General features: G+C 41.1%; 1 protein-coding gene and 1 long non-coding RNA gene across 5 annotated transcripts; one reads left to right on the forward strand and one right to left on the reverse strand.

The window, feature by feature from the left end:
- Positions 1–18,079: 18,079 nt before the first annotated feature.
- On the reverse strand, positions 18,080–39,564 carry LOC139357195 (uncharacterized). Its single transcript, XR_011609989.1, has 3 exons — positions 39,481–39,564; positions 35,495–35,548; positions 18,080–18,537 (listed from the first exon to the last, which is right to left on the reverse strand). It is a non-coding gene; the product is annotated as an uncharacterized lncRNA (long non-coding RNA).
- On the forward strand, positions 37,796–44,648 carry CTLA4 (cytotoxic T-lymphocyte associated protein 4). Of its 4 annotated transcripts, none has more exon segments than NM_001305917.1 (4): positions 38,533–38,741; positions 41,349–41,696; positions 42,140–42,249; positions 43,441–43,688. In NM_001305917.1, coding segments are annotated over 4 exon segments (672 nt in total). In that variant the 5' UTR covers positions 38,533–38,632; the 3' UTR covers positions 43,546–43,688.
- Positions 44,649–72,089: the final 27,441 nt, after the last annotated feature.

Below are 72,089 nucleotides of genomic sequence, written 5' to 3' on the forward strand. Positions count from 1 at the left end.
GTCATTATTCTGCCTACCACAAGGATTGCTGGTTGTTCTAAGCCCTGAACTCATCTTGGGTCTGATATGAGTGAAGTTCACCCTCAAACAGCATGTTGGCACTATTCTGGCAGCCCAATGCTGCATGAATCCATGAAAGAAATATCCCACTGGTCAGCGAGAGCAATCTACTTGCCAGACCACCCTCTTGGAATGAGATCTGACCAGGATACCTGGGACTCCCATATGGGCATGAATCCCAGAATCCCTTAGGCAATGTGGTCCACTCTACAAGTAGTATAGGGTTTAAGAACATCCTAAAAGAAGAAACAGGAACTGAGGCCAACGTAGGTCCCTGTCTAGGCTCCTGCTTGGATAGAATTGCTGATTCTGGGTGTTTCCAGGCATGGGAGAGGGACTCAAAGAAGACATTACACTAGCAGAAGTCCCCTGTGGGGTCTGAATTGCAGCCCTGCTTGCCTGGGTCTAAGGGCAAGGTGGTACTGCTTCCAGCAACTAAGCTGGTAGGAGATATTTTAATTTTCATGCAATGTCTCTGTAGGGTCCAGTTGGCATTGTGGGGTAGGGTGTGAGGTTTCACTCCAGCCAGCCTTGATACAAGTCCTGGATATTCTCCATAAGCTTTATACAAGTCCTGGATATTCCCCATGTTAGCTGGATGATCTTGGACAAGTTACTTAATCTTGTGGAGCCTCAGTCTCTTCAACTGTATGGCAAAATGAAGACAGTAACAATGAACCCTGACCCTGAAAGGGAGGAGATATATCATAGATATTTTATATTCATATCTGCCAGTTATTATTTCCACCTTTCAATGTTGTGATAATCAAGTGAGATGGCATATTTCACTTAAAGATGGCATAAATCACCTGGAATACAAAAGGCACACCATACACTTCAACCGTAAACAGTGATTGAGCCCAATGTCAGGCTGATAAATGTGAAATCACAGGTTCTCCAGGAGAGGAGAGGAGAGGAGGACGACTTGTGTTTGCTGATTTCCATGGTGTACACACTCCCAATGGCTCATTTCAAACAACCGATCTGTTGTCAGTGGATGTGGGGTTGGGAAGAGCTGACAGTCGGCTCTCCTGACAGGCACGGTGTTTAGTGATGGAGATACAGTGACAAATTTGCATGAAGCTTATAAGTGGTTCTCTTCTCTGTGCTATTTTTTCCCCCAACCCAAAGTATGAGCCTCCAGAATATTTTGCAAATAAGATGTAGTTCTAGGTAGAAAAGCATGAACTCAGTAACCTCTTAAGGTGTCTCTCAGCATTTGCCTCAACCAGTAGAGGAAATGTTATTTCTGGCTTCTTGGCAAGCCAGCAGTGTTGTTTCCATAGAGCTGAGTTGGGTATGAATAAGGCCAGAAATGCTGCTCTCATTGGTTTGGGGTTTGGTGTTGGTGGAGATATTTCATTTCCTGGAGGCCCACTCGACAACACTCGGAGGGGAGGGTGCTGGCTCATCCATTCACGATCATGGGGACTGAATGACCCGGTGAGAACAATAGTCATTTCCCAGTTGTATGAGGTCACATGCCCTGACCATGCCCACGCTTCACTGTCCCCGAGTACTTCGATGGTGGGGATTCCATTATGACTGACATCTGGTATTCTTAATAGGAAAGCAATCTCACTGTTCTCGAAGTAGGAAAACCGGTTTTGGAAGGTTTTAGAATGAAGCGGGTTGAAAACATCTGTGCAGAGTACTTGGAAATGTGTGAACTGGTAAATCTAAAGTGCACGGAGATGTAGGTTGTCTCTCTCTCACTCTCTTGAGTCACTGAACACCCATACTGTAAGTTGCTTTATATCATTTCTCAGAAGGCAATCTCTTTTCTCAGGGTAAGTTTCCACGTAAGGTGATATTAAGGGTAAAAAAAAGCATGATGCAAGCACTGTGGTTACTGGTGTTTAAAAAGGGTCATTAAAAATAAAATTAATATCTACCCTGCTTAATATTGTATCCAATTGGAATTTAATATAAAAACTAGGACCTCAGTGGAAATTTTTTTTTTTGGTGAATAAACTTACAAAATTTATTTGGGAAGGTTGAGATTATTTTATTTATTCATTTTTTAAAACCACATTTGGAAAATTAAAATGTGTATTTAACATTAAAGTCAAGCTATATACCCAAGCTTTGGAATAAAGGACAGACTCTCAGAATTCCAAAATGGCCCTACAATAAAAATAGAACAAATTAACGCTCAAGGATAATAGAAAGACAACTGCAGTTTATTTTTGGAGCCAGCATGGGTATGGGTGAAGAGGGATTTCATTTCACTAGTGCATAGGTGACTGGTGGCTTGTTTCTAAGTTTTTCCATTCTGGACAACTCTAGTTAATTTCTCATGTGTCCAAGATTTAGCATTGTTAGCTGGTTTCCGCAATAACTTTTACATTTATTATAGACTAATATATCATTTTCCAGCTTGGAGCTGTTGGGTTCCATGTAGAAAATGTGCAATAAGAATCAGATCAATTATTGTCTCCAATTTTTCTCTTGTTCACTTTCTTTCTTTGCATGAAGTCTTGACGCTGTTGATAATTATAATAATAAAGTTACAATAAAAGCAAACATTTATTGAGAGCTTTCTATATAGGCAGTATTACTCTCTGTTTCTGATGTGGACCTTTAAGGATGAAAATATATTCTAGAAGTTGGCACATGTTGACAAGATACAATTAAGTTAAAATGCCAAGATGGCATTTTAAGAGGACATTATGATAGCCTTAAATACTAAGGTAAGCTGCTTAAATTTTAAAGTCTTCAATGATTTCCCTTTGCCTGAAAAATTAAAAGCATGGACAGGGTGGTAGTGATGGTGTGGTATGATCATAAGTTTGTATTTTAGATATATGTAGAAACATATGAAAGGTGGATTGAAACAAGGAGAGGATAAAGACATGAGTTAGGAGTTAGGATTGCAAGATAAAATATAGGAAGCCGTGTTAAATTGAATTTCAGATAAATAAGAATTTTTTTTAGTATAAATATGTTCCATGCAATATTTGGAAAATATTTGGAATATGCTTATACTAGAAAAGTATTTGTAGTTTATCTGCAATACATTCATATTTAATTGAGTATCTTGTATTTTTATGTGCTAAAACTGGCAACTCTATTTAGGAGGTTACTTTAGTAGTCCAAGAAAGAGGTAACAAAGGACTAACTGGGGTGGTGGAAGAGGAAATTGATAGGAGAGTATGGATGTGAAAGAATTGAGAAGGTAAAATTGATAGGACTTGGCAACTGATAAGGGAAAATGATGTGGCTTTAGATACCATAATGTGGAAAGAGGAGCCAGGATCTAATAGGCTAATTTTCTAACAGAAAATTTATATATTTCAAGGGAAAAAAATGGGTGAACTGAACATAGAGTAGTGGTTCTGTGAATTGAGAACCTTGATTAGTACAGTGAAACGAACATTGAAAGACATTATTGCAAGTTTAAATTAAACTAAAAATTTAATAAAAGTTACATTCTTGAAAAATAGTTAACATTTTTGTAGATGTATTGAGCATTTTAAATATGTTATTAATAGCATTGAGGATGTAAGTCTGCCTTTTCATAACCCAGACAAATGAAAGCTCATAACTTTTATTCTCCTAAAACATTTAAAGTTATGTCCTAAAATCAGACAATAGCTGTGTGTTTCATTTTTGCTTAGAAAATAGTATATTAAAATGAATCTTTTTATCAAGCTGGGCAGAATAACTTTTGCCTCGTATCAACCAGAAGGGTTGAAGGGTGTTTTATAAAATTCTGCATTAAAATTATTTGATGTTACCCCCATGCTATTTTAGCACAATAAAATAGCATGGGAGTATTTTACTGTATTTTATATGTACAGAGTACATATACTGTGTATAGTATTTTATTGTGCTAAAATAGCATGGGAGTGTTTTACTGTGCTAAAATACATTTAGCATGGGCCATTATATCTTATGACTTTGATGTCTAGATATACCTATTTCTAAACATCTATGGGTATATATTTTAAGATGGTAGAATAAATCAGAAATTATAAAGATGTCTCTTGAGACCCTTTAAACTTTTATAAAGCCCATTCTAATTTATTCAGTAAATATTTATTAGGTATCTATTATGGACCCAGTTTTTTACCAATAGCTTGAAAGAAAGTCCCTCTCCTCATAATCTTAAAGAACAAATCAATTATGGAGTAATCAAGTTGGGATGGAAACTTCAGATAAAAATGATATTTCCCCATTTTACCTGCCAACTTTATCCCTGTTCGTTTCAGTGCTAGTAGTGACCTGTATCCGCTAGGGTCCAGGCAGAAGACAGAAACCACATCAACTATTTGAACAGAGAGAATCTTACATAAAGAGTTGTTGGCTGGGCATGGTGGCTCACGCCTGTAATCCCAGCACTTTAGGAGGCCAAGGCGGGCGGCTCACAAGGTTAGGAGATCAAGACCATCCTGGCCAACCTGGTGAAATCCCGTCTCTACTAAAAATACAAAAATTAGCTGGGTGTGGTGGCGCATGCCTGTCATCTCAGTTACTCGGGAGGCTGAGACATGAGAATCGCTTGAACCCAGGAGGCAGAGGTTGCAGTGAGCCGAGATTGTGCCATTGCACTCCAGCCTGGTGACAGAGTGAGACTCCGTCTCAAAAAAAAAAAAAAAAAAAAAAGAGTTGTTAACCAGGCATAATGCGGTTAACTGGGTAATTGAGAAGCAGAAGGAGAATGCTAATGTATCTCGGAGGAAGCAGCTGCAGCTACTACTCCTAGGGTTGGAGGAACAAAAGGAAAAGGTTAGAATTACTAAAACTTAGAAATTTACAGAAGGAGTCTTGTAACCTGGAACCCAGACCCCTGGGGGAGGTCTCCAGTTGGCTAGTGTTGATGTCTCTGGGGAGTAGCATAAGGGGCAGTGAAGCTGGTTCGGCAAGTCTTAAGAAAACTGCAAAGTGGATTCAGCTGCTGCTAATGGACACACCTTCTGCTGTTGCTGGGGTGAAGAAGTGAGCCTGGGGTGACATCCACACAAACATGGAGCAAGTCCCTGCTTCCTGCTTCAGCCTTGCCGTTCTCCCTCTAACACCTTCTACTGACAGAGTCTAACACAGATCCAGAATACTATGCTGCCATAAAAAGGAATGAGATCATGTCCTTTGCAGGGACATGGATGGAGCTGAAACCTGTTATCCTCAGCAAACTAACACAGAAACAGAAAACTAAACACCATATGTTCTCACTTATAAGTGGGAGCTGAATAATTAGAACACATGGACACAAGGGGCATGGGAACAATACACACTGGGGCCTGTCGCATGGTGGAGGCAGGAGGGAGAGCATCAAGAAGAATAGTTAATGAATGCTGGGCTTAATACCTAGGTGATGGGTTAATCTGTGCAGCAAACCACCATGGCACACATTTACCAATGTAACAAACCTATATCTCCTGCACATGTACCCCAGAACTTAAAATAAAAGTTGAAGGGAAAAAAAAGCAGAAATGTAGTTTGCAGACTCCCAGCCTCAGCATCACAAATCATAGTAGTGTCGATGTGAGCTGAGGGACCATAACTTGCTAATTGGTACACTTCCTAAATACTTCTTCTGGATTATATCTTGCCTTCTCGAATAGGAACTCTGCCCTGAACCAGAGTGATCTTCCCAAATCCCTTCAAAATTTCTCATGGCTCTCGGAATAAGGCAAAGATGCTTAACATGACCCACGAGCCTATGTGATTTGGTGCCTGCACATTTCCATCCTCATCTTGGATCCTCAGTCTCCCTCCATAGCCTGGCTGGCCTCCAGTCCTTGAGGATATCATGTTCTCTTCTCCTTCAGGACTTCCATACATACTACTTCCTGTGCCTGGAATGTTCTTCCCCTCCTCTTTGCCTAGTTTAGTTCCATTTATTGTTGAGATTTCAGCTCAAGAACAATTACTTCTTCAGGACGGCCTCCTTCATGCCTTAGATGAGGCGATGCCTCCCTGTTAAATGTTTCCATGGCTTTTGTGCACTCTTCATGGTTTGTAATTGGATTGTTGTATTTGATACTTGTTTCCCCACTATTATGAGATACATGAGTGTAGGAATAATGTCTGTTTTGCTCACCATTGTTTTCTCAGTGCCTACAAGGTGTGTGGCATATAATAGGCACTCAACAAATATTTATCATGTCACTAAAGAGCCAAGCCAAATTATTTTGTAAGAGGAAGGATTTATTGCCATAATTTAGGATGCTGTTGTTGGTTGTAAGTACTGTCATTTTATCATGAAGAAAAGCAGTTGGTAAGGAGCACTCTGAAAACATGTCAATTTTTCAGGGTCCAGATCCAAGACAGTGAGAGCAGCTGTATGTATTTGTTTATTTAAACCTTTCACAAAGTTTTGTTGCTCCGGCTTCAATAGTAACACAGATTGGGGTATCATAACAGAGTCCTGATTGTGCGCCACTCAGCCCATGTCAGTCCGCTTTTACATGAAGTGAAATAAAATCTGTACATTCTACATTTTCAATGCCTCAGCAACAGATCTGCCCATGAGTGCAGAAAACAGTGCTCCATGAGAACCAGAGCAAGTGGGCAGACACAGCACCATCCAAGTTCATTCTTAGAAAAGAAGTGTTTCTTCAGAGGAAGCATAGTCTGCCCACCCTACAGACAACTTTTTACATTCTCAGAAGAGCAATTCGCTTCCTGCTGTGATGTCATCTCAGGCATCTGTATTTATGATTAGGGTCTCTGCTCTACGAATAAAAGGCCTGCTCCAGCGATTTTCCCAGAACGACAGATTGGTCTGTACCAAACGTTTGTTTGAGTCTCTGCCTCACAAGCCAGAAAAGTGCTTACAGCCTTGAAACGATGGTTCTAGTTTTTACCCTTCCCATCAATGCTTCAAAGACGTGAAGACCAAGTTCTGGTCAGGGCTTATGCTTCAAGTACCATGAGTAACATCCCCCCAGCAGTGTCTGTGAGAAGAGAGTTTCTTACACGTGTGTTTATCCATTCCGTCATCCACCCCTTTAGCTCACATTTACTGAGTGTTTACTATGTATGAAGTGTTGTTCCCGGCACTGGAGCTGTTGAGTTGGCAGAGAAAGACAGATCATAGTTAACAAGATAATTTCAGGCAATGATAAGCGGCATGATGACAATAGGGAGTAACTTGTGGGGCTACCGTTTGGATGGGAGATCATTGATGTGACTGATAAGACGACATTTAAGCAGAAATCTGAATGGCCAGAAGGGACCCGTCTTACTAGGATATGGGGAAAGAACATTTCAGACAGAGGGGACAAATTGTGCCAAAGCTTTGGAGTGGGGATGAATTTGGACAAGTGTGGCTGGGGTATAGGGAGCAAGGGAGCTGGGAAGAGGAACCCAGCTCTGAGACAATGCATAGAAGAGTGACCTACCTCTTTCATGCTCTGTACCATGTTGCCTTTTCTGTATGTAGGGGCAAATTGCATTTTGTTACGTCCGTGGGCAATTTCTGCTTAGGTTCTGTTGGAGCGTTCAGTTGCTCTACCATGATACACCAACAGGTAAACTTCAAATATAGATGGAGAAAATAATACAAAGATGAGCTTATCCTTGGATATTTTATAAAGCAACTGCTGCATTATATTCTTAAGGATGTTGGAAAATCAAATAAAATGTGGGGTCATATGTTTTGCTAGATAACACCTTCCCTAGCTTTGACTGAGTGTTTCCACTTATAAATGTTGTAAAAACCTAAATAGCAATGAGATATCACTACATACCTATTATGATGGCTAAAATAAAATATACTGATAATATCAAGTGCTAATGAAGAGTCAAAACAACCAGAACTCTTAGACATTGCTGGTGGGAAAGCAAAAATGGTGTAGCCACTTTGACGGTTTCTTATGAAGCTAGACATACCATAGGACCCAGCAATCCCACTTCTGCACATTTACCTTAGAGAAATGAAAACTTACGTTCACGCAAAACTTGTACATAAATGTTTGTAGAAGCTCTATTCATAATCACCAAAACCAGAAGCAACTTAAATGCCCTTCAACTGCTGAATGGATAAACTATGAGACATCCATCCAATGGAATACTTACTACTCATCAGCCAAAAGGAAGAAGCTACTGATGCACATAACTTGGATGAATCTCAGAAGCATTATGTTAAGTGAAAGAAGCCCGTATTAAAAGGCCACATAGTATATGATACCATTTATTTGGCATTCTCCAGAAGACAAAACTATAATGACGGGGAAAGACATGGGGACAGTGGCTAGGGCTGGGAGCAAGTGTGACTAAAAAAGGATAGTATGAGAGAGGTTTTGGGAATGATGGAATTGTTCAGTATTCTGATAGTGATAGTTATATGAATCTATACATGTGTTAAAATTCATGGAACTGTATGCCCATTTTTAAAAGTCAATTTTGCTGTGTGTTAATTTAAAAATTAAAGCTGAAACCCAACAACAATCAAGAAATATATTGGTGTGTCTGAAGATGAAAAGGAACTGTTTAAATTGATAAACAATAAAGAAAAGTCTTAAATTTTTGGTTGTGATTTCTGCATGTAGTAAGTTGAATCTTTCCAAACTGAGAGGTTGTCACATTGAATATGAATTCAGAAAGTACTAATTACTCTGTCACCAAGAAATTCTAACCCATTAGTAGAATATAATGAGATTCACATTAATTAAAAAAAATATATAATATAGTCAAACTTCTCTGAGCAATTGACTGCCACATGCTATGAAATGAAGACAGTGCTGCAAGGAATGAGAAACAAGATATTGTCTTTGGCTCCTAAGGAGCTACAATCTCATAGGGAGGATAAGAGAAGGAGAAAAGCAACAATAATACCAAACAGTCAAGAAAAGTGATTACATAAAAATGCTAAGAGGCGCTCACGTATCTCTGCATGTGGAGAGGAAGGAGAGAGGTCCTATTGGATAGAGGGTCACAAGTCCAGCTGCACTCTTGACTTCCTGATTTGATCTTTGGCAGTCGGCTTTTGAGAGGAAGAGATAAATGAGGAGAAAACAAGTTATTTCAGAAATTTTATTAAAAAGTAAAACAGGATCATTCATACATTGTCTTGGAGTCCTTGTGGAGTAAATCCCTTTTCCAGGGAAGATCATTTTTCATGGAATACCTGATAGGCTTAAGCACACTTTGGGAAATGTTGTGCAGGGCTCAGAGAACTCTCAAAAGTGGTTTTCTGAAGGTTTGAATCCTGGTCTAGTGTCAGGAGATGGGGAGGAAGTTTAGGCTAATGCTGAGTATTGGTCCTTGCGAGAGTGAGGCTTCAGGAGAGGGAAAGGGCCGGTGGATTGCCGGCTCATCAACAGGAGACAGGGTCTCAGAAAAGCCCGTGCTCTTTGCCAACTTCCACTTGTGTTTTGGTACATGGGCTGTAGGTTACTAATCCTCTGCTAGATTTCTACAACTCGTTTCATTGTTGGATAGCTCTAGTTATTAATACAAAGAGAATCTTTCTAAATTCACTCTGCCTCTCCTGTGCCTTCCACCCTGTGGGTCTCATTACAACCCCAGGGTCCTCACAGATGTCTGTTTCTTCCTATGTGACCATGAGTGAATAACCTAATTTCTTGAGCCTAATTCTTCTTCTGTAAAACCAGGGCAGTAATACCTACTCCTTAAGAATATTGTGAGTATTGGCCAGGCACGGTGGCTCACACCTGTAATCCCAGCACTTTGGGAGGCTGAGGCAGGCGGATCACTTGAGGTCAGGAGTTCGAGACCAGCTTTGCCAATATGGTGAAAACACTTCTCCACTAAAAATACAAAATTAGCCAAGTGTGGTTGCAGGCGCCTGTAGTCCCAGCTACTCAGGAAGCTAAGGTGGGAGAATCACTTGAACCCCAGAGGCAGAGATTGCAGTAAGCCAAGAGATTGCGCCATTGCACTCCAGCCTGGGTGACGAGAGTGAAAGTCTGTCTCAAAAAAAAAAAAAAAGAAAAAATTGTTGTATTAATGAGATAATGGACATTAGTCATCTGCCATAGTGGCTGCTACAGTAGACATTCAATACATTTGTATTTCCTCTCCCTGTCTAAATAACAGCCTTTCAAATAATAGTTATCAGGTATCCCTGTTTTATCGCTCTAAACAAAGCTTTCCCTGTGCATGCATGCATTCATTCCACTATTCATTCATTCGTCTATTGATTCTACAGTTACTTATTGATCCTCTCCTGTGTGAAAGGCCCTGTGCTGGGCACTGAGGATACTGTGGGGAACAGAGCAGACAGTGTTCCTAATTCTAATCTCATGGAGTCTGAAGGCAAGTAAATAGGTGATAACCGTTCAGTGCTGTAAGTACCCTGGGAAAAGAGGGAGAGAGAGAACTCTTCCAGGTTGGGGGGGGATATTAGTTTCTTGAGGCTGTTGTAACCAATTACTACAAACTTGGTGGCTTAAAGCAACAAGAGTTTATTCTCTCAAGGTCCTGGAGGCTAGAAATCTGGCAGGACCACACTCCCTTTGGGGACTCTAGGGGAGAATCAGTGCCTTGCTTCTTCTAGCTCCTGGTGGCTCCCCGGCATTTCTGGGTATGTGGCTACATCATTCCTGTCTCTGCTTCTGACTTTGCGTCACCATCTGCCCTGTATGTTTCTATAAGATCTTCAATTTCCTCTTTTTTGTAAGGACATTTATGATGGTATCCAGGACCCACCCAAATAATACAGGGTAATCCTTTCATCTCAAGATCCTTAACCCAGTTACATCTGCAAAGACACTTTCTCCAAGTAAGGTAACATTTTCAAGTTCCAGGGATTTGGACATAATGTCTCTGTGTAGCCATTATTCAACCTACTACTACTACAAGGGATAAGGATGAAAGAAGGTTTCCTGGGGGAACAATGTATAAAACAGGACCTAAAAAATTAGGCAGAATTTTGTCAGGAGGAGAAGCAGCAAGAGTGATAGAGAATATTCCAAGCAGAGAAATCAGTGTGTGGCAAAGGCCCTGAGTTGAGGGAGTGTGGTGAATCAGAGAATCTGCACAGAGTGGGGTTATGGCTGGAGCATGTAGTAGGCGTGTGTGTGGATGCGTGAGGGGAGGGCTGTGGGAGGACAGACAGGAGGTGAGTCTGGAGAGAGAAAAACACTGGCTAGATCTTGAGGGACTTTGATAGCCTTGCAGAAGTGTTTGGATTCTATGCCAGATGTCATGGAGAGTCATGGAAGGGTTTTAAGAAGATACCTTACATGCTCAGATTTGCACCAGCCTCTGGAGAAGAGGTGAGGGGACTCATAGGAGGAAAAGACATCAATCAGAGGGCTGCTGCGGCCACTCTGGGGAGAGATGGTGGCAGCCAGAGCTGGCTGATTTCTGCTTCTGCTAGAACATGATTCCAGCTCCATTGCGTTCCTCATTACAGGGATCAGACCTCATTTCCCACTGCTATTACGGTTCCTACCCATGCTTGTCAATTAACACGGTGATTGATTGGTCACAGGATTTATTATATGGCTTCCAATAAGCCTTGGGGTTCCAAGTCTGACTGTGGAAAAGGAGCTTACTCAACTGAAACACTTTGTAAGTGACACTTCTCCATCCCCCTTCCTGTGGCAGCCCTTCTGAGCACAAAGCCATAGACCAGGGTGAGAGGCAGTGGTGGAGGGGCAGGAAGGTAGGAGGACAAGTCTGGGAGACAAACGATAAAGGAGGTTTCCAGTATGCTTTCTGATCTTTCTGGACTTTTTTGTGGGCTAACTGAAGGAAAGGTTTAATTAACCGAACACACACATATCCAAAAGCCTCTGTAAAATTGTAATGAGGTTAGAATTTTATCAGCAGATAAAATTTTATCACGACCTGGGAGGTGTCCCTCTGTCACTGATTTGTCTCAAATGCTTGCTTGTTTTCAGAAGCAGCAAATGTGTTGAGACCTGCATGTTTCTGACTGACTATATATGTTGGCCTGTTCTATGGTTAAAAATCCATAAGCATTGGATCTGGAAGCAGATTTTTATATATTTCTCTCAAAATAGGATCAGGCTTTCCAGAGGGTGGAGGGTTGCAAATAATGAAAAGGAGTGGAAATATGCCTATAGTATTCTGTAGCTTGACCAAATGGTGATTCTCACAGTGTGGTCTTCCCACCCCCTTGTGGACCAATCACTTAGGATCTTCTAAAAAAATACAGTTTCCCATGACCCCCTTTAGTCAAATGAATTCAGATTTCCAGGGATGGGGCTCAGGAGTCTGAATTTTTAACAAGTTCTTCAGGAAACCAAAACACTCCTGAAAGCGTGAGACTACTATTAGAGCTCACGGAAAAGGAGGGACAGAAATGAACAATAAAAAGGAGGAAATGCCTCCAACCAATGGGCTCAGACAGAAAAGGAACCAGTCATGTAAATTATGGTACATCTATGTCATAAAATACAGCAATCAAATACTGTAGATGGAAATATACTGACATGGAGATATATTGACATGGAACTATGTCTGTCATATGCCATCAAGTGCAAAAGAGTGTGTATGGGATAACTCCGTTTTATATGTATATATGCATAGGAAAACATCCTAAATTCATTAATCCAAAGGATATCCACTGAGTTATCAGCTGTGAACAAGACTGATAGGGTCCTTTGCTCAAGGTCTAGTATGCATACATATATCATTGCTAACACATTATTTATGGGTATAGGAATTCTCTTGCTTATATGAGTTTTTAAAATTTTTTCTGTACTTAACATGCATGGATTTTGTAATAAAAATAGTAAAAAATGAATATAAATACTCTCCTCATGTATCCTTTTGGTTTTATGAGTCACATTCCTTGCGGGTACATAACTTTGTAACAGAGTGTTTTTCTGCCCTCATCTTCTTTTATACTGGTTTCTTTTGATCATGATCTAATCTTTCTTTTCTACATCCAAATCATCAGTCTTATTCCACTATCTTTGTGTGAATGAAAATCAAATTCATTTAATTCATTATGCATATACTAAGTATGGGCATATAAATATCTGCTTTCATAAGTTTTGTTCATAATCATCTTTCCTATTGTCTCCTCTTGTAAACTTTATGGGTAATGTCTTCCATTATGGTACTTTTCTCTAGTTCAGACTACATGGTGCACAAGTGAGTAATAATTCCTGGTAAAGAAAGTAGGAGTCAGTGACAACACTTCTCAGTGTGTTTTAGGTAGGTCTAGAGTCTGTGAGTCCTCCCTGTGATTTTATGTTCGATTCTGATTAGTCCATCTTCCAGGACCAAACAAAGCTGAACAGGAACTCGAGTCACTCAAGTAACTTACATAAGGAGGTGCCTTGAACTCAACCGTACCTGTTGATCGAGGGGCTGTAGGGTGAAAGGAGAGAAGCAGGGATTTTGTTAGGCAGACTTTCTGGCTTCCTTTCCTCTCCTGACCAGACTTGGCTTCAAGACTCTCCTCTGTTTTATAGATGTAATTCCACTCACCCTCATAACTTTATAAGCTGTAGGAAAAATGAGCAGGTGCAAATTATTTTAAATTCAACTTTACTGGAGCCTGAGACCCAAGGAAGTCTCTTGGACATATATTCAGTTACTCTAGATGATGCAAATCTAGAAATGAGAAGTATGTTTTCTTTCCTTTTTCCCCCCTTTTTTGGCTTAGCAAAGCCACAGAAACTCTAGGTTATTATGTTTTAAAATGTTTTAAACTTATTTTCAGCTTACAAATATTTTTATGTGATTTCCTCCAAGCAGATCCAATTCCTCATGCAACTTTAGGGTTAAAGTAATGGTCCACATTCAAGTACATGACAAGCCTTAGTTTTCTTCTGGACCAATGTGAGGGCTTAGAACTGTGGAGAATAGAGGTGGTAAAAGGGATGAAGGCCTTCTCATTAGGACTTCCCTTTTGTACTCCATGCTCTGTTAAGCTGCTACTACTCTGGGAATGAGAGAAAAAGAGCATTGCTGCACTGTCTGCTGGTGATGGCCGGGGTTGTGCACATGTTCATGGAAGTTATAACTTCACTTCACCTAAAGCTAAAAAGGCTGTGATATATGAATCTTAAAAATGGCATTCTATTGTTGTTTAATCAATTTCAATCCCATTGAAAGTCTCTGTTCCATGGACATCAGGAAACCATTTAAAGCCTGCTCTTTATGCATACCGGAGGCTCAGCAAGTGCTGTCAACTCTAATGCAATTTAGAAGTTACAGATTCATAAGAGCAGCTTTGAGTCTTAGCAGCATTCCTGCTAGCATCCTAGTAAAAGTAGGGCTGTGTGTCTAGACTAAAATGGAAAGTTCTGATTTGACATCTATATGTTTTTCAATCTAACACTGTATATCTGCATTTAAAAAAACTACATTTTGGTGCCTGATTATTTGGGTTTTCATTGTGATTTTTTGATACCTGCCTGGAACCTCGAAAACATGTGAACTCAGACTATTTAGGCTTTTAGGAAACCTTTTAGGCTTTTTAACATTTTAGGAAGGTTTTGTTGTTGCCTTAGAGAATCCACCATAAGATGGGTAGACACTTGAGTGTGCTGATTGGCCGAGGAAAAGAAATGCAAAGAGGGCAGACACAGAGGAAAAAAAACATGAATGTAATGCTATGCCACTTTTTTCCCCTCTAGTAGATAATTCTGAAACACTTTATGTATTGTATCTACTGTGTGCAAACTTACTGTTCACAATCCTGATGGCATAACAATAAAACCAATGTGGTTCCTGACTTTAAGGAATAGAATATGGGGAGAAGATTTGCAAATTAACAAGGGCAATAGAGTGTTGTTGATGTTGATAGAAGTAACTATAAGATACAGTCATGGCAGAAGAGTGGTTGGTAATCTACCAGGGTGGAGAGGAGGGAAAAGGAAGAGGGGAAAGACTGCATGGAAAAAGTAGAACTTCATCAGGTTAATGAAAAATAGGGTAGCTCAGGCAGAAGGAGAAAATCAAAGTTTCAGAGAGCCTGGTAGGTTCACAGGATTGGTCTGGCCAAAGAGCAGGGTGCAAGTGGATGGAAGATTCAGGAGGCGGATAGCAACCTCCAGAGAAACTGGGTCTTCATCCTGACCATTCTGTGGACTATTATTAAACAGTTCTCAGGTCAGCACCTCAGGTCGCTGTTGCTCTTTGCTCAGTTAATGCTCAGTTTTATGACCCAAAATAAATGAATAAAAACAGAATACAATAATGAGAAAACTTTCACATTTATTGAATTAACAGATTTTTTAAAAAAGATAGGTATGTTAGAAAAGTTGCAAAATCTGTAGGCTGCTGATGGGCATGCAACCTGATGCATTTTGCCTAATACTTTCTACATATATATTAAAAGCCATAAAATTCTTTGACTCATGGTCCCACTGCTGGAAATTAATCTTTTAAATATTTATTTAGTAGAGATGGGATCTTGCTTTGTTTTGTTTTGTTTTCGAGACAGAGTTTCACTCTTGTTGCCCGGGCTGAGTGCAATGGTGCGATCTCGGCTCACAGCAATCTCTGCCTCCCGGGTTCAAGCGATTCACCTGGTCAGCCTCCCGAGTAGCTGGGATTATAGGCATGTGCCACCATGCCCGGCTAATTTTGTATTTTTAGTAGAGACAGGGTTTCTCCATGTTGGTCAGGCTGGTCTTGAACTCCCGATTTCAGGTGATCCACACGCCTCAGCCTCCCAAAGAGCTGGGATTACAGGTGTGAGCTACTGCTCCCGGCCAGGGTCTTGCTTTGTTGCCCAGCCTGGTCTCGAACTCTAGGCCTCAAGGAATCCTCCCACCTCGGCCTCCCAAAGTACTGAGATTACAGACATGAGCCACCAAGGCTGGCCTGAAAATTAATTTTAAGATAAAACCTGGGACCAGATTCTTTTTAACAATTTAAAAATTTTTAATTGTGATGGATACATACTAGTTTTACATAGTTAGGGGTACATGTGATATTTTGATAGAAGCATATGACATGTAATGATCAAATCAGAGTAACTGGGATACTCATTACCTCAATAATTTATCATTTCTTTTGTTAGGAACATTCCAGTTTCACTCTTCTGGTTATTTGGAAATATGAAATTTCATTTATTGCACACACATAGGAACCATGAATGACTGTGGTACCTACCCATGAAGCAGAGATTAGAAAAACTCTGTCTTCTTGTTTTGGGAAGCTGCAAGGAAGCCTACTACAAAAGTTCATGGGATTTGAATTAGAACTCCCTGCATGGAGTAAGTAAGCCAAACCAAGAAAATCACATTAAAAGTGGTCTCTATGGGCCGGGCGCAGTGGCTCACGCCTGTAATCCCAGCACTTTGGGAGGCTGAGGCGGGTGGATCACAAGGTCAGGAGATCGAGACCATCCTGGCTAACACGGTGAAACCCTGTCTCTACTAAAAATACAGAAAATTAGCTGGGCCTGGTGGCGGGCACCTGTAGTCCCAGCTATTCGGGAGGCTGAGGCAGGAGAATGGCGTGAACCGGGAGGTGGAGGTTGCAGTGAGCCGAGATCCCGCCACTGCACTCCAGCCTGGGGGACAGAGTGAGATTCCGTCTCAAAAAAAAAAAAAAAAAAAGTAGCCTTTATCTGGTAAAACACAGAGACAGAAGCAAATTGGAAACTGCCTGATAAGAACATCTCCATACCCGAATGTCCCGGAATGTCAACAGTAAACAATTGCAGTGAAGATGAGCTCACTGTAAAAAAGTCACAAGGTTTCAGGAGCATAACTGACCAAAGCCCCCAGATGCTGTGTTCTGACGTCCATCCCTGTATTTGTGGTGCAGTTAAAAACTTTCAAGCTTGCCATGGGCTGTTCCCAGTCAATGACTGAATGCAGCAGGGACGCTGAAGCAGCCCCTTCCTGGGAGAGGCAGGACTCCGTGGATAGCCGTTTTTAGCATGAGAATTCTCTGGAGGCTTTTCTGAACCTTCCTCGACTATGTAGCAGTTGGGGGTGGTTCCACCCAGCCTTCCTTCTCTCTCTCAATCAGGCGTAGAAGCGCACAAGGGTCTGACGGCTCTCTCCCAGCCTTTTTCAGCTCCCTCCTCATTTTTTCTCACAGACATTTCCCCTACTACAATCCTTGCATGTTTAATCCCATTTTGGCACCTGTTTGTTTTTCCCATAGTGCTTCTGTTGGAGCACTATGTGTTTTACCAGATAAAGACTACCTTTTTTTTTTTTTTTTTTTGAGACAGAGTCTCGCTCTGTCGCCCAGGCTGGAGTGCAGTGGCACGATCTCGGCTCACTGCAAGCTCCACCTCCCGGTTCATGCCATTCTCCTGCCTCAGCCTCCCAGTTTGGCACAAATTCCCAGGCTGTAAACTGGGAATTTGGGACTGGCTTTTCCACCAAACAGCAGTTGAAAAGGACACAGTCAGGGCAACTACAGATTGTCCCTGGCACAAGCTGCTAAAGGTTTCACCAGTGGTGGCATGGTGAAAATGTTCAGGTGGAGGGTAGTAGTGAGTAAGGTGCAGTGATCCAAGATATTAAAAAATATGGAGGGAATAATGCATACAGAGACAGTTGCATTAATGCCCCACAAAAAGGATGCTGGCAGACTAAGGAGTGGAGGCAGTTTATTGCTAAGTTTGTGAGCCAGAGAACCTCTGTGATCACCCTCAAAGTGGCCCAGATCCCCTGCAGTAGGACAGATGTAGCTAAGAGGCAGACTGAAGACTCAATTGTTAGAGTCACAGAGCTCCAGAGATGTTTAAATTCTCAACCAAAGCAGGTAAATTATACAAAGGTCAGGGACCTGCAACATGGGATGGGGACATCTGGATGGTACCCTGAGGATGTTCATTCTTCAACTCCCTTAGATCCTCTGGGCTTACAGAGGTGGCTCACCTTCCACAGTAAAGGCTAGCAGTTCTACAGTGCTGGAAAATGCTGTAGAAATCTCACCCCTGCAACAGGTGCCACCTTCAGGATCCAGGATCTGCCCCCACCTCCTCTCTTGCCTGCCAAGTCAATAACTAGGATTGAGGTCATGCTGGGCCTGGTAAGTTAAGAAAGAGACTCTATGCCTAAGGAATTGCAATAGTTAGCCAGCATTAATTGGCAGAAGCCAGGGGAATACTCCTAGGATTTGATTTTGAGGGTGCTTGATCAAGGGAGCTAAAATGTAAGACTAGATAAGCAAGAATTCATGCGCCTAAGGGCACTTTCTTGAGACCTGATATTTAACACTCTAGAAAAGTTGTTAGGTGATAGGGCTAACTCATTACTGGGTGGCTCTTAGAAGGCTGGATAAAAAATAGCCTACTGTCATGAAGTAGAAGCGCCTGAGTTACCGTAGCAGATGGTAGACGAATAAAGGGACAGAAGAGGTAGACACGCTGGAATGGATATATTATGTGAGACCAGAAGATTCACCAGAGGAGGTTGATGTTCCATGACAGGGACCAGAGGACAAATCATTCACTAGGGTTATAAGGAATATGCTGGTGAGAGGGGCACCAGCACCACAGTTGTTTCCTCCTTTGCATGTAAGAGATTATGGCAAGAGAGGTAGTCACAGAGTTGAGTTTGTTGACATCCATGAAGATGATGGAGATCTGGGAAGCCAGGAGGCTGACTGCAAAAAAATAAAATAAAATCAATCAATCAATCAATCAATCAATCAATCCGGGTAAGAGCAGAGAACAACTACTCCATTAAAAAGTCACAATCCTTTGTGCAGTTCCTGAACTTGAGCCAATTTTCAGATTTGTAACCCATTGACTGAAGAGGTGGCCTGGTACTAGGAGGAAAGACCTTTCAGCACTATGGCAAGAATGTACTGAGATAATTCCCTGAGTCCTTCCCCAAGGGACTTATGATTGCTTACATGGATGTGAAAGAGGGGAACCACCACTCATTATTTGGAATTAATAGACACACGGTCTGAGCTGACATCGGTACTTAGAGACCTAAAGTGTCACCATACTATCCCTTGTTAGAATGAGAGCCTGTGGGTGTCATGTAATAGATAGAATCCTAAGAACCCATCCAGAGGTGGTTGTTTTCCCAGTCCCTAAATGTACAATTGGAGTTGACGTATTTGGAAATTGCAGTAACTCCCCATATAGGTTTCCTGGTCTGTAGAATATGAGCTATTAAAGTAGGCCAAATGGAAACTTTTCAAATTGTCCAACATCTTTCTCACTTCATTCAAGATAATAAATCCAAATATCATATATTTTGGAGTGAGAGGATGATGAAGATGAATGCCATCATTAAAGGTTTTAAGGATGCAGGGGTGGTGGTTCCTACTTTATCTCTGTTTAATTCACCAATCTGGTTCCTTAGAAACTGAACAGATTCTGGCAGTCCTCTACACTGCCATAGACTTAATCAAGTATCAGCCCAAACAGCACTTGCTATCCCAGATGTGGTATTGTTCCTAGAGCGTTTTATTAAGTCCTCAGGTTCATGGTATGAAGACATGGATTTGGTTAATATGTTCTTTTTCATTCCCATTAGAAAAGAGGATCAGAAACAGTTTGTATTCATGTGGGAGGGACAACAATATTCATTTACAATTTTGTCTCAGATCTGTGTTTCTGCCACCCTCTGTGATGGTGTAGTCTGAAGGATCTGGACTGCCTGGACACCCCATAGAACATCACTCTGATCTATTACATTGACAACATCATGATGATTGGACAAGTTGAACAAGAAGTGACTAGTGTGAGGTGTCTTGGGAAAATATGTGCTCTAATGGTTGGGAAGTTTCAGTGAAGACTTTTAGAGGTTTGGTAGTCATGGGCATGCTGGGATATCCTCTCCAAAGCAAAAGACAAATTGCTGCATCTTATATCCCCTATCACAAATGAAACAGCATCTGGTAGACCTCTTTGAGTTCTGGAGGCAACACATCCCACATCTAGGGATATTGCTTCCACCCATGCACCAGATGGCATGGAAGGCTGCCAGCTGCCAGCTTTGAGTACTGTTCAGAGCAGGAAAAGGTGCCACAGCAGGTCCAGGCTGTGGTGCAGCATCCCCTACTATCTGGGTCATGTGGTCTAGCAGATCCTATTGTGTCAAAGGCATCAGTGGTAGAAAAGATGCAGTGTGGAGTATATGGTAAACTCCAGCAGGAGAATCTTAATGCAGACCTTTGGGATTCTGGAGCCAGGCCCTTTTCAACAGGGAATAATATGTCCTTGGAGAAAAAGCTCTTGATTTGTTACTGGACCATGATAGAGGTAGAACCCTTGGCCGTAGGACTCCAAGTGACTGTGTGTCTGGGACTTCTCATTATAAACTGGATTTTGTTGGCTTCACCAAGCCATAATGTCATATGGACCCAGAAGCAGGCTATCATAAGATGGAAATACTAAATCTGAGATGGATCCCAAGAAGAATGAGAGGATATGAGAAAGCTAAACAAACAGGTGGCCCAGACTCCCACATCACCCACCACAGTTGCACCAGGGTCCCTCCCTCAGCTTGTGCCTATGGCTAAATTTGGGATTATAATTGATTTCAGCTGACCAACTGAAAGAGGAGGAAAAAGTCAGAGTTTTGTTTACAGGTGGCTTGACTTGGTACTTGGGTACAAGCTGAATATTGACAGTAGCTGCATCATGGCCTCATTCAGGGGCGACCCTGAAGGCAGTCAGGTGGAAAAGTCTTCCCAATGAATATAGACATGAGCCATGTATCCGATCATCCACTTGTGTGGAAGGAGAAGTGGCCTGAAATGAGAATATAGATCCTGGAAGGTGACCAATGGCCTGGCCATCTGGTCAAGAACCTGGAAGGAAGGTCAGAGAAAAGGAGGTCTTTGGAGTCTTATGGCTAGACATGTGGAAGCAGGCACAAAGTGCAAAGATTTTGTGTCTTACATTAATGCCCACCAGAAAGCATCCACCATGGAAAAGGCACTGAACAACCAAATGAACAAAATGATTTGGCATTAGCCAGTCTTCATCACTAGTCACCCCAGAACTGATATGCTGGACATGTGAATAGAGTAGAAGAGATGGAAATGACATTTTGTCTTAGTAGTATGAATTTTCACTTACCAAAGTAGATTTAGTGACTTATTTTAATGAGCGTCCAAATTGTTAGCAACACCAAGCTTCTCATATGGCACGATTGGGTGACAAGTTGATTACATTGAGACCTTTCCATTCTGAAAGGGCCAGTTGTTCATCTTCACAGGGAACAATACCTATTTTGAGGATGGATTTGCTTTTTCTGCCTTCAGAGCATCATATCAACACTATTATTCTGGGACTTATTGAATGCCTGGTCCATGTACATAGAATTCCACTCTCAATAGCATCTGACCAGCGGACCCACTTTACATCAAAGGAGGTTTGAAATGGACTCATGTCCATGGGATCCACTGGTCATATCACATTTTGTACCCAAGAGGCAGCTGGCCTCATAGTATTCTGCAATGGCCTTCAAAAGTTGTAGCTAAAATGTTGGTATGGAGGAAGCACTTTGAAAGAATGGGTTATTATCCTTAAGGATGCAATGCATTGATTAAATCAGAGACTCCTATATAATACCATATCCTCAGTAAGAAGAGAACTCGAGTTCAGGAATGAAGAGGTGGAAGCAGAGTGGGTCCATTTGCCATAGCTTCCAATAACCCATTTGGGGATTTTGTGCTTCCTGCCTTTGCTACTTTGGTCCCCCAAGGGTGCACATTCTTGCTTGAAGACACAACAAGTGTCCCACTGAATTACATGTTACAGAGACCACTAGGACACTTTGGAGTCCCATTTCCAAGGTAAACAGGCAGGAATCAGAGTCATCATACAGGCAGGGATAATTGGTCCTGGTCAAGGAGACCAAGGCTGGTTCTACACAATTGTGACAGAGAAGAATACAGGTGAAACACAGGTGATCCACTTAGGTGTTTCCTGGTATTCTTGTCCCATTATAACTGTGAACAAACGTGTGACAACTCCGAACAGTGAAGGGTATGATTCTTAAGGGCTCAAACTCCTCAGGTATTAAGGCTTGGATCACATGACCAGGTAAACCACCAAGACCTGCTGAGATGATAGTTGAGAATGAGGGAAAGGCATCTAGAATGGTTTGGGGAGGAGGGAGAGAGGAGGACCAGTTGTGGCCTTGATCAATTGCAGTGATGAGAGTTGTTCATCCCATTAATCTCCCTCTTCTGAGTTTTTTTGAAGAAGAAAGGCTCACAGAAATCACTAAAGAAGAGCTGCTTGAACCTTTGTGGACAAGCGGATCAACATGGCATAAGGGATGGACTATGCCCTAAGTCTTATAGACTTACAGACTCTCTCCTGTAAGTAGTGTAACGGACCAAAGGCCCAAGCCACTGCACTCTGGCATCCATTGCCCTTTGTCTTAGTCCATTCAGGCTGTTATGACAATACCATAAACAGAGTGGTTTATAAACTACAATTCATTTCTTGTATTTCTAGAGCCTGGGAAGTTCAAGAGCAAGGCAATGGTCAATTTGGTGTCTGACGAGAGAAGATAACTTCCTGGTTCATAACAGCTATCTTCTCTCTTTGTGTTCACATGGTGGGAGAAAGAGAGAGGGAATTCTCTGGGGTCTCTGTTATGAAGGCACTAATCCCATTCATGAGAGCTTTGCTCTCATGATCTAATCACCACCCAAAGACCCCACCTCCAAATACTATCCAATTGATTAGGATTTAAAATCTGAAATTTGTGGGACAGAAACATTCAGTCTATGGTGCTCTGTTTTTGCTGAGATCTTGCTTCCTATGAACTGCTTCCAGTCAGTGACTGAGCAGGGCGGGAATGCTAAAGCAAGCCTGTTCCAGATGCTCACCTCAGATCAAGATGCCCTGACAGTCTTGTCAGGAGCCATTTAGATTTCACTAGGTTCTAGACCCATTCCACCCAACTTCTCTTCCTTCTATCCTTCACTTAGGGGTCAAATTTGCATCATGATCTGATGGTTCTTCCAGATTTTCTCATCTCCCTCCCCATATTTTTTTAGAGACATTCCTCTAACAAAATTCGTGCTTGTTTAATCCAACTTTGGTCCAAAAAGTAAACAGTTCTGAGGTTAGGAAATTTTGGCTTAGAGAAATGATGACAGTGGAAATTGGATATCAGTATTGATCCCATTATTTTGTGATTCGCTGGAGATAGAGGTCTCTGGGATTGATCCAAATGTCAGATGTTACACCAAGAAAAATGATGTTTCTGAGAAGCATTCAGAATAAGACTAATAGTGTCTTATTTTCAAGGGTCAAAGTAACTTGCTCTGAGAATGCATGAACTTAATCCTTGCCCTTCCTTCTTTCCTTCTTTCCCTTCCTTCCTTCCTTCCTTCCTTCCTTCCTTCCTTCCTTCCTTCCTTCCTTCCTTCCTTCCTTCCGTCCTTCCTTTCTCCCCCCCTCTTCTCTCCCTCCCTCCCTCTTCCCTCCTCTCTCTCTCTCTCCCCCTCTTTCTCTGTCTCTCCTCTCCCTTTCTTTCTTTTTTGACCCCATTGACTCTGTCTCAAGATTGTAGTTAGTAACTGACAATGATTACACTATAGTTCCATCATGAAAACATAATTCTTATGCCAGGAGTTTATGATGACTTTTAGTTTGAAATTTCTCAAGGTTCAGTTTCAGATCAAGGGTGAATGTTCTTGGAAAGTTTGAACTTAATCAGAAGCATTATTTTACAATTATGATCTTAGAGTAATTTCTGGGTTTTTAGATTTGGAAATATATATACACACACACACACACACACACATATATATATATATATATTTTTTTTTTTTACCAGTTGTCCACTCCTTGCTCAGAGATTTGAGTTAAAATATTTATCATTTAATAATAATTTTTTCCTCCTCTTCAGTTCTTACACATTTGCACAAATTTAGTTTCACTTCTACTGTCAGCACTGCACTCCAAATTAAAACTGAATTCACTCCAACTTCAAGTTCTAACTGGGTCAGGTTTGCTAAGAAGTAAGACCAGTTTTATCAACTCTTTTTATAAAATTGAGTTGGGTTTCAAGAGCGTAATGAAACCAGAACGTGGGGGAGTTTAGAATGTAGTCTGGTCTCAATTCGTCTGCTGTTTGAAAACCACGGTCTAGTTTCAACCCTACTAACCTTGGATAGTTGAATTAAAAAAAAGAAAAAAAGTAAGCGGCAAATCCCAGCAATCCATGGAATACAATAACATCTTTTGAAGGACAATAAACTCAGAAGGGAAAGGAAACACGGAATTTTTCATGTAAGGTTTTCCAGTAGAGTAAAACAATCTTATCAGAATTTAAATTAGTTTTTGTCTCTTTGGAGAGAAACCTTGGGCCTCCCTCCGATGCTCCTTAGATGCTTGGGCATCTAAGCTGACTTTATTTATGTCTTTTATCTCTTTCTTGATCAATTTCTTTCGTCTGTGTTCCTAATATCTCAGCTCCCCCATCCGTCTCACCTCACTCTGGGCTCTGTTTCACCTCAGTCCTAATTGAAGTTATAAAGGTTTTACGTCTCAGTACTTCATTGAAAGAGCCTTAGCCCCAGTAATTATCTAAGACTTGGGTTCAGTGAATTTCACATCGCTGAGCTCTCACGTGGCTCCTGGTCTTGGAAATGGCCACTGGACTGCCTCCATAGTCAGGTAAGGCCCAGCTTTTCCCCGGTCCCTTTTGCTTGGATCTGAGAGGACTGAGTTTCTGCTTGGGCTCTCTTGGCTGCCTTGCTCTAAACAGTTCTTTTCCCTGGGGCCAGAAGCCCTGTCCTGAACTCTATCTTTCTATCTTAGGAGCTGCGGCTCACCCATCTGTGGGCCCACCTTCCCAATGAAGACATATTCGGCTACTGCCTGCCTGGTTTCCTCCTTGTGCTCTACATACCTGCCTGCATGCGATATCTTTTCTTTAGGTTCTAGTGCAGTTACTCAAATTATGCCTGGTGAAAGTTTGTCATCACACCTGCTCTGATCCCCCAGAGGGGCCTGGTACTCCACTGCAGTCCTGCACAAGTGGTAGGTAAGGAGGAAATCTCCTTCCTCTCCATCTCTACTTGCCTTGAATGGTTGTGAGGCAGGAACATGCCTCTCCTCAATTATCATAATGTAATAGTTCATTTCTTTTTCTAGTAGTACACTGCCATAACCGAAAATGTTTCTGGTATTCAAAGACCTGTAGCACAATCTTTGCAATATCTTCAAAGGCAGCACTCATTTATTGTTTGAATGTGAATTTGATTTTTCCCCCAACAATTTTCTCATTAACTAAGGATAGTTGGTGATCAAACCAGGTGTTTTCCACTTTGTAGCAAAACCAAGACATGATCACAAAGTAATAACACACTGCATTTTTTTCTCCCCCATAAACGTGAGAATAATTCCAAGAGTTATCCCAGAGATGTTCTGAACAAGGACAGCATTGCTGGAAAATTATAGCCTTCTAAACTGACATATTTGAAGGGTTACAGTCACTTGGATTTGCAGTTTTATATTCACCTTCCTGTAAAGATAAAACAATTGACCTTTCATTACTGAGAGTTTCTTAAAGCTATGATGAGCTGTGGGGAGCCAGCCATCCTTACATTTCCCTGGGATTCTCCTTGTTACTGGTGGAGATGTCTCCTTAAATATTATACTATTGTCTTAAACTTAGGTAAATCAAAGGGCTCCACGTGCTAAAGAAAGATGACCCTCTTTTCCTTCTTTTGCCTCCTTCTGCCAGAGAAGAGGCTGACATGGTCGGGAGTCTTGGGCTATACTCCTATAGCTCAGACAGAAAAGTATCTTTAAGTAGGAATATTATTCTGACAGAGAGGAATCAGCCAGAGAATTATTCTAAAATTGCATAAGATTGGTCCCTCAATTTTCTGTCCATGGTATGCTGAAGGTCATGTCTATTTTATTATACTGAATGTGGAATATCTGGGAATTATCTGATACCTGATTCTGACAGTTTTAACCCTTGACATCTGAATCCACCTTAAACTGAAGGTAATCTGCCTGACCTGCTTGGTGTATCTTGTATGATTTCTGTAAAGTTAAAAATGAGGACATGCACTCAGACAATGCAAAGTCAGCAGTTGATGTGGAGCCAGGCTTAGCCCTCTGCCTTTGAGGGTCAGCTTTTCCTTGTCACAACCAAAAAGAGATAAACCTTAAAGTTCTGATTCCCATATTCAAGGTCTCAATGAATTTGGGCCCAGGTAGCTCAGACTATATTAAACAAATTTACCTCCTTCTAAAATTTGCCCCACTATGATGGATATCTTTAATACCTTGGTTGTGGTTTCAAAAGCTAAAAAAATTTTGCTCCACTAAAGTCTTACTCTTATATAGGTCACATAATCCACTTATTTGCATGTCCAATGGACCATATCTAATAATGTAATTTATCTTTGGGGAAAAGAATGCGTTTCTTAATGTGTACAGTATCTTTTATAGCATTTCAGGAAAGTTAACACAAGAAGTGCTTTAAGCTTATTGTGATGATGATGGAGTAACAAAGTGGAGAAGCCGATGGTGTAATACATTGTGCTAGAGAAATTCCTTCTTTGGTGTATATTCTAGAAACTGGAGTTCTCATATAGACTAATCTTGGATTTTAAAGCTCTGCATGAAAGAGAAGAAGCTAAATCCATATCTTACCTCCTTTCAACTTCTCCAAAAACCAGAATGCCAAAGTTCTGATGACCTGACGTATACTTAGTGTTATATAAACATTAAAAGGACTTAATTTTTGTTATTTGCAATATCCTTTTTTTCTAACCACAAAATAACACATATACATTCATAAAAATGGAAAATACAGATAGGTAAAATACGAAAATAAAAATTTTATGTAAAAATTATGTAAGCATCACTAACATGTTACTATATATAATTCTGCATGTATTTTTGCTTTAATTTTACAAAGCAGATCATACTCTAAATATGATTTTATAATCTGAATTTAAAATTTATATATCATGAAGGGAAAATACACTTTTAATTAAAAATTGTTGAGAGTTGAAAGTAAGAGACCCTTCCTAATAGTGCCTCCTTATCTCTCAGGTGAGAAAAACTCTGATGCAATTGTATAACTAAAATAATTCACATTTAGGCAGCATCAGAGCCAGGTCTATAACTAAAACCTCTTAAATCTTGGGTAACTACTTTATGCATTTTACAAGTGTCCTTTCTTACTTTTCATATGCTATAACTAAATCCAGAGTGATTAATTGGTATTAGAGAGCACGGGAAATTCTTATCTTCCTTTTATGTCCTTTAGCTTGGCTAAATGTTTGCTGGAAAACAGTCGGTAGGATCAATTAACACAGAATTTATTGAAAATATTTTATAGAAATAATTTGTACATTTTGTGACGGGTTTTCAAACTTTAAAGTTTCAAATTGAGATCTCTCTGCAGGAACAACAGGATTTGAGGCATTGAATCTCAGTAACATCTCAAACTGCCGTAAATCTCTAAAATGTTGTTATCTAACTCAGTGTCAACAGAAACATGATTAAATCTAAGTAAGAATTTCCTTTTAGGTTTGTGACTTCAAAAAACCATTTATGCTGAAGAAATTTGAGTTAAAGGCTCTAAAAAAAGAGTCAATGAGTCTTATCAATCACAATCAATTTTGTTTGCTAAATTTAGTACTAGAATGACATTATCTGTACATTCTTTGTATAAAAACATCTAGCAGAGCAATTTTTTGGGGTTTTGTGATATCAAGAGGTTTTTGGAATTTTAGGAAAGTTCCACCCACAATAAAAACCAACGTTCTCTTATCGCTGATTAATTCTATCAGATGGGTCAGAATCGATGCTTCTTTGAATACATGCAAATTATCCTTCATTTAAAGTTTCTGTTTTGTCTTTCTTCCTTTGTTTTGTTTGTTTCTCATTTCTCTTATTCTTCTCATTTTCCTCTTTATTCCCATTCTTTATTCCCATTGTGTTTGTGGGTACCCAAAATAAAAATCTTAAGGATATCATTTATTTTTTTTCAGTTTTTCTTTGCTACAGGAGATACTGAAGTCAGTGAGTATATTCAGATTGTACAAATGGCATTCACTGACATAGACATTGTATGTTGTTAAAGTAAAAAAAAAAAAAAAGCCTGGTTATTTGGAGAGAGATTCAGATAATTTGGAAGTGATCTATTTTCTCAAATGGAAATAGTGATTACAAATGATGAGAAAAAGAACTGCATTTATTTGGCAACATGATCATGAACTTGCTTACCGAATTTATCCTATGAATCTGGATAATAAATTCCAGTGACAAACATTTAATTTTTAAATATCATAACTTCCTTTAGCTCTTTTTTTTTGTTAGCTTAAAATTCCAGATAAACTTACTTGTTCTTATGCTCACAACTGTCTATCTTATCCAAAGGATGAAATGCAGGAGATGCATTTGATGGAAGCTTCTTGATCTGCTTATATTTTAAGAGCACAGGAAACACATGTTTCTAGCATTTTCTACTTGTCAGCATTTCTTAACCAATGGAACAGAAATGTCCAGAACTACAAAGTTCAAACTTTGCATGTGGCAAGAACTTTATGTGATCAGACTGAATCTAAATAATGTTGAGAAATAACAAAAATATAAGCAATGGATTTCTAAGCAGACAATGTCATTGCCATGACATGGTCCTATCAGGTGCATACAGAAACTGAGCTCTATGCATGTGCCAGACAAAAACCAAAGAGCTTTGGTTTTAATTACAGTGCATTATTCTTATTGCCCTCAACAGGTCCTGATGTGACCATGTAAATGCAATTATTTAGTTTCTTCCTCATGGCTGAAGTGTTGGGCCAGAGATTTTCCTCTTAGAACATAATCTATGAAATGGGGCCTGATAAGGAAAGCTGCTTAATGTAACCAGCTCCTTCTAAATCATATTCTCCTAAAGCACACTGGAATAATACAGTTCATTGGGCCAACGTTTTCTAACATGGCTTCCCTCCATCTCATTTAGATAGTTCACAGCTGAGTAACCTGTTAGAAAATTGTGCCCAGGAGAGGGCAGAGCCAGTGATCCACGTCTCAGATTCTGGCTGATGATGGTTCAGTGTGATGTGGGATCAGAATTGCAGATAGTGAGAAATAACCAGAATCTTTTCTCCTTGCCTCATGAAGGATGTGTCCATCAGTTCATTCTTTTGACACTTGGAAAAAAGTGGAAGGTGGCTTCAGATTTGGCCAGATTACATTCAGAGAAGAACAAAACATATGGCCAATAATACTGTAAGACCAATGGTGTGCCTTCTGAGATGGTGAATGCCTATAGAATCTGTCGATATGACTGTATTTTTTTGTGTGTGTGGTAAAGTGCACATAACATAAAATTTACTGTTTTAACCATTTCAAAGTGTACAATTCAGTGGCATTTAGTATATTCACGACATCATGTAACAGTTACCACCGTGCTGCTCCAGAGTGTTTTCATTACCCAAAAAGAAAATCTCACACCATCAAGCAGTCATTCCCCATTCTCCCTTCTCACATCCCCTAGCAATCAGTAATCTGTTTTCTGGCTCTACAGACTTGCTTATTCTGGATATTTCATATAAGTGGAATCGTACAATACGTGTCCTTTTGTGTCTGGCTTCTTTCACTCAGCATAAGGTTTTCAAAGTTTACCTACGTTGTAGCATGCACCTTCATTCCTTTTTATGGCTGAATAATATTCTGTGGTGTAGATAGAGCACATTTTGTTTATCCATTCATCAGTTGATGGACACTTGGGATGTTTCCACTTTGGCTGTTGTGATTAATGCTGCTATGAGACCATATGTGTATGTTTTTTTACTGAAATGATTTGCTGATTTGTGTTTGTGGGTACCCAAGACCTAGCAGGAAGTTTGGTGGGGCTGGGTTTGAATTTGCAAACTGGGCAGAAAACTAGAGCCAGAAGCCATGTCAGTTCAAGAGGTTCTGGGGAAGATGATGAATGATGGTAAAGGCGGTGAGAAGAAAATCACACTAGCGTCAAGAGCCCTTGGATTCTCATCTTGGTTCCGCCACCAGCAGGCTGTGTGAGTGATTTAGGTAAATCATTTCACCTTCCTGGGCCTTCATGTTCTCTCTTTAAAATGAGACAGCAGAACTCACTAACATTTCTTCTAGCTCTAGGAGTCAATGCCTGCCACAGGCTGTGCAAACACCCTGTATTTTTTGTCACCTAACACACCCTTTTCCACCATCACAGCTGCTGTCACTCACACTGTAAACAGTATAGGTACTCTTTTTCTATATTTTCTGTACTCGAGGTTTGGGCATAACCATTTCCTATGAACTGGAAGTATGAAGAGGGTCAAGGCCTGGCGTCATTGAAATGTGGCAGTTGCAGCAGGGCCCAAAATAACACAGCTCAAAATATGAAAGCAATGTCTCTGTAACCAAGAAACTGAAATAAGTGCTCGAGGTTGAGATTTTATCACCCACAAATATCATGCAAGAAATGGGTTCCATCAAATGTTTGGTACTTCCAATGTTACTATTCATAGATAACTAGCAACTTTTGGGGTGTAGGTGGGTGGTTCATTCAGCATTAAAGACGATTTGTAGCCCAAGTCCAAGATTTCCCTCTCCTTGCACTAAGGCAAGAAAACATTAGTGATTTGTGAAGTTTCTTCTTTTGTAAAATGGAAATGGTACTGGGTAATCTCAGCTTGTTCTAAATAGAAATCAGGTACACTCCTGAATGTACCATTCAGGTGGGGTATGTTGCGGGGAGGGTGTCGTGGGTCAAATATGGGACTATTTATCCTTCCCTTTCTGTTTATTTCTACTTGACAATGAAAGAATAAGATCTGAATATGTGACCCTGGGCAAGTCAATTACCTTCTCAATATCAGTTTCCTGATCTGTAAAAAAGAAGGTTACCTATTTTTGAAAACATCTATTTTTGGCTTTTGATAAAGCCACTTACCTAAATTTATTTATGGCTGGCTGTGTTGCAACAAGGCTGAGGGATTAAGAAAAAAGACAACATCCAACTTTAATTTTACTTTTAGGAGGGAGACGCTAAGGACATTGATAGACAATCAGAGATGATAATGTCTAAAATTCAAAATATAATAACAACATTATCCATGAGTGGAGATAAGATATTCAAAAGATGTAATCATATAAAGTAAGGAGCTTAGGCAATTAGAACACAGATTCCCTGTACAAATTGCTCTGTGACCACAGTTAACATATTATTAATATTATTTTTTGAGACAGTGTCGCTCTGTTGCCCAGGCTGGAGTGCAGTGGTATGATCTCAGCTCACTGCAACCTCTGCCTCCTGGGTTCAGCAATTCTCATGCCTCAGCCTCCTGAGTAGCTAGGACTACAGCCACGCACCACCATGCCCAGCTAATTTTTGTAGTTTTAGTAGTGATGAGGTTTCACCAGGTTGGGCAGGCTGGTCTCAAACTCCGGACCTCAAGTGATCCACCCGCCTCAGCCTCCCAAAGTGTTGGGATTACAGGCATGAGCCACCATGCCCAGCCGACTTATTATTTATTCATTCAGGCAGGGCGCGGTGGCTTACGCCTGTAATCCCAGCACTTTGGGAGGCCGAGGCGGGTGGATCATGAGGTCAGGAGATTGAGACCATCCTGGCTAACATGGTGAAACCCTGTCTCTACTAAAAATACAAAAAAAAAAAAAAAAAAAAAGAAAGAAAATTAGCCGTGCATGGTGGCAGGTACCTGTAGTCCCAGCTACTCAGGAGGTTGAGTCAGGAGAATGGTGTGAACCCGGGAGGCAGAGCTTGCAGTGAGCCGAGATTGCGCCACTGCACTCCAGCTTGGGCGACAGAGAGAGACTCTGTCTCAAAAAAATAATAATAAAAAAAATTTATTCATTCAAAAATATTTGTTTTCATTTCTATATAATTAAATCTGTGACAGGCGAAGATTGCCCTTCAACTGAAGCAGGCTCTGCATTTCATTGTCATCCAAATCAGCAAATAAAACTTTGCTTCCCTGACAACCCTGTTCACAATGTAAACTGAAAAGCCAGCAGGAACCTACTCTGTTTCCCCACAAAAGGACTGACAAAGTCCACAGCTCAGAAGCATCCATTTTTTACCTAATTTTATGAAATGGATTATAGTTTCCTAGGGACTGAAAATTAATCTACCACATTTATTTAAGTGGGTTCTTGCCCAGCCCATATTTTCACCCTTTAATGGTAATGAAGCTAAAATTTCTTTCCAGTCACTTTGCATATCATTTCCTTTCTCTTTAATTCTCTTTCAAGTGAGATGATTGATAGATTCTTCTTCAGCAGTCACTTACTTTGGTAGATGATTTTCTTTTTCCTTTGAAGTCGATTTTGAAAGGAGCTCTGTGTGATGAGCTAATTAGCACAAACACACAGAGTATATAACCTTAATTAGGCATGATTATAGGTTCAACGTAATGGGATGTCCTGAAACTGCACACTATGCAAATATTAGACTTTTCATTCTTCCCATTACATCCGAAACCGTCAAGCAAAGGATGTTTTGCAGTAGGTACCACAGTCGATGCCAGGTGCAAATCTTTCAATAAAAAGTTGATTTTTTTTTTTTTTTTTTTTTTTTGTGTACTAGTTGGGTAAAGGATAATTGGAGGAGGTTTAGGGAAAAAAAGGTTCAAAAATCTGAAAAGTTGAATTAAGTTCAGAATGAGCTGTACAAACTGAGGAATTTTACAATTAAGTAAACAACCCAGTTACTCTTCAAACTCTACCTCATTTGGAATTCTGAAGATACTTCACATAGGCACCACTGTGAATTATGCAAATCTTGAGAGATCTTTCAAACCCAGTAACCACTAAGAGTACTACAAAACCAATCTGGGGTTTACTCAAGCTATTAGGATATAAGAAGATAGTGAGTATAAATGAAATCACAGTGAATCCCCAAGTCCTAATTTTAGCCGATTATTTTCATTTCCTTTACCACCAACCCCCCCACCTTTTTTTCTTTTATAATTGGAGTGGTAAAAATAATTAGCAAATTGACTTTCCCCTTCCTAACCTGAAATGAAAATATCCAAGGATGTCTACCCTTAGACATTTGAATATTCGGCCACTGAATAATTGAGAGCTTATAATACATAATTCTTAGATTATGTGTAGAGTTGTGAGTTTTTAGACTCAATCAGGTAAAAAATAATAAGCTGTTTGGTTCCAGATACTCACGGAAATACTGACAGGGCAGAAATTAAATATGTGAGTATTAGAATAATTAGTATCTGATTGTAATCTAAAATACCATCTATTCAGCAGAAATGATAATGAAAGAGGATTTATATAACAGCTGAAATTTAAATTCCATAGCTTTCTCTGTGTTTAATATGTAAGCTAATTTTTCCTGAGAACATAGTATATTATAGGCACAGTGTTCAATAACTTCTTGGTATAGGCTCAATGAATCATCACAATAATGATATAAGATAGTTCCTGTAAATTACCCATGTTTTACAGATGAGGAAGCTGAGGATCAGAGAAGTTAAAAAATGTCATCCAAGATCACATATCCAGAAGCAGCAGAGCCAGGACTTGAACTCATGTCTGTCTGACTCCAGCCATGCTTTTAATCACTCTGCTGGGCTCATTAGTGCCTATCAGGCCTATGATTGTGTGCTTATTGATTAGCACTTTCCCCAGAGCTGGAAATGAGATGCTGGAGAAATAAAAACACTTGAGATCTAAACTGAAATGCAGAAATTCTCTATTATCTGTTAGGTACAAAGGAGGCCTTGATTAGGTGCTTTGTGTGTGTTGAGGATGTAAGTGCTGTGGAAATAGAATTTGGAGGAAGACAGAATTGCACATGATTGACTATAATAAATACAAACCTATATGATACAACATGTTATTACTGTACATAAGATAACTGGGGAAAAATAAGTACTGAATGGGAATGAGAAGACGAAGATTTCAATCCAGTTTTTGCCACATACCAAATGTAACACTGGATTGAGGAGGGTCTCAACAGGAAACAGGGGGTTCAAATAAGAGATTCAATGAAAGAACTACTTTGAGAAATATTAAAAAGCATTAGGAGTGGAGGTTGGTAATGCACCCAAACACTAACAACAGTGGAAGCTGATAGCACCCCTAGGATGGAAAGGACCAGGGGAGGTAAGAGTGAGAACTGGCATCATAGAACAGGGGCCACCAAACAAGAGCTGTACTTGTGGAGAGGTACTGTTACTACCAGATACATGGCCCTGAATCTGGAAGAGGGCAGGGACGAAAGACCTGGACTTCCACCTTGTACTTTCTGATCTGCTGGGAACTTCCAATGTTAAGCCCTCAGAAGACACCCTGACAGGGAACTAAGGAGAGACGTTGTCTACAGGGGTCTGTCCCAGGTGGAGCTTGGATCTGAGGAAAGCAGGAGGAGAATCACCTTCAGCAAGTCACTTTTCCTCTCTACATTTCAGTTTGCTCATCTATTGTTTATTGCCTACCATATTATTAATAATATAAATAGTTGGCCTTATAATTTTTACTTCCATTTTTTTGAAAAACTTCAAATTTACAAAGAATTTGTAAGAATAGTACCATGAACACACACATATTCTTCACCTAGATTCACCAATTGTTAACATTTCATCACTGTTGTTTAATTCTTTTTACCTTTCTCTGCTAACATAGATGCATATTTTTGCTGAACCATCTGAGAGTACTTGCTGACATTCTGACACTTAAACCTCGAATACCTCAGTATTATCTATAAACAAGGATGGTTCCCTACATAACCCCAGTACAATGATCACATTCAGGAAATTTAACATTAAGGCAATGCTATTATGAAATATAGGCTATATTCAAATTTCCCCCAGTGTCTCAGTAATCTGCTTTGTATTATTTTTTTCAAGCAAGAATCACACATTAAATTCTGTTGTCATGTCTCTATTTTCTCCTTCAATCTAGAGTGGTTTTCCAGGCTTTTCTCTTTTTAATCTTTTGTGATATTAACATTTTTGAAGAATCTAGGCCAGTTATTTTGCAGAATATGGATTTGTCTGATTATTTCTTCATGCTTAGATTCAGTTAAAACAATTTTGGCAATAACTACACAAAGTTGTTGTGTCCTTCTCAGTGTATTGTATCTGGAGGTACCCTATGTCAGAACACTCCATCATGGTAATCTTCAGTTGGGATCACTTGGTTAAGGCAGTATCTGCTAGATTTATCAATTATCTTTTCCCTATTATAATTATCAAGTAATCTGTGGGGTGGTATATGTGAATATATCTTCTCACCAAGATTCTTTTACCCGGCTTTTTTTTTTTTTTTTTAACAACCATTTGAATTTTCTTGCTATGACAGAATTAGTTTCATAAAAGCATAATTAAGGTATCTAGTAAGACGTCTTTGAAGGTTCTAATTACAACCCTCATCTCTTCTTATGTTAAACTGCTTTCATTCATTTACCACTCATTTAACAAATGTTTAGAGAATGCTCCTTTTGTGACTTGGCCTGTGACATTTTCATCAGTGGCTTCATGGTTGCCTAAACTAATGTCTCTTCCTGTGCTCCAGAATCCTATTGGCAACTGCTTTCCATGGATGCCATAAACTCAACATACCCAAATGAAAGCTGTCATTTCACTTTCTTACCTGCTCTTCCTGTTATTTATTCCAGTAAATTGCACCTCTGTCTTCTCAGTGACCCTATATAATTAGAAAGGACTATTTATTGAGTGGCATTCTGTTACAATAGGCCTTTTATACATGCTACATGCATTATCTCATTTAATCCTTTCAATAATCTTGAGAAGAAGATGCCATTATCTGGAGGACATTGGGCTTTGAGCCCCAGGTAAACAGTAAGCAAGTCCTCATGCTAGGAGGCAAATCCAGTTATCTTGGACTTCAAAATCTTTGCTTTAGCATAGTGATAAAGAGTATCACTGGCTTCAAATCCTGTCTCTGCCACTTCCTACGGGTGATTGGATAAGTCACCTTAACTTTCAATGCCTTGGTTTCCTTCTTTATGAAATGGGAAAAATGATAACTCTTGTCTTGTAGGGTTGTTATGAGACTTGAAAGAAACAAAATTTGCTGGGCGCGGTGGCTCACGCCTGTAATCCCAGCACTTTGGGAGGCCGAGGCGGGTAGATCACCTGAGGTCAGGAATTCGAGACTAGCCTGGTCAACATGGTAAAACCCTGTCTCTACTAAAATAATACAAAAAATTAGCTGGGCGTGGTGGCGGGTGCCTGTAATCCCAGCTACTTGGGAGGCTGAGGCAGGAGAATCGCTTGAACCCAGGAGGCAGACCTTGCAGTGAGCCAAGATTGCGCCATTGCACTCCAGCCTGGGCAACAAGAGCGAAACTCTGTCCCCCCAAAAAAAGAAAGAAAGAAAACTTGACATTTGAACAATTTCTGCAGCACCACAGTACTTCTCAAACTATAATTTTGGTGTCATTCATTCTAAACTTCTCCCTGCACTCACTGATTGTGGACTAATCCCGTAGGGACCTTGTCTTCACAGCTGTCATTACCTTAGTTTAGACCAGGGGTTGGCAAACCATGGCCCACAGGCCAAATCCAGACTTTACCTATTTTTGTAAATAAAGTTTTATTGGAATGTACACACACTCATTTGTTTACATGTAATATATGGCTTCTTTCATTCTAAAATGACATAGTTGAGTAGTGGCAACAGAGACCATATGGTCGGCAAATCATAATATATTTACTATTTTGTCCCCTACAGAAAGCTTTCCAAATCCTGCTGCCTAGCGTATTCCAATAGTCTTCTTCCCAATTTTCCTGGTTACGTTTCTCCCTGAACCCATCCTCCCCATCCCTAAAATTTCCCCCAAATGTGAACTCAGTCATACCAATTTGCTCCATATGTTTCATTGGTCCTTGCTGCTAAGAGGATCAGCTTGCACCTTCTGCTCATCCCCAGACAAGCTTTGTCCTCTGACCATAATGAGCTCTTCATACCATTTCCAACTTTAGCCCATGCTGTTCTTCTTGTCTGAATATCCACCCTTTTCCCTGTTCTCAATAATAAGTTCAGGCTTTTCTTCCTCTGAGAAGCCCTTTCTGACTTCCACAGGCTGAACCACTGGCTTCTGCTCCTCTATGTAATACTTCAATTCCAGCATTGATCTCACTCTATCATGATCATGGGTTTAGCTATCTGTCCTTGCCACTGCTGTGTGTTCCTCTTGAGGGCAGGAACATTTGTTTTTCACTTTTTAGAAAACCTCCGGTGCCCAGTCTGGCATTAGTAAGAGCCCATTAGGTTGCTATTGCTAGTTGATATTTGAGCTGTGGCTTGAAGATTTCTATAAGGTGTAGTGGAGTATAGAAAACAGGCAGGTCAGAAGGGGCTTCCTGGAGGAGGTGACAGCTGAGCTAAGTCCTGGAAGATGGAAGGAGTATAAAATAAGATAATAGGAGAAAAAAGGCAGTAGGAACAGCATGGGTAAAAGTGATGAGGCCTGAAAGAGGCATGTGGAAGGAAAGACAAATGCAGGAAAGGGGAATGGGAGGGAATGCTGGGGGACAGGTCAAAGAGGGAAGCATGTGGTGAGTATTCTGCAGAGCCTCCTCTGCTGTACTGAGGTGTGGACAATGGGAAACCATGGACAGACTGGAGTAGGCAAATGCCATATTCCCTGTTGCAACTGTCTGTTTGCATGTCAGCCTTCTAGAAGCCCCTTAAGGTATCAACTATGTTTTTGTTTTGTCATCATTCAATCCTAAGTGCACACAACTCCTGGCATATTACAGGCTCCCTATATAAATGTTTCTTTCTTTATTAAAATGCATGAAAATTCTCCAGATTTAAGGAAGGTCCTCAGTGTTTCAAATTCTTTTTGTTAGATCATTGGTCCTCTCTACAACTGTCACAAGTTTAAGGACTCTGGTTATATTTAACCTTCACTTTTGAATTTTCTGCTTGAAAAACTTGTATTAGAAAAAAAAAAGTCTATCCTTTTATGGAAGGCTCTAATCTCTTGAATCATGTGGATTGGCTTTTCTTTGGACCTTCTTTAACTCTGTTTTGTCTCTGTTGAGTTAAGGCTTTTAAGAACATCTGAATTCTTTCCTTCTGCAAAACCAGAGGCAGCTTTTTTTCTGCCTGTTTTCAGTTTATTTCTTGTGATTTTGGTATTTTCTCTTAACCAAATGCTAAATGGAATTAGGAGAAATAAACTTATTTGTAAAGCATGTCAAGGGACGATTAGAAGGATGGTGCTTCACAGATAGAGTACAGTTTTTTATGAATGATGCCTACAGATAAATCCTGCCATTAGCCCAAGGGATCAGAAAGTTAGCAGCCTAGCAGGTTTGGAGATGTCAATGAAATGAATTGGATTGGATGGTTAAGGATGCCCAAGAGATTGAATAAAATTAGGAGGACCCTTGTACTCCAGGAAATTCTCCAAATCTCCACTTAGTTATCCAGATCCTCAAAGTGAACATGAAGCTTCGGTTTCAAATTGAATACATTTTCCATCCATGGATTGGCTTGTTTTGTTCAGTTGAGTGCTTGAGGTTGTCTTTTCGACGTAACAGCTAAACCCACGGCTTCCTTTCTCGTAAAACCAAAACAAAAAGGCTTTCTATTCAAGTGCCTTCTGTGTGTGCACATGTGTAATACATACCTGGGATCAAAGCTATCTATATAAAGTCCTTGATTCTGTGTGGGTTCAAACACATTTCAAAGCTTCAGGATCCTGAAAGGTTTCGCTCTACTTCCTGAAGACCTGAACACCGCTCCCATAAAGCCATGGCTTGCCTTGGATTTCAGCGGCACAAGGCTCGGCTCAACCTGGCTACCAGGACCCGGCCCTACACTCTCCTGTTTTCTCTTCTCTTCATCCCTGTCTTCTCCAAAGGTGAGTGAGACTTTTGGAGCATGAAGATGGAGGAGGTGTTTCTCCCACCTGGGTTTCATTTCTTTCAGCAGTCAAGGGCAGTGATTTATAGCAAAGCCAGAAGTTAAAGGTAAAACTCCAGTCTGGCTTGGCTGGCTCTGTATTCCAGGGTCAGCAGGGAACAGTTGGGCGGCAGCAAATAAGCAAAGAGATACCTTAGAACAGAGTGCCAGGTATTTAGTAGGGGCTTCATGAATGCATGTGAGTTGGTTTAGGAGAGAGACACAGGCAATTTCAGACCCTTCTACGAGACTGGAAGTAATTTAAGAGGGAAAGGATATCCATAGTCCTGAATACATTTGAGCTGGGTTTCAGGATGAGCTCACAAGTTCCTTTTTTTTTTTTTTTTTTTTTTTTTTTAATTGATTTAAGCAAATCCTGGGAAGAGTTTCTTTGCCATACAATTCAAGGTTTTAAGGTCCTCGGATTCATATGCTTTATAAACGAATTAGCCAGCCTGTTTAAAATGTAGGGAAATCATGGGAAGAATGCCTTCTTTACTTAATTCAAGGTTTTAAGGTTCTCTTAATCAATTCTACAAGCTAATTAGCCAATTATATAAAAATAAAAGCTTGAAATTGCAAAACACACACATACACACACACACACACACACACACACACACACACACACACACACACACGAAAAAGGAAAGAAAGCAAGCCACCAGTCTGTTTGGCATACAATACTTAATTGTTACCTGATCTACATGTGGGTTTCAGATGCAGATCCTCAGTTTTCATCTCTTCAGAGGCTGACACTAGGTTTGTTACACGGCTTAAAATGATGAGTATTTCCATTGAATCTCAACCTTATCTCTCTCTAGACCTTCTTGGTTAAGAAACCATGTAGTTTGTATGAAGTAGGTGCTCAAAAGTTATTTGATGGTTTAATTTTTACTGGAGAAGAAATATTCACATATATTTTCTTATTTTTACATGTTTTAAATATGTAAAGATTAAATAAATGCTCTTAGAAGTACTTAAATTTCCTAAAGTAAATTTATCTCAACTAGTAACCAGGCAGGACTGTCCCATGACAGATACTGGAAAGTTGAGTGTGACCACATTTAGTGGTGATAAGTGGGAGCTTGCCTGGGGAGAGGGCAGGACATTTAGGATTTCTTAAGCTTAGAGTCAATACAATAAAGATTACTGAGTGCTCACTTGGGCGGCATATAATCACTGCTCACAGGAGTTCATGAACCACAAGTAAAAAAGTGGAGAGATGTGATTAACTCACGAATAATTTTATACAGGGCAGAATGTAATGAAGTGCTGCAATGGAGTTATCACAGTGCTAAGGATGCTCAGAGGGCATCTCTGATAGGCAGAGGCGAGGGTTAGGGAAGGAAACTATAGTCTAGCTAGCTAGGGCTGCTGGAATAGACATGACCGTGGCTGCTGCCAAACTGTTTTCTCTTCTGAGGACAGATGTCCAGTACAGGTGGCTTGGCGGAAGGGACTAGTGTCTCTAATATAGGGTGATTTATAAGCAGGAAAGTGTGTCCTAGAAATTCAGACTGGAGTGATAGATTGGAATTGGATCATGGGGGACTCATTGAATGTTATGTATTTTATTTGTTTTTGCAATCGGTGTTAGTAAAGCGTCAAAGGGATTGAGCAGATGAGTGACATCATGCAACACAAGTTTTGGGTTTCACTTGTCAGACTGACTGGAGAGGGGCCAGGTTAGTTACAGGAAGGTAATTTGGCATGCAGCCACTATTTTTGAGTTGACGCAAGCCTCTCTGTATGGAGAGCTTTATCTCCTTTATCCTGTGGGGAAAGAGAAAACAAAGGAGCACGGGAGTGTTCAAGACAAGGAGAAAGAAAGGGCAGAGAGGCGGCGTGGTGTCAGGGGAAGCCCACAGGAGTTAACAGGAGGGTTGCCTCAACCTAGAGAGGAAACGACCCGGTGCCCTCGGCTCTGTGGCTTCCTTCATCTAACAACATCTTCCACTCTACAAAAATGCCAGCGAAGGCGGAGGCTGGTACAGTGCATCAAGACAGAGCTACTGCTTGGTGATAGAGGTTCAGGGCCAGCTCAATAAGTAGGCAGAGGTTTTTGACATAGGCTTTGAGAGATAAAGCAAGATTCTGTACCTCAACCTTCAGAATTTCCCCTACCACTCATTATAGTTCCGGAACTATATAGCTCCTATTGTTCTACCGTAACCTTAGAATACCAGAGAAGATATCATCTCATCTAATTCTCTCTTACTATACATGAGAAAAATGAAGGACATGGGGGAAGTGTGACTTGCTCCAAATCACATATTTCATGGGAGAGCCAGGTCTTCTGTTTGTCATATCGGTGTTCTTCCTGCCACAACCATCTTGAAGAATCTATTTCTCAGTAAGAAAACATCTATATGGAGAGTAGCTGGAAAACAGTTGAGAGATGGAGGGGAGGCTGGGAGTGTGGAGAGGGGAAGGGGTAAGTGATGGATTTGTTGATGGGGGAGAGAAGGCCATGGGGATGAAGCTAGAAGGCAGAAGGGCTTGCCTGGGCTTGGTCATGAAGGAGCATGAGTTCACTGAGTTCCCTTTGACTTTTCCATGATAGCAATGCACGTGGCCCAGCCTGCTGTGGTGCTGGCCAACAGCCGAGGGATCGCCAGCTTTGTGTGTGAGTATGCATCTCCAGGCAAAGCCACTGAGGTCCGGGTGACAGTGCTTCGGCAGGCCGACAGCCAGGTGACTGAAGTCTGTGCGGCAACGTACATGATGGGGAATGAGTTGACCTTCCTAGATGATTCCATCTGCACAGGCACCTCCAGTGGAAATCAAGTGAACCTCACTATCCAAGGACTGAGGGCTATGGACACAGGACTCTACATCTGCAAGGTGGAGCTCATGTACCCACCACCATACTACATGGGCATAGGCAATGGAACCCAGATTTATGTAATTGGTGAGCAAAGCCATTTCACTGAGTTGACACCTGTTGCATTGTGGTCTTCTATGCGTAAAAACAGTTTTGTTCCTTAATTTCAGGTTGTTTATTTTTAGGACTGTGGAAATTCTCTTTAAGAGTTCTCTACCACATGGTAGCCTTGCTTATGATAGGTAGCAACCTTAATAGCATTCTGACTATAAAATAAAATTATTGGGGGAAGTTGGGGCACTTGCTCTGGAGTGCTAATCATCGTGACGCTTGACCCATGCTTTTGATATGATATGATGTTCCTGGGGAAGTAGTCCCAATAGCCAAACCTATTGGTGGGATACCCATGCAATTTAGGGGTGGACCTCAAGGCCTGGAAGCTCTAATGTCCTTTTTCCACCAATGTTGGAGAGTAGAGCCCTAGAGTTTAAAACTGTCTCAGGGAGGCTCTGCTTTGTTTTCTGTTGCAGATCCAGAACCGTGCCCAGATTCTGACTTCCTCCTCTGGATCCTTGCAGCAGTTAGTTCGGGGTTGTTTTTTTATAGCTTTCTCCTCACAGCTGTTTCTTTGAGCAAAATGGTGAGTGTGGTGCTGATGGTGCACCATGTCTGATGGGGATACCTTTAGTGGTATCTACTGACCAAAAGATGGTGTTGAGTTTAGTGTTCTTGAGATGAGGCAATAAATGAAGAGAAAGAAGGACAGTGGTAAAGAACACACTAGAACCGTATGCATTGGCATTTGAGGTTTCAGAATGACTAATATTTTAGATGAATTTGTTTGATATTGAATGTTCGTGTGCTTCTGAGCAGGGTTTCAATTTGAGTAACCGTTGCAATAACATGGGGCAGCTGTTTCGCTCTTTGTCTTCATGACAGTTGTACTTAAGCTAACAGCCCTGAAAACATGAGATTAGGCTAGGCAGAATGCTGCTAGAAAGGACCATCTGGATGGTCTTTATTCGCCTTCTCCATGGCCCTCTTCATCACCTGGAATTCACCTCTTTGTGCCACTCTGGTACCTTCCTTGTCCAAGCTGTAGCTGCTCACATAATACCTATCCCTATTATCCGGTTTGCTTTACTGGGAAACGAAAGTCCCAGTTTTTATTTATTACAGGTGTTAGTGGTAGAAGAGGTAGAAGTATGGAATCAGGCCTCCTGTCAGGATTTCTTTTTGACAGTCCCTCTCAGACACCTCTGCCTAAGGCTGGCTTTGCCATTACAAACTCACCCTTCTCCCTCCCTCCCTTCTTCTCTTCCTCTGCCGTCTTCTCTCCCTTTCTCTCTCTCTCTCTCTTTCTCACTCTCTGTCTCGTATACACATACACAAAGATACACTCTATTCCAACATCCTCCACCCAACCTGACAGAGATGTCCTTTGCTGTAGGTTCAGCAGTGGAGATGAGAAATACAGCTCTCAAACAGGATAACTAAAGCTTATTACCTTATCAAGCTTGTTCCCTTGCAGACAAGATCGATCAATTATCATGGGCTTTCTGGGTGTTCTTTGTGAAGCTTTCTCAAAGTCTCTTTCTCCTATCTTCCATTCAAGGCAAATGATTGCCATTTAACATCAAAATCACAGTTATTTATCTAAAATAAATTTTAATAGTTGAATCAAGAAAATCTCCTGAGGTTTATAATTCTGTATGCTGTGAACATTCATTTTTAACCGGGTAGAGACCCAATATGTGTTGAGTTCTATTATGGTTAGAAGTGGCTTCTGTATTCCTCAGTAGTAATTACTGTTTCTTTTTGTGTTTGACAGCTAAAGAAAAGAAGCCCTCTCACAACAGGGGTCTATGTGAAAATGCCCCCAACAGAGCCAGAATGTGAAAAGCAATTTCAGCCTTATTTTATTCCCATCAATTGAGAAACCATTATGAAGAAGAGAGTCCATATTTCAATTTCCAAGAGCTGAGGCAATTCTAACTTTTTTGCTATCCAGCTATTTTTATTTGTTTGTGCATTTGGGGGGAATTCATCTCTCTTTAATGTAAAGTTGGATGCAGAACCCAAATTACGTGTACTACAATTTAAAGCAAAGGAGCAGAAAGACAGAGCTGGGATGTTCCTGTCACATCAGCTCCATTTTTAGTGAAAGCATCACTTGGGAATAATATGGGGATGCAGCATTATGATGTGGGTCAAGGAATTAAGGAATGGCACAGTCCAAAGAAAGAAAAGGCAGGGAGAGAGAGAAAGGACTATATTGTACACATCTTATATTTATGTATGAGACGTTTATAGCCGAAATGATCTTTTCAAGTTAAATTTTATGCCTTTTATTTCTGAAACAAATGTATAATTACATCAAGGCTTCAAAAATACTCACATGGCTATGTTTTAGCCAGTGATGCTAAAGGTTGTATTGCATATATATATTTTAATTTGATAGTATTGTGCAAGGAGCCACATATGTTTTTGTGTATTTGTTTATGGTTTGAATATAAACACTATATGGCAGTGTCTTTCCACCATGGGTCCCAGGGAAGTTTTGTGGATGAGCTCAGGACACTAATACACCAGGTAGAACACAAGGTCATTTGCTAACTGGCTTGGAAACTGGATAAGGTCATAGCAGTGCTTGATTGTGCGGAATTGTGCTGAGTTGGGGTTGACATGTGCTTTGGGGCTTTTACACCAGTTCTTTTTAATAGTTTGCAAGGAAGCCACAGCTGGTGGTATCTGAGTTGACTTGACAGAACACTGTCTTGAAGACAATGGCTTACTCCAGGAAACCCATAGGTATGACCTTCTAAGAAGCTCCAGTTCGATGGGTCCAATTCTTACAAATATGTGGTTAATGCCATGGACAAAAGAAGGCAGCAGGTGGCAAAATGGGGTACATGAAGGTTTCTAAAAATTAACACTGCTGGTGTTTTTAACTCAATATTTTCCATGAAAATGCAACAACATGTATAATATTTTTAATTAAATAAAAATCTGTGGTGGTCATTTTCCGGAGCTGTCCTTATCATACTTGCATTTGAGTATTGTGTTTAAATTTTTGATTCATTCATTCAGTAGTTGGTGGAGTCTCCAATATGTGAAATACTGAAAACAAATTGAAAAATCACAGAAGGACAAATAATGCTTCATGAGTCAGCTTTGCACCAGCCCACTACCTGCAAGTAATTCTTGAAAGGTATCCATCCTCTTTCCTTTTAATTTCTTCACCACTATTTGGGATATAATGTGGGTTAACACAGACGTAGCAGTCCTTTATAAATCAATCAGCATGCTGTTTAACACAGATTCTTCACCTCCTCTTTCTTACCCCTTGCTTTCTCAGCTCAACTCTCACAGGCATTACAGTTGTCATGGCAACTCCAATGTTGGCAACCAAGTCCCCGGCAGCCATTTTGATCTGCCTTCCTGACAAATAGAACTTTTCCTTGTGGCTTCCAAATGAACTATTTTGCAAATGTGGGGAAAACACACACCTGTGGTCCTATGTTGCTGTCAGCTGGCACACCTGGGCCTGGCACACTAAGCCCTCTGTGATTCTTGCTTAACCAATGTATAGTCTCAGCACGTTTGGTTTCCACTTAAGGTTTCCTATTTTTGACCTCCATATCCTGTTATCGTCTTTTGCAATGATTCTCAATGTGGTCAGGGACCACCTGTAACCGAATCCACTGGGTCACTTACTAAAAACACCAATTCACACTTATTCCCAGATGCGTTGAATCAGAATCTTTGAGTGGTGGGGCCAGGAGTTTGTATTTCCAAAAATCTTCCCAGTGCTTCTTATACCCATCAAGTTTTGAGAATCACTGCTTAGGCAACTCTGTCTGTGTCTCTTCCTCTGTCTCTCTCCCTTGCTCATTCTCTTGCTTGCTCTTGCTCTCTTTCTCTCTCTCTCTCTTTCTTTCCCCAGCAAGTACTAACGAACACACAAGACAGCACATGGTAAGCATTTCATAAGGTGTTGTTAAATAAAAATGAATAGGTCTTTCAAAGTAAGGTAATGATTATTACCTAGAATGAGCTCCTTTTCTGTGGAAGACTGTGCTTCTTGCTCTCTAGGCCTTTGGATGGTAGCCATGAAGAAAAACACCAATCAGGAGCCTCAGTGGATAGTATATCATTTCTACTCCTCTAAACATCTTTAGAGAGATTACCCTTTTTCATAGTTGATAGGCAGATGTAAGTGACAGAGAGTGCCTTACACAAGTCATGCCCTCCAGGTACCTTTCAGACACCCTTAGATAATGGACTACTTTATTTAAGCTTAATATTTCCTCTGCTATTGCCTAAAATTCTACCATTTGTTGTTAACTGAGGTAAGCCTTGCCCCCTTCGTTCAGTCTCAATCTTAAAAAAATAAAATACCCTTTAGCTCAAAAAAGCTTCCCCTGTGGCAGAAGAATTGTACAAGAAAGACTATGACCTGCTGAAAGACTTTCTCCTGCTGAAAGGGGAGAAAACAAATATGAGGGTAAGGGAGTGCATCTGGGCACCAAATGAAAGCCTCTTCTAATCCCCATGTCATTTACGAGAGAAGATCCTATGTCTGCAGTACTTGAGAGGTGAACTGTCCCCAAATCAGAGGACCAACCATCACGTGGGATTCCAACCTTCATCACCATCTCCATTTCTGGGATCAGGGTCCTCCTGGAGCAGCTCCAAGCCCAAATAATCCATGAACTTAAAAGGGGCTTGGCCTACCATGCAGGGGAAGCCTGGGCACTGCAACCCTCCTCCTTGGAACCACTTGTCCCTGGCAGGAATGTGGATGACAAGGGAGCCAGATAGAGTGCCCAGGGGCTACAGAGTCAGCTCCTCCTGCCACATGGCTCCTAGCAGATGCCTCTGCTCATGTCTCTTTCTTCAGCATGGTACTTGCATTCCTGCTGCTTCCCATTTCCTCATTTCTCACCTCCAAATATTATAATCCTTCATTCTCATACCCATCAAGACTAATCCCAAATTTTGCCTCCACCATCAGATTTGCTGACATTTTAAGCTCATGTGGATTTCTCCCCTTTTGTTTCATAACTATACTTGATTTCATCTCTAATAATTTCAAGCATGTATGTCTTTTCTGCCTAGTTAGATCAGGAACTTCTCCAAGACAGGGATAATCACAGCTTTAGGCACACAGTAGATGCTCAAATAAATGGATTGATGAGTTGGAGAACTAAGACCTCCAGGACCGTTTTCCATACAGAACCCATCAGTGTTTTCTTAGGCAGTCCCAGCTTAATCTCTATCCCATTTGATCAGCAGAACTTTGCGCAGGTCTACTCATCTTTTGTCTTAAACCTTAAAGACTCTGGACTGTGAGCTACAGCTGCCTACTGTGTCTCATTCATTCTACTTTTGTCTTAATCCAGTCTTACTTCCAATCTTTTTCTTTCTTTGGTGAATTCTTATTTTTATTCTTTTTCTCTTTTGAATTGTTGGTTGTTGCCAAAATTGACTATATTTTTATACCCAGTCTGAGCCTTCTTCCACATCCACAGTTAATAGAGAGTTTGTTCAACGTAGTTGGGACTGAGCTTGTGAAATGTTGATGTTCCTGTGTTGTTAACTGGAGCAAAGCCAGTTGAGAAGTTCAAGACTTTATAAATTCAGTTATTGTTTTGGGAGGTCTCAAAGCAAAGGAGAACATGGCTTTCTCTGGAAAGTTATTCCCATTGCCTCACTTGTTGTTTGCACCTGGTTAGAGCCATGACTCAGGCTCTGTAGAGACTTTGTTTTATTTCATATATATATATATTTTTTCTCATCTCAGGTCAATTTTTTCTGTTCAGTCCAGAAACATGACACGCCCTATTGGTAAAAAGGGAGGAAAAGTTTATTCTTTCCTCTTTCATGTTTCCTTGGCTACATGCTGGGATAGGGGCTCGAAGTAAGTTTGCCAGATTCAACCAAAAAACCCCACAAAAACAAGTAAACAGTCTGCCCTGTATTTTATCTGACAACGCTATCAGCAGGAAAGCTTATGCTTCTAATGCAGTGTGAATAAAAAGTGTACTGGAGACTGGGTACAGTGGCTCACACCTGTAATCCCAGCACTTTAGGAGCTGAGGTGGGCAAATCACTTGAGGACAGGAGTTCAAGACCAGCCTGGCCAACATGGTGAAACCCTGTCTCTACTAAAAATACAAAAATTAACCAGATACGGTGGCGGGTGCCTGTAGTCCCAGCTACTTGGGAGGCTGAGGCAGGAGAATCGCTTGAACCGGGAGGCAGAGGTTGCAGTGAGAAAGATCACACCACTGCACTCCAGCCTGGGCGACAGAGTGAGGCTCCGTTCCCACCGTCCCCCAAAAGAAAAGTGTACTAGAGACCCCTCTTCAGAAGTTTCTGTGCAAGAACAACCTGAGACTGCGACCACTGTTCCAACTGTAACACAATCTCCTGTTCTCACTCCCAGGTGCATCTGGGATTGATGCTATGTCACTGGAAGCTAATGAGACCTGCAGAAGAGGTAGCTATTTCTCTTCTAAGCAATTTTCTTGGAGGAAGTTAACCCATCTTGGTGCATATTGCAAGGAACCTGACATTCAGACCCTTCTTGGAAATCTGCCTTCATGGGCGCACTCTATGTGCTTACATTTATTTCGTACAATAATCACCTGAAGCATTTGGAAAAAGTGCAGATTGAGGTGCCTCCGACCCAGAACTTCTCACTTATAAGGTCTGAGGCAGGGTTTGGGGATTTTAATTCTTCAGACAGCCTTTAGGCCATACAAACCAGATCCTTCAGGTTTAACTCAGGATTCTACCATCACAGATGATTAGGAAAGGATATTGGAAATGATCCTCAGATTTTAGAAGAACATAAGGCTCGAAGACGTTAGGGACCTTGTCCAAGGTTCTAGGGCGAGGCAAGATTTGAACTAGGCTAAGAAGTCAGATCTCCAGGTTTTCACATCAGAGCTCTGCAGTGGGTGGCACTGTGTACCTTTCTGGCCAGGAGCTGTCCTTTCCAGGTTGCTTCTGAGACCTCCCTGCCACCACTCCAGGCTACCCACAGAAAACCCGCTTTTCCATCCACCTCCATCCCAAGTGCTCCTGTTACACCTTGGTGTGATTATCACCACTGTTGCTGCTCCAATGTTGGCTCCATCTTTTCTCTTTCTTCTGTAACCTTCCAGGGGACTTAGGAAAAGCATCTCAGGTGACCCAGACTGTTCTTAGCAATCCTACAGAAGAATGCTGCAGGGGGACAACACAAAGCAAAACACTGCCAATAAACAGTCTGTCAGCAAAGCCTGCAGTACACCGAGAAAGCTCCTATTGCCGCTGGAAGTCGTGGAACAACCCGTTGAGATGATACATGCTCTTTTAATCACACACAGTAAAGTTACCATAGCAACCAACACTGTTTCAGAAACATGATTATTAGTCACACAAAGTAATACTATCTATTTGAACAAAAAGAAGAAGCTTTCTCTGAGAGGAATTGTAAAAAATATATTTCGCCGGGCGCAGTGGCTCATGCCTGTAATCCCAGCACTTTGGGAGGCCGAGACGGGTGGATCACCTGAGGTCAGGAGTTCGAGACCAGCCTGACCAACATGGAGAAATCCCGTCTCTACTAAAAACACAAAATTAGCTGGGCCTGGTGGCATATGCCTATAATCCCAGCTACTACGGAGGCTGAGGCAGGAGAATTTCTTGAAGCTGGGAGGTGGAGGTTGCGGTGAGCCGAGATCGTGCCATTGCACTCCAGCCTGGGCAACAAGAGTGAAACTCCGCCTAAAAAAAAAATCTATATCTATATCTATATCTATATCTATCTATATGTATATATTTCAGGGTACGATTGCAAATTTTAGAAGATAACACAGATGACTTCTCATGAGCAGCACTTTCCTGAAGGACATCATCACCTTTTTCTTCCTGCTTGTCATTTTCTTCCTGCTTCCACCTTTTCATGTTAGCCATGCAGCATGCATCCCACTGGTAGCTTTTTTCTTCACCTTGTTGAAAATGAGTTTTTCTGGCCGGGTATGGTGGCTCATGCCTGTAATCCCAGCACTTTGGGAGACCGAGGCAGGCATATCTCTTGAGGTCAGGAGTTCGAGACCAGCCTCGCCAACATGGTGAAATCCTGTCTCTACTAAAAAAAAAAAGACCTGAGCATGGTGGTGTGCTCCTGTAATCCCAGCTACGTGGGAGGCTGAGGCAGGAGAATCTCTTGAACCTGGGAGGCAGAGGTTACGGTGAGCCAAGATCATGCCACTGCACTCCAGCCTGGGCGACAGAGTGAGACTCTGTCTCAAAAAAAAAAAAAAAAAAAAAAGAGTTTTTCTTTCCTTCTTTGTAGTTAGCTTGCAACTCAAACATAGTCTCTAATCTCCTGTGAGCACCTTTTCATTATGGTAAACCATAGCAGTATGTTAAGGACAGGAAACATGGATTTGTAAATGAAGACTAGCCCTGTATTCCTTTCCTATTGAGGAAGCTGATTCACTAAGATATAGTTCGTGAATTCCTTGTCCTGAATGAACAGGGAAAGGAAACCAACTTATGAAGCCTCAAATACTGCACAAATGGATGTACATTAGCTAAAGCAATTCCCACAGTAACCCTGTGGAAGAGGTTCTGCCATCATCTCCATTTTACAAATGAGGAAACTTAAGTTCAGAAAGGTTTAATTACTTGCCCAAAGCCATACAGCTAGTAAGTGGCAGAATCAGGATTAGGATACAGTATGTTTAATTCCAAAGCCCACGTTCTTTTCGAACGACCAAATCTGACTTCTGGGGGTTACTGGCAAAAGGAAAAGAGCAAACTGGAAGGTGAAAGGGGATTGAAGTATTGGAGAAGTAATGCATGTATTACAGGGGTTACAAATGGGTGTTGATATCAGTCAATACTCTTTTGGACGAACGTTTTAAAGAGCTTTCTGAAGGTGCTTATTTTGAGATTGTCACCAGCAGCAGCTCTCTCCTGCAACCAGAGAGGAAAACAGGAAGTTGAAGACATTTAAAGACGGACCACTGGCTCCAATTCACAGTTTTAGCAGTAACTAGCTGCTTTCCCATTTCCTGGCGCTGAAGTCAGTGCTGCAATATTGCTGGTTTGCATGCCTTTCTGGCCCTAAGGTGTCATAGGTTCTCTCACACTGATACTTGGCTCAGAGATGGGGGAAAATGGAAATCATTAACACAGCCAGTGAGAAGCTCTGATCTTCATGATACCTGTAGCACGCTCCTGGCAAAGAGAGTGATTCTCCATTTGAAACAGGCTAGAGACACAGGACGTAATGAACATGGAAGTCAGTGGGAGTTACCTTGCATTCATATCTGTGAACCTTGGAATGGGGCTAGTTTCTAAAAGGGTAATAACCAGCCTGGAGCAGAAGCTGAGGGTGGGGTGTTGAGGGTGAAGAGGAGGGAGGGTCTCTGAGTTGAGGTTGAGGGATGCTGGGAAAAGACACTGCATCCCTTTGAGGAAAAAAAAATAGAGGGCAAAAGCAGACTCCAGGGCCTGAAGATGTCCCCAAATGGCAAATTAAGTGAACTGGTATATGGTGAATAAAGTTATAGAGCTGGGTCCAATGCCAAAGGCCACATAGAAGATTGCGAGACTCTAGGCAGAAGCAGGGAGCTAGTCAGCCAAGACTGTGATGGAGGTAGCTATGCAGAAGTAATTTCTACCAGAAGTTGAAGTGTAGGAATATCTGGGGTCAAAGCAGAAAAATACTTTCCCCGCCGGGAATGGGAGTTAAAAGTAATTATTCCACTCTGGATCACTGGGGGTGGAGGCAGGTGGCACTAATCAGGGGTGAAAGCTGATTATGGAGGAGCGGCGTCAGGAAACATCACGAAGGAACCCCTGAGTACTTTAAACCTAGGTGGAGCTGAGTAGCACGGACTGCACTTGTGCTAGTTGGAGTGTTGATAGTGTTTGTAATTTGTGCCTGAGAAGACATGATTCAAGGATGGCATGAAAGCTGTGTGTAAGGTGTGAAAGAAAGGCTGTCACATGAATGAGAGATTAGATTTTCTCTGTGGGCTTCCTGGAGCACTCAGTGCTGGTGTTCCACAGAAGCACATGACCAAAGAGGGGGTTGGCATTATTTTTCTTCCTGTATTAGACTTGGATTCAGAGTCAGAGAGAGTGCACTGGACGCTGTCGTACTGCAGACTGGCCGGGGCAGGCCTGTTGGATCCTCACTAACAGCAGCTGGTGGGTAAAGAGAGGCATCAGAGGACCTAGTTGGGCAGGGGGCTGGGGAAGTGGGCCTGCTTGAATGACTAGCTCCTGCTGGCCTAGCTCCTCCTACTACTTGCATCTGAGACTTGTTATGGGTTCAGGCTCCATTCAGGCAGGCGTCACTGTCCACAGAGATCTACCTTAGCAGGAAGGTGCCACGGCAGGAAAGGATGTGGTAGGAAATGCCCAAAGTCAGATGGCTGTTGACCTTCCGGTGGGTCAATCAGTTCACATTAGGATACCTGCCAACATTTGGAAGTACTGAGAATAGGATCCCACACTTAAGGTGAGGCTAGGCAGGGTATCATGGAGAATTGGAATGCTGGGCCAGTAAACTGAGACCAACAACTAGTTAAACCCCATAAACTGGGGAGTACTACCTTTTGGAGACTGAGATGGTTAACACTGAGTGTCAACTTGATTGGATTGAAGGATACAAAGTATTGATCCTGGGCTTGTCTGTAAGGGTGTTGCCAAAGGAGATTCACATTTGAGTCAGTGGACTGGGAAAGGCTGACTCACCCTCGATCTGGGTGGGCACCATCTGATCAGCTGCCAGTGTGGCAGAAAAATGTGAAAAGAGAGACTGGCCTAGCCTCCCAGCCTACATCTTTTTCCCATGTGGATGCTTCCTACCCTCGACTGGACCTGAAGTTCTTCAGTTTTGGAACTCAGGCTGGCTCTCTTTGCTCCTCAGCCTGCAGATGGCCTATCGTGGGACGTTTTGATCGTGTGGGCTAATACTTAATAAACTCCCCTTTATATCTATCTATCTATCTATCTATCTATCTATCTATCTATCTATCTATCAATCAATCATCTGTCATCTATCTATCTATCTATCTATTCCATTCGTTCTGTCCCTCCAGAGAATACTAATACAGAGACTTTGCCTGGAGATACTGCCATAGGCTGGGTCACTGATCCCGGTTGCGTCCTAAAAATTCTTTTCAGTGCAGTTCTCTAGGGAACCATGGATCATCATCACAGTTGGCAGTCAAGATGTCATTGAGAACTCCAGAGATTTTAAGCTACTTCCTGCCTTTTCTAAGACCCAGCTCACATGTCCCTCTTCTGTAATGCCTTCCTAAACCCTCACACATGGTTGCTCTCACTTCATTTGGTCCTTTAATCTTTTGGCTCTTACCACTCTGCAGTATCAACCTTTGTTTATGACCTTGTCTCTTCTCAAGATTGAGCTCATGGTGGGCAATGAGAGAGTGCTTACCATATTTGTCTACCTAACCCTTTAAAGAGGAAGATATTATTTCTATTTTTGTCAAATAATTTGCCCCAGATCTCATCATAGTAAGTGGTAGAGGCGGATTTGAATTCAAGTCAGTCTGATTTCAAACTCTGTGCTCTTTTCCTTAAATCTTGCACTCAACTTTGTACCCTTCAGCACATTGGCATGAGCTCAGGTGGCAGGAGAACAAAGCTGCATTTTTGAGCATAGACAGACATATAAGGAATTTCGTGGCTGCTCTAGAAGTAAAATTCTCCTGCTATACCCTCAGAAATTTCCATCTTCTAGGCTGCGTATAGTGGCTCATGCCTGTAATCCCAGCACTTTGGGAGACCGAGGCAGGAAGATCACTTGAGCTCAGGACATCGAGACCAACCTGGACAACATGGCAAAACCCTGTCTCCATGAAAAATACAAAAACTAGCCAGGTGTGGGGGTGTGTGCCAGCAACTTGGGAGCCCAGGAGGTTGGGGCTGCAGTGAGCCATGCATGATTGTGCTACTGCACTCCAGTCTGGGTGACAGAGTGAGACCCTGTCTCAAAAAAATAAAAAAATTCTATCTTCTGTGGTGCATTATGTACACTGGGATCAAACTGGTCTTGATGAATCTGACTTTTGACAGCCATCCTAACACTATTGGCTTTATTCAGTTGCAGCTGAACTATTTCTGTCTAACTTGGCTGCCTAACCTACAAACTGTTTCAAATCAGATGTCTCTTTTGTCTAGTGAAACTGAGAGAATTATTTTATAATCACACTCTGGAAAAAAAATAGTAAATGGAAAATTTTAATAAAAAAGAATGTGGTAGAAACAGAATTTTAAGTTACTAATTGGAAAACATGCGGCAAAATCTTTATCCACTAGCCTACAGTATTCTGCAGTCATCTGTGGAAATTTATGGGTATTAAATTAGATACAGGCTGGTTTTTGTGTTTGTAGAACGTAACAGAAACCTAATTGAAAACCACATAGCAACATCATAAAACCAAATGCGATGTCTATTCCTTTCAGCATCAAAATGCATACACACATGAAGACAATTACTTTGGTCCTTAAACAAAAATACCTCCATTAATATTTTTATTAAATACTGCAAATTTCTAAGAGGGAGATAGTTAAGAAAGTAAATGTAAGCATCTGTCTCAGAGTCTAAATTATATTCAAGAGTGATTGTAATAAGGACAAATGTTTAGCATACAAGGTTAGTCTTACTTTGCTTGTATTCTGCTGTTTGAATGTTTTCCTGTGCCTAGATTTACAAGTCTATGTTTTTTTTTTTGTTTGTTTGTTTGTTTTTGAGACAGAGTCTTGCTCTGTCGCCCAGGCTGGAGTGCAACCTCCACTTCCCGGGTTCAAGTGATTCTCTTGCCTCACCTCCCAAGGAGCTGGGATTACAAGAGTGTGCCACCACACCAGGATAACTTTTGTATTTTTGGTAGAGACAGGTTTTCACCATATTGGCAAGGTTGGTCTCAAACTGATCACTGACCTCAAGTGATCTGCCTGCCTCAAACTCCCAAAGTGCTGGGATTACAGGTGTGAGCCACCATGCCCAGCTTATGTTTAGTTATTTAAAAATCGCTGGTCACTGGCCTTCCCGCAGAGCCTAGAAAATGAAAGCAGAAGAGTTTGACAAGAGCTTCATTTGACGAAAGAGCACATAATATTTCCTGGGCTGAGGGAAGGAGGCTGGGCAAGGTGACCCTCTGGGATCCTGTTGGATGAGGTGCCAGATCTGTGAATTAGAACTCTGTCCCTGAGAACACTTCTGTGAAGCCCTGCAAAGACAATTGTCAAGGGCGAGGGAACTAGTAATCCTTCCCTGGAGAACTAGGAGTCCTGGGTTCTGTTCTTGGCTCTGCCCCAGCAGGTCTGCCATTGCCTGGAGCTGTTTCTGGGTTAGGTGCTCTTTAATAATCACCTTGGTCTCTTCCCGGATTGCTCCAGTCCAAGCTGAACTCCCCACTCTGGACTCATTCGCATGCTGTCTTACAATGATGCAAATTGTGATTGTTTAATTCTGACAATTAAGTTTTTGTACATTAACGGTGCTATCTCCCTAAATATCTAATGAATTCCCCAAGGGACTTTTTTACTTTAGAGAGGCAGTGTAGAGTAGTGGTGAAAGAATGACCTTTCAGCAAAAGGATTAGGGCCTATCCTTCTCAACGCACTATGCCTCAGTTTCCTCATCTGTTAAATGAGGTTGCAGGTTAAATGAGTTACTATATATGAAGTGCTCAGAATGGGCCTGACACAGGGTAAATGCTATATCAAGTTGATACATGTGGTAAGTATATTACTATAGTATACTTTCGTTATTTCTTTTTGACCCCTCGTAGTATTTGGTTCAGTGCCTGGCATAGGGTTGTTCTACGTTTTTCCTACTTGTCTGCGTTTCTTTTACCTTTTCTTTATTTTCCCTTCAGTAAATATTTGTTAGGCAAATAAGAGCCTTTGTAATGAGATGGATCCTGGTGAAAATGGAGGTTGGGTGGTTGAATTCACTATATCTGTTGGTTGTTCTCCCTTTGCTCCCCCAAATTGATTCTCTATTCTATCCCTGCTCAGTTCTATGCCTGGGGGAGCTGACCTGAATGGGCCACGTCCCCTGCCAGCCCTGCCCTATGGAAATCCAGCCCCAGAAGACACAGCAGGAGATGGGAGAGTGGGCAGAAGAGTGCTTGGGATATTTCTTCCATTCATCCCTGCTTTGACACAGCATCCAGGACAATAGTTGTGTCCTTCCTTGATTACACCTCGAGTGGTCTGGCGGCCCCTCCTATCTTCCTGCCCTCACTGGGATTTGGTGGCTATTTCCCCATTTCATCTTAGACTTTGTAGAACTAGGAGTTTCTGCTGGTGCAGGTTGCTGGGGGTGGGGGGTGGGTCTCAGCATCCACTGTTTTGCCTTAATCCTGTCCACTCCTCTATAAGTAGTTTTTTTTTTTTTAATTCACATTTCTTCAGTCAAATCATCTGAGACGAATTCCATTTTGTGCCAAAATCTTAACCGAGACATTCCATATTCCTGGAAATGTCCTTTTATGCCTCTGGGTCTCCATTTCTTCCTCTAGAGCAGAAGGGGGTTGGTCAGAATCACTGTCTGCAAGGTTTTTTCTAGGCCTGAGAGGCTACTGGGCTATCATTAGAATTTAGAGTGACTTTATGATAAACTGCAGAGGTTTTCAGTTATGAACAAGGTGAATTCCAATCAAGAACAAGTATAGAGAAGTGCTATTTGTGAAGAAAAGCAAATTACAGAAATACCAGGTGATAAATGCCTGGCTGTGTGCAAGTACATCAGCAAAAGACCCAGGGATGAATAAGCAGTGCGTGATGTTGCTTGGAGTGGGTACATCTGGGTATACTAAGCAAGATGTGATCTGTAGAAAGTGCAAGGCAATCCCCTGGAAATGCTTATGACTGTGCACACCAGGCCTGGATGCTGCAATTTGATTCAGTTCAGTAACTTAAAAGGTGAGAAAAGAAACATAAAGTTAGATTGGAATTGGAAAGATCAATTTCTTCTTTCTTTTCTCCTCTCCTTTCGTTAAGAGCCTGAAACAGAATTAAGCAGTCCTCATTCATATGAAGGAACATCTCAAGTCCCTGTGTCTTGGAAATGAACTATGTTGAGCAAGTTGCATCTTAGTTAATCATACGTGTAATTGTGGACATAAGTTACAATGATCAGTAATTTGTGTGTTGTTAATGGGTTTGTCACTGGTAGTATTGAAAGGTCTTGAAAATATTTTCTTTTCACTTTGCCCATTTTTTCCACTGCGATGGCTTAGACACTGAGGAGTGACTGACATAGAACTGGTTTTCACTGAATATCTCTAGTGGAAAGAGTACCTGATTAGTTAAAAGATGGCCATTTGAATAGCTATTCCCCTTTTTGATGTTAAACTCTTTCGATTGCTTTTAGGTCATAAAAGCTTGGGTACGGTGCTTATTTCTAAAGCATGCCTTTTAAAGTGGCTATGTTGGTTTCACAAGAAGAAATGGTAAAAGTAACAAGATCTGGAGAAGAAATACATCTAGCTAGCAAATAAAAATGGTTAGCTCTGTGTCCCAGTCTCATCACCAATTAATTGCCAGTTTCTTGCAAGTCATTTAATCCCCTGGGTTTGAATTTTCTCACTATCTTCCATTTGAGGAACACATTTCTCTTTTAAAAGCATGTTCATATGTAGTGCTGAAATGTAGTAGTAAAAGGAAATGATGGTTCCTTTGGCCATCAGAACTGTTCTGGAACTATGGAGTGCCAGGCTGATCAGGATTTATAGATAAGAGGGTCAGGGCTTAGGGATGTTAATTAACTTCGTTAAGAAATAGAGTTGTATTAGGATTTTTTACTCCCTCAGTCTATTTTCAGCTTCGTTTTATTGTGATAGTATCTCTGTGATATATTTAGTAAGGAACATAAATGTTAATAGAATTATTGACTTGTAAGTTTTGAAATGAGCAAGTAAAATTATTCAACACAGCCTGTGTTCCTAGGTCTTTCTTGCTAGAATGTTCATTTTTATTAGTGAATGAAAGGCAAGTCATTTGATTTCGTAATAGATGCCCTTCCTTCCCCACTCCACACAAACCGCAGAGCCTTGCTCTCTGGAAAGAACTCAATATATAAGCTCCACAACAAGTAAGACTTGAGATGCACACTTGGAACAGTCAGAATGGGTTTGGTGAGGTATGCTAATCAAAAGAGGAAAGGAGCACAATTCATTTCTGAATTGGTTATCAAATTCTTCTTGTAAGTGACACGATTGAAACTGTCAATTGGCTTTGCAACCTGCTGAGTCCATATTTCTACATCTGTGAAAGCTCAGCAAATGAGAGCTTCTCAGCAAAGGAAGAGAGTTTCACCAGCAAGAAATTTCATGAGGTGTCGCGCCCTGTGGCCAACCATTTCTCAAGAGATCTCTTTCTGTTTCACCTATTGAATTACCTTATGATTGACAGGCGGCTTCACTCATTACTCAGATTTCCTATCTCCTTGGCAAATCTGGTCACCACAATACTTTTTAAAAAACACAGTCACATTATTAGTATGAAATCATTCAACACTAGAGCTTGTTGGGACTCAAAGAGTCCCCTTTCCCAAGAGCAGCCATTCAGTTTCCCCATGTTGAACCCTTATCAGGTAGGCCCGAGAACCCTTCTCTTCATCTCTGTTGAAATATTTTACAAAAGATTCTTCTCAATTTTATTCTATGCTGCCATTCAAAATCATAGGCTCCCCACACTACAAAATGATGCCTTGAATCAGAAGATGTTGTACTAAAAATTATAACCAAGAAGCTCCATTTAAGTGACAGGGTTTATTTAGTCATTTTTAGCATTGTAAGATGGACAGAGGTATTACTCTGTCTTCCATAAGGGAAGAGGCATCTCATGGAGGTCTATCAGTGTTTGAGCAATGTAGAGTTGAAGCTCATCCATTTACATTTAACCTTGAGATAGTCTTCTACTCTTTGAAGTCTTCTTCTGTAAAATCTCTATAGATGTCTTCTTCTATAAAGATGTTTTGAGGAGTACGATGTGTTTAATATATGTGAGGGGGCAAAGGTCATTGAGAAAAAAATCATATGTATTTATTTTTTTTCTTTTGTGTGTTTTCTTTCCTTCCAGACATTATGTCTGTTTCAAACACACACTCCTAGTAACAGAATAGCTACAGCCACATGAATAAACACATTGTCCAGCTGAAAGAACACTATTCAGACTGCTGAAAACAGAGCCAAGTTAAACAACAGGTGCATAGAACTGGTAGAATGGCATTTTGCCACTTAATGAATTATAAGAAACAGATGTAAGTTGTTTAAAAGGACACATAGCCTGAATGTGGTCCATTTATCATGAATTTGCAAAAGGACTTAGATTCATGATTTAGAGAATAGTCACTAACTGATTTATGTATACACATGCATTTGATGATCCTGTCATATGATTTCATGGCTTTTCTCATGCGAAGACCCACTTATTATTGGAGATACTTAATGCTTTTGCTGGACTGGGGTTGAGAAAATTGAAAATTTAGTTATCATCCACTTCTTACCACCATAGTACACATAATATTATTCTCCTTGCCTGGGATTTCCTAACTACTTTTTTAGAACATGGTGGAGTGGGTGCTGCTTGTACATTAGAGATAATTATTAATAATTATAAACTCCCTGAGGTCAAGTCTCTACCTTATATTCTGCTGTATTTCCTACAGAATGTAGCACAGTACCAACAGAGCAAGCACTTCAATATGCTTAATAATAACATGTTGCACAACCATATTCTTGGTAACATCTTCCCCTGAAGAAGCTTGCACAGAATCTGATCATCTACCTCCATATAGCCATCAAGTAATGGCAAGTTTGGGACTGGGAAGCACAGAGAAAAAGCAAAGGCATGAGATGTTGTGATGAGGAAGAGAAGAACCAAGACAGGGGCTAGTAAGGTTAGGAATGTTGAAAGGAATAAGCAAGGGGAGACCACTTGGTAATTTGTGGCTGTTCAAGAAGAGGTCAGAATAAAGCAAATGATTACAGCCCTGAAGGACTATATTTAGTGCCAGGCCAGAGCTAGAAGGTGAACTTTTCTGAAACTGTAAGTGAGGTGGATGGCTCACAGAATTTGCCCTGTCCAAGGAATTCAGGGGAAAATGATGGTGGGCTCACCAGACTAAGAGAAGACATGGACAAAATACATGTAATTAGCCTACTGGCTCTAGAATAGTCACGATATATCCATTAAAAAATTACATTTCTGGCCAGCACAGTGACTCATGCCTATACTCTCAGCACTTGGGGAGCTCAAGATGGGAGGACAGCTGGAGGCCAGAAGTTTGAGCACAGCCTGTGCAACATAGTGAAACACCATTGCTATGAAAAAAAAAAAGAAAAAAGTAGCTGGGAATGGTAATGGTGGCACACGCCTGTAGTCCCAGCTACTTGGGAAGCTGAGGTGGGAGGATGGCATAACCCCAGGAAGTCAAGACTTCACTGAGCCATGTTTGAGCCACTGCACATTAGCCTGGTGACACAGAAAGACCCTATCTCAAAAAAAAGGGGGTATTTCTACAATTTGGCAAGGGATGTGTGTGTGTGTGTGTGTGTGTGTGTGTGTGTGCATAAGAAAAGAGCTTCAGAGTCTCCAGAAATAATAATTACAAACATTTAGTGCTTGATATGCCCTCAAACTGTCTTAAACCCTTAAAATAGAATTTTAATCTGTCTTCATAAGACTATTGAGGTAGAAACGATTACCTTCAGTTGTAAGATGAAAAAATTAAGGAACAGAATGATTAAATAATTTGCCCATTATTGTCTTAGTCTGTTTTATGCTGGTGTAGCAGAATATTTGAGACTGAGTAATTTATAATGAACAGAAATCTATTGGCTCACAATTTGGAAGACTAAGAAGTCCAAGATGGAAGAACCGGTATCTGGTGAGCATCTTCTTACTATGTCCTCTCATGGTGGAAGGACAAAGATAGGGCAAGAGAGAGCAAGAAAAGCCCAAACCCACTTTTATACCAAACCCACTCTTGTGATAACAAACCCACTTCTGTTCTAATGACAGAGCCCTCATGACCTAATCATGTCTTAAAGGTCCTACCTCTAATACTGCTGCATATTAAGTTTCCAACACATGATCACATTCAAACCATAGGAACTGCCAACTGGCTAAGAAGAACAACAACTAGGTAGGCTGGTTCTATGGTAGAAGTGATTCTAGGGATAGTAGGATAAACATATTGGGCAAGACAAAAAGGTATGGAAGGATTTTTTTTTTTTTTTCAAATCAAGTTCAGAATTGGGGATAGGTCTCACACAGGCAGCTAAGACTTGTGTGACTCTCTAACCATTCTGGGAAAAGGGAGTATTTCAGAGACAAGACAATTTAATTTCAAGTGACTTAACTAAGCTTGTGGAAGAGTATCTAGGTTGGGTAGGCTGACAGCATTTCTATCCTTGCCCCATAATATATCTGCATGTTTCTAACTTGTTAGAAAACCTTGGGTTCACAGTTCCTCCTTTTCTAGTTGCTGTCTTTGAAAAATAGAAACATGAGATTCTAGGCAGGGCGCGGTGGCTCAAGCCTGTAATCCCAGCACTTTGGGAGGCCGAGACGGGCGGATCACAAGGTCAGGAGATTGAGACCAGCCTGGCTAACACGGTGAAACCCCGTCTCTACTAAAAAAAATACAAAAAAAAAAAAAAAACAACTAGCCGGGCGACGTGGCAGGCGCCTGTAATCCCAACTACTCGGGAGGCTGAGGCAGGAGAATGGCGTAGACCCGGGAGGCGGAGCTTGCAGTGAGCTGAGATCCGGCCACTGCACTCCAGCCTGGGCGACAGAGCGAGACTCCGTCTCAAAAAAAAAAAAAAAAAAAAAGAAACATGAGATTCTTATTAGTCACTTAATGTCTGCAGAGCCCTTGGCATTCTACTAGGAGTGCATAGTAAAAATTGATCTCCCACTCCTTTATTCTTTTTGCTTTGTGTTTAATGTATATAGTAACCAGTAAAGTTATCTATTCAGTTCACTAAATATAGGTAGAATTTGAAACATCAGAAAGGAAGGAATTCCCATAAGACATGAGGATTGACACTGAAGTAAGCTCCAGTATCAAAATTCTGCCATTTGTAATTGAGTACTGAAATCATATCTCTTTCCTGTGTTCTTGCTTTATATCCCAAATCTTAAGCCCCATTAAAAATATTTTTTAAGAGAAAGCGATAAAACAGGATTTGTAGGTGGGTAGTGACTTAGTACTTTTAAGCAGTGACTGCTAACAATCTGAAATGTGAAATTATCTCACTTTCACACAAGAAGAGTGTAGAAGCTTTTATTTGAAGTGTGTCTTAGCGGGGAGGGGAGAGACCTTGCAGCAACAGACAGGATCCAATATGGCTGCTTCTCTGATGGAGTCCAATGCCTTCTCTAGATTTATCCTGAACTTCTAGTAGGAGGTGGTTATTATTCAGCTATTTCTCCATGTAAGACCTCCCCTTCTGAATTATCAAAAGGCAGAGGTTTAGGAATATTTTTAGCAACCTGAACTATAATATGAAAAAGTAATTGAGGACCTAGGACTGTTGAAAGGCTCTTTTCAATTTCAGTTAACACCCAGGCATGCCCGATCACAGCACAGTTGCCAAGACAAACTTCTTGCTTCAAAACATAGCATCCTAGATTTCACAGTGGTCCTAGGGCTTCAAGGCTGTTCACACCTTCACAGTCCTTATAAAATCACATATAGCAGCTGTCTGCCTTCCAGCGTAAACTCTCTGGTGAAGAGGATTGAACGTTTTCAGGCTATATATTTGGAGTGATCCAAGGAGATAGATCTGGAAGAAGTTATTATTAAGGGCTCACTCTTAGTTCACATTTTACTGATTTGAGTAGTTTCTATCTTTCTGTATTCAAACTAGCACAGTAAAATAAAGGAAGGGAGTTGTTTTAGTGCTTCATCAAGTATATTGGTCATTCAGCAACCAACCAGCCAGCCAACCAGCCAGCAGTGTTCAAGAGGCTGCTATATGCCATGCATTGCTCTAGGTGCTTCATGGATACTCAGCTTGCAAGGAATACTTAATGAACAACCACTGGATTCCCTCATATTTTGAAGTAAAGTCCAACTGGAATTGCTCATGCAGAGTGATGCCAATACAACACCTATGGATGTAGAGCAGACATGAGTCTTAGGGAGGAATTATGCATTTAACAATTTTCTTCATTTTGGTAACTCAACTTGAGGTTTGAATTTCTGACTGCAGGCTTCATTCTGCTAGGTTAGTGGAAAGAAATCTTAACCTCAGTTCTTTCTGGGGTTTCCCCATGTCTCCCCGGGATTGTGTCACACTCTGGATCTTGTGCAATGTCAAGACACTGGGGTAGGGTGCTGGTCAGGTCCTCTCATGCCTGTCTACTTACATTCTCTCTTTGTCACTCTTCAGGAATGGTGACTCTCAGCTATTCCTGTGTTCTACTTGGGGCCAGGAGATCTTGGGTGAGGTGTCTCTGGTCCTGTTGATCTGTGTGCACCCTATAGCCAATTCACTTCTTTCTCTGAATTGCTGTCTTCCAGGTGGTGACCCTAGGGATCGAGATATAAGTCCTCTCTGCTCCTTGACTTACCCCTCTCTCCCTCTGACCTCAGGGGGAGTCTCTTTAGGGCCCGAGGGAAATTATTCTCTGTTCAGGTTTCTTTGAAATCCTTCCTTATCCTGAAGACTTTCGTTAAACAAATGGCTGAAAAACTAGTGGGGGTAGTTGAACCATTTTCTTTGACACATTCTTCCCCTGAGCCAATGAAGAATAGAGGCAAGTTATGAGAACATGGGAGGGATGGTGACAGAGAAGTGAAAAGAGGTAATACTAGGAAATAAACTATTTCAAATAACTATTTCAAAATATTAACCCTCAGCAACCGTAATGGATATAAACGTATGTGCTCATCAAAATGGCAGCAAGGGGAGAGGGTCAAGGGAATAGAAGGAAGGGTGAATCTGACTCATATGGGACTGAGAGGGTCTCTGGTGTGTCAGGACATAGCTGTGCATTCTCAATGGTGCCTCCTGAAGATTGGATGGCATACAAGTGGGCAGCTCTCATAAATGACTGGCTGGGATTGAATGGCCCCAGGGTAGAGTGGGCAATGATCATATGTCCTGTGGAGCAGTTGGAATGTGGACTATTCGTGATTGAGGGGAAGGGGTATTAGAAGAAAGAGATAAAGTTTCTCCGCAAGAATTTCTTCTACTTTGTAAAGATAGAACCACTGACTCTGGATATTGGTTTTAGGAAAGATTGTCAGAGCATAGAGTCCCACAATCTTTTTTTTTTTTTTTTTTTTTCATATGAGATGAGTTTCTCTCTTGACTCCCAGCCTGGAGTACAATGGCACAATCTCAGCTCACTGCAACCTCCACCTCCCGGGTTCAAGTGATTCTCCTGCCTCAGCCTCCTGAGTAGCTGGGATTACAGGCATGCACCACCACACCCGGCTAATTTTTGTATTTTTAGTAGAGATGGGGTTTCACCATTCTGGCCAGGCTGGTCTCAAACTCTTGACCTCAGGTGATCCACCTGCCTCGGTCTCCCAAACTGCTGGGATTACAGGCATGAACTACCGCGCCTGGCCCATCTCATTTTCTAAAGGACAGAAAGATGAAATGCTTTGCCTCAGATTGTCTAGTCCATGGTGAGAGTGGAGCTAAACCCATTTTGGGGGTCCCTGTCCCTTGTGCTCTCTAGGATGTTCTGTATACTGCAAACATATTCAGCAATTTGATTATTTTAAGAATAAAAACAAACTGAAAAAGATCATCTTTATCGATGGTAGTACATTAACATTTTTTTTTGTTGTTTCTGCGACAAAGTCTATGCTCTGTTGCCCGGTCTGGAGTACAGTGGCATGATCTAGGCTCACTGTAACCTCTGCCTTCTGGGTTCAAATGATTCTCATGCCTCAGCCTCCTCAGTAGCTGGAATTACAGGAGTGCACCACCACACGTAGCTAATTTTTGTATTTTTAGTAGAGACGGGGTTTTGCCATATTGGCCAGGCTGGTCTTGAACTCCTGGCCTCAAGTGATCTGCCCGCCTCCGCCTCCCAAAGTACTGGGATTACAGGCAGAAGCCACCGTGCCTGGCTCACTGATAAATTTTAACAGGTTTCAAAGACAAATACCCTTTGTCTATGTAACTATTCCCTGGCAGTTTATTTCCAGGAACTGGAGATGTCATCTAAGGACTTGGATTGCACAAAGTGAATCACCATTGTGTTCTCAGACTCAGAAGCTCAGGGCAGCTGCATGGCCAGATGGCCCAGTGGCCCCACAGACCCTATCCTTCTGGCTTGAGAGAAAGAGAAGCAAAGGAGTGAGAGAGAGAGAGAGAGAAATTATAGCCAGTGGCTGCTGCAACTCCAGCTGTTGATCCTATTCCAGACATGAGCACAATGATGATCTGGCTGCCAAAAGAATAACACATATTCTAGCCAGGGAGAACTGCCAAGGATCTGATGATGGTTTGCTTCCATACATGTGGATTGTCTTGTGAGCATCCAGAAGATGGATGAAGCTCAGTTTAATTTTTTTCTTCAGTATCATTTGAAGAATATATTTCATGATTTTTTTTATGCCTTTGCTACTCCAAGCGTGATTTGTGTACCAGCGGCATCGGCGTCACTCACAGTAGGTTAGAAATGTAGAATCTTGGGACCCACTTCAAACCCAGTGACTCAGCTTCTGCATTTTAACAAGATCCCTGGGCGATTCACATGCACCTTACAGTGGAGAAGCAGAGTGGAAAGCACACCATGACAGGGCATTGGACTGGGCCAATAGGATTGGAAGGAAAACCCAGTGGTGGCCAGCATTGGGTAGTGCCAAGAAGACCAGACTGAGATAGGAGACCTGGGTTCTAGACCCAATTCTACCACTTCCGTTTGTGTGACCCTGGGAAATCACTCCCCGTCTTGAAGCACTGATTTCCTCATCTTTAAAATGGGAAAAATATCTGACTTGCTTGTTGCAGGGCTGTGGTAAGGATCAAATGAGATACTTCATCAGCAAAATGGTCTGTGAGATATAATGCACTTTTCAAATGCAAGGGGCTGACAATTGTCATTGTTCAGATCTACCTAAAATGGAATTTGGGCTTTTTGACTTGTGAAATGAGTCATTGGACCATTCTAAGTTAACTACGAAGAATATGTACATGACATGCAAGAGCAGGAAACACCTCTGAGCCACTTTCCTCGGAGATGAGCGCAGGATTCTAATGTTACAAATGGATACAGGGAGGCCCTATTTATGAAGTTAGCAGTGGTTCCCCACCTGAGGTGTTCATTACAACTACCTGGGGAATCTTCTTAAAAATACCCTTGCTTAGGGGTGGGTACAGGGGCTCACACCTGTAATTCCAGCACTTTGAGAGTCTGAAGCAGAGGACTGCTTGAGCCCAGGAGTTCAAGACTAGCCTGGGCAAGAAAGTGAGACCTGTCTCTACAAAAAAGTTAAAAATTAGCTGGGTGTAGTGGTGCGCACCTGTAGTCCCAGCTACTCAGGAGTCTGAGGCAGGAGGATTGCTTGAGCCTGGGAGTTCGAGGGTGCAATGAGCTATAATTGCATCACTGCACTCTTGTCTGGGTGACAGAGTGAGACCCTGTCTCAACACACACACACACACACACACACACACACACACACACACCTGCCACAACAACACAAAAAACTGCTGCTTGGGTCCCAACAAGGACCAATTGAATTAGAACCACCAGTGCTGGGACATAGATTTTATTTTTAAAAAACTCCCAGGTGATTCTAATGTGCAGCCAGAGTTACCAATTGCAGATAAAGTGCTACATCAGAACAAGTTTTATGTACAATTGAACTCTTCTCGTCATTGCCAACTGGGATAAAACTAGGAAAGGGAAACACTTCTGTTTCCCCCCTTCATGTTTCAAGAATCCCTCTTAAGGTAATTCATTAGAATTTAGAATTTGAACTTGGCAAGTGGTTTTTCTTTGACCTGTTGGTTCTGGCCGATGAACTTGGTGAATTTTAAAACAAAAAATGAGCTGGTTGTAGTGACATGTGCCTGTAGTCCCAGCTACTTGGGAGGCTGAGGCAGGTGGATTGCTTGAGCCCAGGAGTTCGAGGCTACAGTGAGCTATAATTGTGCCACTGCACTACAGCCTGGGTGACAGAATGAGACTCTGTCTCTAAAAAACTGATAATAATAAAAGAAGATAATAATCTCATTATTACCTTCCGAGTACTAGGAACTCTGGGCACAAGGACTTCTTTAGGTATTCTATTATGATGTGATCTAGTGGAGTGGGGCATTACAGTTCCAGTTTCCTAGGCTTTACAAATGGGACCTATCAAAAGAGGGATGCAGAGAATAAGGAATGAACACTTGGATTCAGGGGAAACCCCCCCAAAAAATTTATTGGTTAGGGGAAGTCTGATGACAGTGAGCCAGGAAAGAAAACTCAGGTACTCAGGTACTCAGGTGCTTCAAGGTGATTCAGAAAAAAAAAAAAAAAAAAAAAGAGAGAGAGAGAGAAAAAACAGAAAAAAGAATAAAAAGGCTTTTTATGTTTTTCTATCTTTTTTTCTCTCTCTCTTCTCCCCTTTCTGAATGCTGAAGGAAAGTATTATGGTCACTGGAAAAAACAAACATTTTGACATACGCACACGTATGTTTATTGCAGCACTATTTACAATAGCGAAGACTTGGAACCAACCCAAATGCCCTTCAATGATAGGCTGGATAAAGGAAATGTGGCACATATACACCACGGAATACTATGCAGCCATAAAAAAAGAATGAGTTCATGTCCTTTGCAGGGACATGGATGAAGCTGGAGTCCATCATTGTCAGCAAACTAACACAGGAACAGAAAACCAAACACTGCATGTTCTCACTCATAAGTGGAAGCTGAACAATGAGAACACATGGACACAGGGAGGGGAACATCACACACCAGGACCTGTCAGGGGGACAAGGGGAGGGAGAGCAACAGGACAAACACCTAATGCATGCGGGGCTTAAAACCTAGATGATGGGTTGATAGGTGCAGCAAACCACCATGGCACATGTATATCTATGTAACAAACCTGCACATTCTGCACATGTATCTCAGAACTTTCTGCACATGTATCCCAGAACTTAAAGTTAAAAAAAAAAAAAAAAAAAAAAAGGCAAACATTCTGAAGTCAGAAGGACAGGCATACCTCCCACCAGGCTTCTAAATTGCTGTCACCCACTCTGTTTTATTTCTGTGAGTCCCACCTTCTTTTCTTACAAAAAGGATAGAAAGAAGATTAGTGTATCTGTCACTCAATATTGCTGTGAGGTTTCAGTATCTTTGGGTTTAGCAATTTAAAGAATTTTAAGCAGTTGTGGCACAAAAGATTTCTTTCGTCATATAGTATCTGTATAATCATACCTCCAAATTCTGTAACATTTAATTCTTCTTGGAAAAAAAATAACCCAAACCCCCAAAACAAAAATCTTATTCTCTGAGGTTAAAATCTATAGTATATCTAGTTTCATGTAATAACCTGGCTTGGAAAATCATCAGCCAAGCTTCCTGATCTCCCTTTCCTTTATCTCCTTTCCTTAGGGCCTATGGCTTGTTCCTGGTGGTCCCTAGAGGCGTGTGCAGTTATGGAGGTGGAGAGAAGGTACTCCAGAGGAAGGAGCTTGAGAGAGGAAGCCTGCTGAGCTGATCATAATTCAGTTTCTTGATGATGGCCTGGACAGTAAGCAGATATTGAACATTTTAGAATTTTTGTCTCTTTAATTTGATTTATAGCCCAATTCCAAATATTTTGCTTTCAATCTTTCTACTCCTTGTCCCAGTTCTGAAGGGGGTCAAAAAAAAGATGCCATTTTTGTGACCTTGAGAATCAGATCCTGGTTCCCCTTTCTTTAACCTGGCAGAAGGTGATGGGATAAATTCTCAGGTAGGATGGGGGTCATATGCACGCTGTAGGAAGGTTTCCAGGTGGTAGGAAGAGGATTGCCAGCCTAGATGGATGTAACCAGATTTGATCTACCAAGAATGATGGTGATTAACTGACTTTAATTTTTTTAAAAAACAGGATATTGTTGCTCAGATATGTTACACCTGTGGTATTTTGGGGTATTCTCCCTGATATTGGTGCTGGCATGAGCCATAGAATCACATTCTCAAATAGTAGCTAAACCTCTTTCCTGCCTCTGATTGGACTTTCTAGGCTCTGTAATCCAGGTGATGGCCTGAAAATGTACTAAATATGCAGCCAGGGCAATGAAATTGCAAAACATGCTTTATGTAAAACTAATTATGTTTTGTCGCCTCAAAGGTCCAGAGAAAATGTTATTTAAGTCAATGAATAGAGCCATCATTTTCATGCAGATTCTCTTAATTTCTTTCTTTTTCTTTTTTAAAAAATTTCTTGAAATAGTTAGTTCCTTATCTGTCTTTCACTTCCCATTAGAAAGTGCTGACATTGTGATTTTCTGTAATCTTATTACTCTATGTGACTTTTATAGAGCTCCTTCTTATTTTTTCTTCCTGTTATTTTTACTTTTGAACATTTACAGGTTGTTAGCTGTCAATGACGATGAACCCCAACTATAGTCTTTAATCTTTTCACGGTGGGGCTCCAAGATCTTTGTAACTACCAACGAAGAGCTCTGTGATTTGCCAAAATTCCAATTATAAGGAAGAGTAACCCCCTCCACACTGTTTTTATTGTGGTCTTTTCCCTCCTTGCTCTACTACATTTGTGAGCATAAAGCTTTGGGGGAATGAAAAGTGGCTGCTTGTCACCAAAACTTGAGGACCCCTGCTTTCTAGAGAAACCTCAAGAGATAGTGCCATTCTCATAAACCTTTCTGTCTTTTCAAAATCTTTGTTATAGTTTAAGAGTAAAAATGGCTAAGCTATCTGTTACCTTTTTATTATTTTTTCCATTTCATTCTAAAATACCAGGATTTACATTTCAAATACTACTATCAATGAGGTTATCATATGTAGCTCTAATTTATCCGCCTTCTTGCCCAACTCCAAAAGAACAGGCTCGGCAAGGAGATCTTGATACCTCTTTTTCCCCAGGGTCACAATCTTCCCTAGTGGCTGGGCAGAGTGATTATCAAAGATTATGTTGGAGGCTGTGTGTGCAACTCTGCTTCTCTAATGTTACCGAGACCCAGGAATCTCATGATAACAATTTGTGATGGTTAGTTTTATGTGTCATTTTGGGCCATAAGGTGCACAGATATTTGGTCAAACATTATTCTAAGTGTGTCTGTGAGGTTCTGGATGAGATTAACATTTAAATCAGTAGACTGAAGAAAGCCGATGGCCCTCTCTAAACTTGGGTGGACCTCAACCCATCAGTTAAAGGCCTGAATAGAACAAAAACACTGCCCTTTCAATGAGTCAAAGGGGACTCTTTCAATTCAAAGGCTCACTGTCTTCGAATTGGGGATAGGTTTTTGTTTTTGTTTCTGTTTTCCTGCTTCTGGATTCAAACTGAAACATCACCTCTTCCTGTGTCTTCAGCCTGCCGGTCTTCAGACAGAAATTACACCGTTGGCTCTCCTGATTCTCAGGCCTTCGGACTCTAAGATTAGAATTATACCATTGACTTTCCTGGGTCTGCAGTTTGTCAACTGCAGATCTGGGAACTTTTCAGCCTCTATAAGTGCATGAGCCAATTCTGTATAATAAATCTCTCTCTCTCTTACTCCCTCTCTCTCGGTTCTGTTTCCCCAAAGAATCCTAATACATGGATATAATAATTTTACACTTGAACATCACAAAATCTCTTGATGTTGAAAGGGAGATCTTGATTTCCATGTTTTCATAATAAGCACTTTGGGAGACCATGAATCTTCATCTATAGATCTTTTTGGATCACGTGGTCTAGTGTATAGACTCGAACCTGAGACCCAGTTTCCAATACCATTTCTGTTACCAGGTGGCTGTGTGATTAGGGACAAATTACTTCCCCTCTCTGTGCTCCATTTTCTCATCCCTATGAAAGGATCACAGTGGATTATCCCCAGTGGTTTTTTGCACTTCTAAAATCCTAGGGATTTAAATTTTTTAAGTAGGAATGAGATCATGTCCTTTGCAGGGACATGGATGGAGCTGGAAGCCATTATCCTCAGCAAACTAACACAGGAACAGAAAACCAAACACTGCATGTTCTCACTTACAAGTGGGAGCTGAACAATGAGAACACATGGACACATGGAGAGGAACAACACACACTGGGGTCTGTTGGTGGGGCAGGGGAGGGAGAGTATCAGGAGAAATAGCTAATGCATGTGGAGCTTAATACCTAGGTGATGGGTTGACAGGTGCAGCAAACCACCATGGCACACAACACTACCTCTTCTTACCTTCTCCATTTCTCTAAGATATGGGAGGTAGGTCTGCTTTGCCAAATCGAAACATTGGCAATGATCTGTCAAGTATAAGCTTGAGGATACCTTTTCTGAGAATCTAGGTTCCTAGAGGGGAGATATTTTTTTGTCCCGAGCATTCTGCTTTATCTATTCACAGACAGATTTTCAGCTAATAGCTCTTCTTTTTACCCAGGAGATCTGAGCAGAATATTTTCAGAACATAGACACAGACATACTTTCTTGGGCACAGACTTAAATACACAAATAAGCACACTGACACATAGACGGAGAGACACCTACACCAAGCTGCTCATTCAGAGACCCCTCAGAATCCAAGAGATTAAACTTGTGCATGCTATTAGCATGGCTTTTAAAGGGAAGAGCTTGTTGCAGTCCCTGGGCTCAGTTTTGGGTAAGCACAGGTTGTACTGGGACTAACTGAGCCTGCATTTAACTGATAATACTTCTAATTAGACACATGTGCTCTTTTCTGAGTGCCCTAGTATCTCACTGAGTATAATTGGTGGTTAACTACACCCAGAAACAAAGCAGACCCTGTAAACGCCCTTTAAAAGTGCTCATCTTTGAGGATTGTTTATGATCCTAAAAGAATCTGTATTGAGGATTAGAATTCACAGACGTGAAGAACTGAATACTAATAAGCACTCATTTTCTTTAAGCCTGTTATTGACTTTGGCATATCTTTCCATATTCTGCAGTGCTATAAATTCTTCAAACCAACACAGAACATCATCATCACCCTCTCTGCATAGCTGGCAAGAGCAGTGAGAGTGATACACAGCTTGTCTGTGCCCCCAGGAATTCAGAGTTGAAATTTATGCTGCATATGTTCAATATGCCAAGCAAGGATATGGGTTTTCCTTGCCCTCTAGTAAAACTTTCAAGGGGGAAAGTAAGTATTAAGCACTTTAAAGAGATTAGTTAGGAAGCAAAACAGATTCTAGTTACTTATTCATTCATTCCACAGTTAGCTTACTTGCTGCACCTGTCTGTGGCAGGCCCAGTTCTAGGCACTGAAGATACAAACTATCTCTGGGAA

This window comes from Macaca nemestrina, chromosome 11 (genome assembly GCF_043159975.1).
Source record: "Macaca nemestrina isolate mMacNem1 chromosome 11, mMacNem.hap1, whole genome shotgun sequence".
Classification (NCBI taxonomy): Eukaryota; Metazoa; Chordata; class Mammalia; order Primates; family Cercopithecidae; genus Macaca; species Macaca nemestrina.

Coding starts and splice junctions, on each gene's coding strand:
- CTLA4 (XM_011717988.3), top strand. CDS start 39,490: ATGTGGGTTTCAGATGCAGATCCTCAGTTTTCATCTCTTCAGAGGCTG. Junction 39,545..41,348: donor TCTTCAGAGGCTGACACTAG/GTTTGTTACACG, acceptor TTTCCATGATAG/CAATGCACGTGGCCCAGCCT. Junction 41,697..42,139: donor AACCCAGATTTATGTAATTG/GTGAGCAAAGCC, acceptor TTTCTGTTGCAG/ATCCAGAACCGTGCCCAGAT.